This window comes from Lathyrus oleraceus, chromosome 1, assembly GCF_024323335.1.
Source record: "Lathyrus oleraceus cultivar Zhongwan6 chromosome 1, CAAS_Psat_ZW6_1.0, whole genome shotgun sequence".
NCBI lineage: Eukaryota > Viridiplantae > Streptophyta > Magnoliopsida > Fabales > Fabaceae > Lathyrus > Lathyrus oleraceus.
The window spans coordinates 121,031,785-121,103,873 of record NC_066579.1 but is presented as its reverse complement, the minus strand read 5'-3'; the positions used below and the strand labels follow the sequence as shown (position 1 = coordinate 121,103,873).

Below are 72,089 nucleotides of genomic sequence, written 5' to 3'. Positions count from 1 at the left end.
TGCAATTATGTTGGTTTCTGTTAATGAATTTGTGTTGTATGTATGAGCTTTAGTAGCTCAGAATTATTCTATCATCTTTATGTGTGTTAATATCATAATGTTGACTCTGTTTCAATCAATGATCATTTCTGTGATCTTGCATGAAATTATAACTATTAGTTACTAGTTGCTAGTAAAATTGAATGAGTGGGAAAAAAAATCATTTTCTGCTATGGTGTCAACAAGTGTAGTTTGTAATCAACGCTCATAAATTGCAGTTATTTTCTACTCAGTTCTTTTATTCTTGTGAAGTGTCTCACTCTTGAAGAAGCAAACACTATCGTTTCTCCTTATGTGGTTGCAATCCATCATTTCTTGTGAAATGTTTACTCTGCGGTATAGGATGTGAGAGCTCGTGGTATCTATGGGACAAAATTCATGTGCACTTTCAACAACACACAAATGCAAAGCTTTGTCAATCATGATATGAGCTTTATAAAATGCCTATATATAATGGTAAGAATTGTGTTAATGAATTCCTTCTTCTTGTTGAATTGTAATTTTTTGTGTCGAAGCAGATACTGTTCGACAGAAATAAGGATGTGTCGAAATATATAGTATGTGTCGAGTTATATTAGATGTCGAAGTGTCGAAGCAGGTTGTTTGACACAGAATTTCGATTTAGACCAAAATATGTATTTTGGGTCAATTTTTGAGCTTTAGTTTAGGGAGAGTCAACCCAATTATAACTAGAGGGAGTAACCCCTATTTTCATAACAATCTTGTAATCACCTGCAGTTGTAAAATTAGCGAGATTTTTCACAGACTATGGACAGAGAGAGACTCTGCATAAATCATCATCTTCCCCAATTTCTGTCAAACCCTAATCTTCTTTCTTATTCAATTTTCTTTTCTTGTTTTTATCATCAGTGTGCAGCGATACAATCTTGCAATCAAGGTTGGTTGATTCACTCAAGTGAAGAGTGAAGAACAAGTGGAAATGCGATCGATTGATTGAATCTTGCTCATCAAGATTAACTCGAAATTACTCAAAATTTTGGATTTAATTCCAACATCTGGTATCTAAAGCACTGGTTGAGCGATTTGTGGGAAGCAAAACAAAATGGTGATGAATCATCTGAACGGATATTTTTCGGTGAGTCTCCCAATTCTGAAGAATCAGAATTACGAGAATTGGTGCAAGCAGATAAATGTTGTCTTTTTCTATCAAGATCTTTGGGATCTTGTGAAGGAGGGAGTGAGACCGCTTGTAACAAACACGATGGATGAAGAAAATACTACACACAAAGAATTGAAGAAGAAAGATTATAAATCTCTCTTTATAATCCATCAATGTGTTCTTCCGATAATTTTGAAAAGGTTAGTGATGTTGAATCAGTGAAGGAAACATGAAAAATTATGAAAAAATCGTTTGGAGGCGGAGAGAAGGTGAAAGAGGTGAAGTTACAAACTCATAAAAGAACGTATGAATTGCTTCAGATGGAAGACAGTGAAAGCATAACCGATTTTTTCACTAGAGTTACAAAATTGGTGAATCAAATCAAGGTATGTGGAGAAGTGTTGACATCAAGATCAGTTGTTTCAAAGATCTTGAGTTCATTGGCTCCAAAGTTCGACCACGTGGTAGTAGCCATAGAAGAGTCGAAAGATTTGTCAGCATTGACAAAGGAAGAGCTTCAAGGGACGCTTGAATCTCATGAACAAAGAATGGATGAAAGAGCTGCAGGCAAGTCGGATAGTGATGTGGCTTTACAAGCGCAATCAACAAGAGAAAAGAAAGGCAAAGGGAAGTGGGTCGACAAAAAAGGTAAAAAAAGGATACAACAATTCGACTAGTCGAAATCAGCAAGAAAGAGGTTGGTCGAACCAAAGAAGACCCTCATACCAAAGCAACCAAGGAGGTGGTGGTGCAGGTAGAGGAAAAGGTGGTGGTCGAAAACCTGACAAAAGTCACATTCAGTGTTTCAATTGTCAGAAGTATGGTCACTACTCAAGTGATTGTCCTGAAAAACAGAAGAATCAGGAAACTGATGCAAAGTTTGCAAAGCATGAAGAAGAAGAGATATTGTTGATGGTCACAACAAGAGATAAAGAAAAATTCCAGGAACAATGGTACTTGGACTCAGGATGCTAATCACACATGACTGGTAGGAAAGATTGGTTTGTCAACATGAAACCTCAATGAAAAACATGGTAAAACTTGCAAATGATAATACTCTAGCAGCTGAAGGTATTGGTGATGTTTTGATTGTGAGGAAAGATGGCAAAAGGTCCATAATTTCCAATGTTCTGTACATACCAGGCATGAAAATAATTTGCTCAGCATATGGCAGTTGGTCGAAAAGAACTACAAAATGTCGATCGAAGACAAGATGATGAGAGTTCTCGACTCAAGTGGAAGGTTAATCTTGAAGGCAACTATGTCTCAGAATAGAACCTTCAGGATTGAACTTAATGTGATGGAGCACAAGTTCCTTGCAACTGCAACTAGCAGGGATGAATGGATATGGTACTATAGACGTGGCCATCTCAATTTCAAAGACATCAGAGATCTGAAAAGAAGAAATATGGTTTCAGGGTTACCAAAAATCGACATACCAAATGAAGTGTATGAAGAATGTGTGCAGGTGAAGCAACACAAGAACAACTTTAGCAAGGATGCAGGAAGCAAGTCGAAGGAAATCCTTGAAGTCATATACTCTGATGTGTGTGGTCCTATTCAGGTGGATTCGATTGGAGGTAACAGACACTTTGTCACATTCATATGTGATTTCAGTCGAAAACTGTGGACTTACCTGATTAGGAGGAAAAGTGAAGTGATCGAGGTATTTTCCAAGTTTAAGTCTATGGTCGAAAGCTCAAGATTATGAGGACTGATGGTGGTGGAGAGTATATGTTGAAAGACTTCGACAACTTATGTGAGAAATAAGGGATTGTGCATGAGGTGGTGCCACTATATACTCCGCAGTAGAATGGAACAACATAAAGGAAGAACAAAACCATCATGAACATGGTGAGAAGTACGTTGAAAGACAGGCATCTACCCAAAGAACTATGAGGAGAAGTCGTGTCGACAATAACATATATTTTGAACAGATGCCCGACGAAGAAGCTAGAAGGAATTACGCCAGAAGAATGTTGGTCTGGTGTCAAGCCTAGCTTAAGTCATCTGAAAGTATTTGGATCTATAGAACATAGACATGTGCCTGACCAGTTGAGAAAAAAACTTGATGACAAGTCGAATCAGATGATCCTAATATGATTCATTCGACTAGAGATTACAATTTATTCGACCCAGTAAACAAGCAAGTAGTGATCAGCAGAGACATGATCATAGATGAGCTTAAGGAATGGGATTGGACTGAAGATGTCAAGAAGGATTTAGTGAGAATCTTATGTGAAGAACCTGAAATTGAAGTCGAAAGAGAAGTTCGACAAGAAGAAGTTAGATGTCAAGCAAGCATAAGCAGGCCTCAAAGAACAAGACACATGCCTGCAAGGTTTCAAGAATGTGTGATTACATAAGATGATATGGTCGATGATGAAGGTGGGTTGTCATAATATGCTTTCTATGCAGATTTAGAACCAGTCAATGCAGCTAAGGCATTAAAGGATTTGAAGGGGGTGAAAGCAATGAATGAGGAACTCAAGTCCATCGAAGACAGCAACACCTGGTCACTTTCGAATTGCCTCAAGGAAAGAAGGAAATTGATGTGAAGTGGGTACATAAGGTGAAGTTTGAAGGTGTGAAAAACACAAGAAATGGGGGGGTTTGAATTGGGTTTTATAAGAAAAAGTTTTTTCCAAAACAAAAACACCACTAACAAGTTTAACACTGAAGAGATAAAAACACAAAGATTTGTATCCTGGTTCGCTTGAAACTCAAAGTTAATCCAGTCCACCCGCCAAGATGATTTGCCTTATACACAAGGGCTTAATCCACTATAATCAATAGATTACAATAAACACAAAGAATGAACTTCTTTGTCTTCTCTAGGATCCAACTAAACCTTAGTCTCCTCACGGACTCATAAAGAACAACTTTCTTTGTCTTCTCAAGGATAACCTCCTTAAGGAATCAAACAAATAGTTTGAGTAATAATTTATGTGTTACAAAATGCTTCTACAAAAGCATATTTTACACAAATGAATAATAAATACTTAAAGAACACTATATACAAAAGATGATAGCTTTTCACAAAGAAAAATAGTTTGTCAAAATACTTGTGTAGATAAGCATCTTCTTCAAGTCTCCAATGTATGCTTATATAGTGTAAGCATATAACCGTTGGAGAGAAAAATGGGGAAAGCTCCTTGAGTGGTTGTCCACTATTGAATGAGAAAGGAATGATACCATGTACTGTCTTTTCGCCTACATATTCAGTGACATGTGTGATGAATAGTACAGACCTTGCCCACGAAAGCAGATAGTGGAAAGATTGTTTGGTTTATACTATGTACTATTTTATCACGTTCTCATTTGATCTTATCTTCATATTCATTGGCATATGATAAAAGATGATTGAAGTATGAGTGGTAACTTCAATCGTCTGTCTTGAGATCTTCAGAATCTTCAACTACATAATACAACTCCATAAGCTTGCCATTCTTCAGAAGTTTGTTGATCAGAGTCACGTCCAGAAGCAAAAACTGAGAGAACATTGCAACAACAATATAGAGTCTCCTCAGAAGCTTCTGATGGGTGAAATAACACAAAAGCAGAAAAAACATTGCAGTAGCAATATTGGCGTCTTTCAGAACTTCTAATTGTTGCGCAGAATGCGGATTTGGAACGCAAAGTTTAGAAACTAATGATGTTGCACATCATATGATCAGAATCAAAACTGGTTGTTAAAGCTACACAATAAAAAACCATAAGGGTACCAAAATTGTTCTCACACAAATACAATATTGTTAGTTGATGTTTTCCAGAGCACTAGTTGATAACATCATCCTTTTGATAGATATTACTTAAGAAACTTCTTTTCTTTAGAAGACCTTTCTTCATAAAATTTTCTTTTAGAAGAGCTTTCTTCAGAAACTTCTTTTGAAGACCTTTCTTCAGAAACTTCTTTGAAGACCCTTCTTCAGAAACTTCTTTGAGAACCATTCTGATTCTTGAGAGTTAAACCTGCAAAAATACTTAACAAACTTTTCTCGAAGTATTTGTTAACAGAAACATTTAAACAATGTTTGGGTTTTTACTTAAGAAATTAGATATCAAAATAAACACTTAATTCTTCCCCTTTAGAAGGTTATTTTTTCTACCCATTTGTCATCAATCAAAAAGATAAAATACAAAACAAATAAAGAGAAGCAAAACAATTTCATTGATTAAAAAAAATGCCAACAGGCAGTGCAGAGTACAATTCGTAAACATCAAGACGGAATAACAAAGTACTTAAAAAGAACTACAAACGAAATGCAGCAAGAAAAATAAAATACACACACGTGCGAAGATATTAGAGAAAAACTAAGGGTTTTGGGAAGAAGTAGGAGGCGACGAAATAGCTAGGTAGTCATCCCGAAGATTTAAGGGATCTACCATCGGATTGATACCCTCTTCAAGACAGATCTCCATGTAATGTGCTAAAATATCTGGTGGATCGATCTTCGTAAAAATAGGATAATTTTTCACTAGAGTAGTACTGTCGTTTATTTCTTGCTTGACTTAAGGAGTCCATTCAATAGATACAGATCTAGGATGAGATCTAGTCTGATCTAGTTGTAGTTGTTGAAATTGTTATTGAACTAGTTGTTGTTGAGCAACCTTTGATCTACTTTGAGAGAGTTGTTGTTGTTCAGCTGTCTCTGAAGATTGTTGTGCCATGAATGATTGTTGTTCAGCCATTGAGAGAGGATGAAGATAAAGATGAAGAACAATTGAAGAGAGAGAGAGAGAGAGAGTTTGAGGTTTGAAAAACTTGAAAGTGTGGGAGAAATGTGTGCGTAGTGTGAAAATGTGAGTGAAATGGGTTTAAATAGAAATTTGTTGCAATGATGACAAAAAGGTGTGTGCAGTCATGAGGGGAAGTGTAAAGTTTTAGACCTAATTCCAAGAATTGTTAAACCCAATGTGTCACACTTTAATCACACATGCTCAGAAAGTGGGATAGTTGTCTCCACTAAGAACCACACAAAATCAAACGACAAGACAACCATTAAATACATTAATAGTTCAGAATCAGGAAGACAAATCGATAAGACTTCTTCTGATCAGAAGCTTTCTGATTCATGAAAACTTCCTTACTTCAGAAAGCTTCAAGTTTCAGAGTCAGAAAGCATAACAATCTCAGAATCTAATCTAGAGTTCTAAAGACTTTACATTCTGAATAACATCTTTTCATTCTGGACAAGGTTTCATAAATAGATTTTTAAGAATGAATATGAATCTATCTTCAGCAAAGGGTTTCATAAATAAATTTTAAGTGAAAAATTCCCTTCTGAACATAGCCACGTAAAAAGTGATGTTTTATTTCAATATGCTTAACCCTAGAATGCAAGATATGATTCTTATATAAACAAATAACAAAAGTATTATCACAGAGAATAGGAATGTTACTCTCAGATATCTGATAATCTTCCAGCTGACTCTTCATCCAGAGTATCTGAGTGTTGCATCCAAAAGTTACGATGTATTCAACTTCAGCTGTTGATAGCGCAATTGTTGACTGTCTCTTGCTGGACCATGAGATTAAGTTGTCTCCCAGAAATTAGAAACTTCCAGAAGTACTTTTTCTTTCAATTCTATCTCCAGCATAGTCAGCGTCACAATAGCCTGCTAATTTATACTAACTTGATTTTCTATAAAATAAACCAAGATTAGTAGTACCTTTCAGATACCTAAAGATTCTCTTAACAACAGTTAAGTGAGTTTCCCTATGATCTGATTGGAAGCGAGCACATAAGAAGACACTAAATAAGATATCAGGTCTAGAAGTTGTTAGATATAGAAGAGAATATATCATACCTCTGAAAAGGTTCTGATTTACCTTACTGCTTACCTCTTCTTTCTCCAGAATGCATGTAGAATGCATTGGAGTCTTTGCTAGCTTACATTCTGATAAGTTGAATTTCTTCAGAAGTTCATTTGTATATTTTTTTGATGAATATATGTGCCTTCTGGTCTTTGATCAATTTGAACTCCTAGAAATAACTTTAGTTCTCCCATCAGACTCATTTTGAATTCTGCCTGCATAGACTTAGCAAAATCCCTGCACAATGACGCATTAGCAAAACCAAAAATAATGTCATCAACATGTATTTGCGCAACCAGAATGTCATTCTTGAAGGTTTTGCAAAGGAGAGTTGTGTCCACTTTTCCTCTGGAAAAATCATTTTCTAGCAAAAAGTTTCTTAGTGTATCATACCAAGCTCTTGGAGCTTGCTTTAGACCATACAGAGATTTTTTCAATTTAAAAACAAAATCAGGATTTTGAGAACTTCCAAAACCAGGAGGTTGATGCACATAAACTTCTTCAGAAATATAACCATTCAAGAATGCACTCTTAACATCCATCTTATAAAGTATGATGTTATGATTGACTGCAAAAGAAAATAAAAGACAAATAGACTCTAACCTGGAAACTAGAGAAAAGGTTTATGTATAGTCTATACCTTCTTGTTGACTATAAACTCGTGCTACCAGTCGAGCTTTGTTTCTGACGAATTCGCCTTTCTCATTCAGCTTGTTTCTGAAAACCCATCTGGTTCCAATGACATTGAAGCCTTTTGGTTTCTGAACAAGATCCCAAACATCATTTCTGGTGAACTGATTCAGTTCATCTTGCATGGCCAGAATCCATTCATTATCCAGAAGAGCTTCATCAATGGATGTGGGTTCTATCAGAGATACCAAACCTATAAGAGTCTCTTCAGAGGGTCTGAATGACGATCTAGTTCTGATTGGAGCATTCTTGTCTCTCAGAATCAGTTCTTTAGAATGAGAGGTTCTTGATTTACTCTTCTTCTTCTAATAAGTTTGATCAATGATTGCTTCTGGTTGAGTCGTTTCTTCAGATTCTTTGGCTTTGCCTTCTGAGTCTTTTTCTCCATAGACAATATCTTGGGATTCTAAAAGGTTGATCTTCAGATCTGCAAATTTATCAACTAGCTTTGACTTTTCTAGGTCAAGCTTATCATTGAATATAACATGAATTGATTCCTCAACAATTCGTGTTTCTGTATTAAAGATTCTTTAGCCTATAGAGCGTTCAGAATATCCTAACAGTAAACACTTATGTGCCTTAGAGTCAAACTTGCCAAGATTCTCTTTAGTCTTTAACGTAAAGCATTCACATCCAAAAGGATGAAAGTAATAAATGTTGGGCTTTCTGTTCTTCCACAATTCATAAGGAGTCTTACCCAGAATATAACACGTTGTGTTGACTGCTTCTGCTCAGAAATGCTTAGCCGTATTAGTTTATTGGATCATGGTGCAGGCCATTTCTTGCAACGTCGTATTCTTCATTTCTACAACTCCATTTTGTTGTGGACTTATAGGACAGGAGAAATCATGGGAAATACCATTTGAATCAAAAATATTTTCAAAATGTTTATTTTCAAATTCGCCACCATGATCACTTCTTACTTTGACTATTTTGCAATTCATTTTTGTTTGCACTAGTGAGCAGAAGGTAGAAAATACAGAGTGTCACTCATCCTTGTGTTTCAAGAACTTTACCCATGTCCAACGACTGTAGTCATCAACAATGACTAACCCATACTTCTTTCCATTGATAGAAGCAGTTTTCACTGGTCCAAACAAATCAATGTGCATAAGTTCTAACGATCTAGAGGTAGAAACAACAATTTTAGCTTTGAAAGTTGTTTTAGAAAACTTGCCTTTCTGACATGCTTCACAAAGAGCATCTGAAACGAACTTCAGTTTGGGTTGACCTCTGACTAATTTAAGCTTATTTAGCTGAGAAATCATTCTCATGCTAACATGACCCAAACGTCTATGCCAGACCCATTGCTCTTCATTAACAAACATTATGCATTTTACATTTTGATCTTCAAGATCATAAAGTCTAATATTATAAATGTTGTTTTTCCTCTTTCCGTTAAAAAGGATTGTCTCATCTTTCTTACTAACAACCTTATAAGACTTTTGATTAAAGATGATATCATAACCATTGTCACTAAGTTGGCTAATAGACAATAGATTATGCATTAGACCATCAACTAAAAGAACATTAGTAATATAAGGAAGTTTACCGTTACCAATGGTTCCAGAGCCAATGATCTTTCCCTTCTGGTTTCCTCCAAAACCAACGAAGCCTCCAGGCTTAAGTTCCAAATCTTAGAACATATACCTTTTGCCTGTCATGTGTCGCGAGCATCCAATGTCCAGGTACCATGACTGGTGTCTCAGCTGAGTTATTAAGGATGTCTGCAACATAAATGATTTTATCCTTAGGTACCCACTTTCTGGGTCTTCTTTTGTTAGTTTTCCCAGAGTTCTTCATAACTTTGGGTCTTATAGAAGAAGGATAATAATGAGGGATTTGTGCATGATACTTAGGTTTCAGAACAAAGTTTCTATCCTTAGTATGCTTCTGTGTCTGTGCAAAAATATCAGACTTAGTGCCAGCAGGCGCGAAATACACATATAAAGGTTTTGGTTTGACCTTCTGACTTTCGTCAGGTTTTGTAGTTTTTGTACAACCCAAACCTTTCTTGCCATTTCTTCTAACTCCATAGATCAAGGAAGCCATTTTGCTTCTATCTATGCTTTTAGCCAGAAAGTAATGGAATGCTCTGTCATATTTGATGATGCAATCAGTACCAGAAGCTTCTAACGTTATTTCCTCTTCTAGTTTGGAAATTTTACTTTTCAAAGCAGAGTTATTACTTTCTAAAGAAAATACTTTTTCATTTAGAGAGGAAATATCATTCTCAAGCTCTTTCCAAGTTTCATAAGCAGTTACTTGGACTTGTTTAAGGTCCTTGTATTTGCTTTGAAAACTCGGGTACTTTTCCATCATTTTAAAAAGATAAATTTTAATATCATAACGAGATAGATTAGATAATACCTCTTCAGACTCGGAGTCGGATTCTGATTCTGATAAAACCTTGTCTTCTGGTTCCTTAGAGCTTGTGGGATCCTAAGTAGTCTCCATTAGTGCAACATTAGCTTTTTCTTCGTCAGAATCTTCTTCTTCAGATTCTGAGTCATCCAAGGTAGCCATCAACCCCTTCTTGACTTTGGAGAAGTTCTTCTTAGGCCTTCTGTGCTTCTTCAGTTTAGGACAATCATTCTTGTAGTGCTTTGGATCCTTGCACTCGAAACATATAACTTCTTTTCCATAAGTTTGCTCCTTTTGACCAGATGAGGATTCAAAGCGACCAACAATCCTTCTCACTCCTTTGAATTTCCCTTGACCAGTTTGTCTGTGTTTCCAAAGTCTGTTGACTCTCCTTGAGATTAGAGACAACTCATCATCATCTTCTGAGTCTTCATCAGATCCTTCTGATTCTTCCTCAGGTTGATATGCTCTAGTCTTCTTAGGCTTAGATTTTAGAGCTACAAATTTACCTCTCTTTTGATGTTCATCTTCTTCTAGATCAATCTCGTGACTTCTTAAAGAACTAACAAATTCTTCAAGACTGATGATGTTGAGATCCTTAGCCAGCTTTAATGCAGTTACCATAAGTCTCCATTTTTTGGGAAAACTTCTGATAATTTTCTTGACATGATCGGCTGTAGAATACCCTTTGTCCAGAACCTTAAGTCCTGCAACAAGCATGTGAAACCTTGAGAACATGGTTTCAACATTTTCATCATCTTCCATTTTGAAAGCCTCGTATTTCTGGATTAAGGCCAAGGCCTTTGTCTCCTTAACTTGAGTGTTTCCCTCATGAGTCATTCTCAGAGAGTCAAAAATGGATTTGGCAGAATCTCTGTTTGTTATCTTCTCATACTTTGTATAAGAGATATCATTAAGCAATATGGTTCTGGCCTTATGATGATTTTTGATGTATTTCTTTTGTTGATCAGACATAGCACTTCTTTCTAAAATATTTCCTTCAGCATTTATTGGGTGAACATAGCCATCAACTACGAGATCCTAGAGATCACCATCGTAACCAAGAAAGAAAATTTTTATTCTGTCTTTTCAATAGTCAAATTTTTCACCATCAAAAATAGGTGGTTTAGCACTGTAATGATCTCTATCATTATTATTAACAACGTTAGTAGCGTTAGCATTAGCCATTGTTTCTCACACAACGAGATCGATACTGAACATTGTGAGGTGTTGATAAAAACGTTTTATTACAATCAGAACCGGAGCTCTGATGCCAATTGAAGGTGTGAAAAACACAAGAAAAGGGGGGTTTGAATTGGGTTTTACAAGCAAAAGTTTTTTCCAAAACAAAAACACCACTAACAAGTTTAACAATGAAGAGATAAAAATACAAAGATTTTTAGCCTGGTTCGCTTGAAACTCAAAGCTTATTCAGTCCACCCGCCAAGGTAATTTTCCTTATACACAAGGACTTAATCCACTATAATCAACAGATTACAATAAACACAAAGAATAACCTTCTTTTTCTTCTTAAGGATCCAACTAAACCTTAGTCTCCTCGAGGACTCACAAAGAACAACTTTCTTTGTCTTCTTAAGGATAACCTCCTTAAGGAATCAAACAAATAGTTTGAGTAATAGTTTATGTGTTACAAGATGCTTATATAAAAGCAAATTTTACACAAATGAATAATAAATACCTAAAGAGCATTGTATACAAAAGATGATAGCTTTTCACAAAGAAAAATAGCTTGTCAAAATACTTGTGTAGATCAACATCTTCTTCAAGTCTTCAATGTATGTTTATATAGTGTAAGCATGTGACCGTTGGAGGGGAAAATGGGGAAAGCTCCTTGAGCGGCTGTGCACTATTGGATGAGAAAAGAATGATACCATGTACTGTCCTTTCGCCCACATATTCAGTGACAAGTGTGATGAATAGTACAACCCTTGCCCACGAAATCAGGTAGTGGAAAGGTTGTTCGATTTGTACTATGTACTATTTGATCACGTTCCTATTTGATCTTATCTTCCGATTCATTTCCTTTTGATAAAAGATGATTAAAGCATGAAGTGAAGAAGTAGAGAGTTGGATTCAGAACCTTGGGTCAAAACCTTGATAGTGTCAGTAGTCTGGCTTGAGTTCTTCAATGTCTTCAGAATCTTCAGAGTCTTTAGAATTCTCAGTTAGAACCTTGATAACTTTAATCGTCTGTCTTGAGATCTTCAGCTACATAACACAACTTCAGAAGTTTGCCATTCTTCAGAAGTTTGTTGATCATAGTCACGTTCATAAGCAAAAACTGAGAGGACATTGTAACAACAATATAGAGTCTCCTCAGAAGCTTATGATGGATGAAATATCACAGAAGCAGAAAGAACATTGAAGCAACAACATTGACGTCTTTCAGAACTTCTAATTGCAGCGTAGAAGCGGATTTGGAACGCAAAGTTTAGAAACTGGTGATGTTGCACATCATATGATCAGAATCAGAACTGGTTGCTAAAGCTACACAATAACAAACCATAAGGGTACCAAAATTGTTCTCATACAAATACAATATTGTTATCATCAAAACTTAAGGTATAGATGCAGAACCAAATCTTGTTCTAACAAAGTTGAATCCCAAAGGTGAAATAACTCGACACAAGGCAAGACTTATGGCGAAATGATTTATTCAGAAGGAAGAAATCGACTTCGATGAAGTTTTTGCACCTGTTGTTAGGATCGAAACAATCAGGTTGGTTGTTGGTCTAACAAACATGAACAACTGACGCACATGTCATATGGATGTGAAATATACATTCCTGAATGGCCCCTTAGATGAAGAAGTCTATGTTAAACACCCAGTTGGGTTTGTGAAACATGGTGAAGAAAACAAGGTATGCATGCTGCATAAAACCTTGTATGGACTTAAGAAATCTCCAAGAGCTTGGAACAAGAAGATAAATGACTTTCTAAGGAAAAAGGATTTTGTGAAGTGAACAATTGAGCATGGAGTATATGTAAGATGAAGCAATAATGAATTTCTTATATTATGTCTCTATGTCATGACCTGTTGATAATAGGAAGTTGCAAGAAGGAGATCGAAGATTTCAAACATGACCTAAATGAGGAGTTTAAAATGTCAGACTTGGGAAATCTCTCATATTTCCTTGACATTGAATTCTACAAGAGTAGTAGAGGCTTGATGATGCACCAAAGAAGATATTCAGGAGAAATACTCAAGAGATTTGAGATGCAAGATTGCAATCCAACTTCGACTCCAGCTGAGCCCAGATTGCAACTGTCGAAAGAAATGGATGAAGATGATGTTGATCCAACGCAGTACATAAGACTCATTGGATCATTTCGATACATTTGTCACACAAGGCCTGATCTATCATACAATGTAGGTATGGTGAGTAGATTCATGCAGAAGCCAAGGGTATCACACCTAACAACAACGAAGAGGATAAGGTATCTCAAAGGAACTCTCAACTATGATATTTTGTTTCCTGTAACTGATGAAGGAAAATAATGCAAACTAGTGGGATAAACCGACTCAAGTTGGTGTAGTGATGTTGAGGATAAAAAATCCACAGCTGGATATGTGTTTATGCTAGGTGGTGCACCAGTTGCTTGGAGTTTGAGAAAGGAAACAGTAGTTGCATTGTCTTCGTGTGAAGCAGAGTAAATAAATGCTTCTCTTTATGTATGTCAAGCAACATGGATGGTGAATCAGGTCGAAGAGATTACATGGAAGAATCATGGAGCAATTACCATGAAGATCAACATCATGTCCGCTATCACTCTAGCGAAGAATCCGATAGCGCATGAACGAAGCAAGCACATCGAAATTAAGTTCCATTATCTCCAAGAGCATGTAGAAAAAACGAAGATGAACTTGGAACACTGTAGAACTGAGAATCAAATTCCAGACATCATGACGAAGGGAGTGCAAGTCGAAGTGTTTAAGAAGTTAAGGTCTATGATGAATGTAGATTTCTTACACAAAATGAATTAGGTGGTGTGTTGAATTGTAATTCCTTGTGTCGAAGCAGGTAACACTCGACAGAAACAAGGATGTGTCGAAACATGTAGTGTGCGTCGAGTTGTATTAGATGTCGAAGTGTCGAAGCAAGTTGCTTGACACAGGATTTCAACTTAGATCAAAATAGGTATTTTGGGCCTTTGTAATTTTTGGGTTTTACCTTAGGGAACAAGCTAGCTCAATTATAAATAGAGGGAGTAACCTTTATTTACATAATAATCTTGTAATCACTTGCAGTTGCAAAATTAATGAGATTTTCCACAGGCTGTGGACAGAGAGAGACTCTGCAAAAATCATCTTCTTCCCCAATTTCCGTCAGACCCTAATCTTTTTTCTTATTCAATTTTCTTTTCTTGTTTTCATCATCATTGTGCAGCGATACAATCTTGAAACAAATGATGGTTGATTCACTCGAGTGAAGAGTGAAGAACAAGTGAGAATTCGATTGGTTGATTGAATCTTTCTCATCAAAATTGACTTAGAATTACTCAAAGTTTTAGATTTAACATTTCTTTGTATTCAAATCCTAACTAGCTTGATTAACGCCATTAGTGAAGGTGAACCAATCTTTTCAAGTGAGCATTTTAATCCTCGAAGGTTTTAAGCATGATTTGGAACTGTCTCCATTAAAGAAGTTGAAACACTACTTCTCTTCCATGAATCAAGACTTGAAAGGTTTTGTAAACAAACATTCTCGTGTTAATGCGAATCTCGTTATTTCTTTTATTGCATTAAACACTACACCTATTTCAGTTACTCCACATATTCACATGTCTGAATCAACTCCTCTCCCTTTAGATGACACATATTTTGTCTTATGTTAATTACATTTCTATAAATAATGTCAATTCTTACTATATATGGCATTTAAGACTTCACCATTCACGTCTTGATGTTCGTATAATATAATGGTACTCAATAGTTGTAATATTTCATTTTCAAATAAATGACCTCTTGACTTCTCTTGCGATTTAGGGAAAGATTACAAACTTCCATCTTATGACTACACTACCACTTACAAAACACCATTTTCATTAGTCTTTAGTGTCTTATGGGGTCTAACTCGATTCACTTCCACAAATGGATTTCAATACTATATTACATGTGTGAATGCACACACATGATTTACATGGATTTACATGGATTTATATCCCCACAGACACAACCAAAATGGAATGTTGTAGACATAAAGCACAAACACATAATGAAAATTAGACTTACACTTCTTTCTTAAGTCTCTCTTCCATTTTAATTATGGGATATTTCTTTTGGCCTAATGTTTATCTCATAAATAGACTCCTAACTTAATCTTTCAACGGTAAGGTTCCTTGCAGGGACATATTAAATTGTATTGAATCGGGGGCAGATATCCCCACTTAATAAATTGTTTGTTTAGTAAATGTTTAATAATTTTATAACGATATCATTAAATATTAATTATTGTTCCTATAAAATTAAATATATTAATTTGAAATCTCTAATTCTTTTGGTCAACAAAATTTTAAATATTATTTTATAAAGGGAACAAGAATGTTTTATGTTTTCAGAACATTTAGGTTGTATAATAAGGAAATATCTTAATGCATATGATATATTATTAATACATCATATGTGAAAAATATTAAAATATTTTCAGATTTCGGAGATAAATCTTTGGACATACTCAATATACATACAATTTAGACCGTTCTAAGTGACATCTTAGATGATTGTCTTTTCTTGTCCGGAGATGCATCTCCGGAATCTTTCCGTAGATGCATTTCCGTAACATAACATTACACTTCAATATATAGGTGGACGCTTCAACATCTTCACAATTACTTCGATAAGTGAAAAAAAATGTATTCCACATAACCTGCACATCTGCATTCTTCTTGAACTCAAAGTTGTTGAAGCTTGTTGTGTATGAACAATGGGCCCAACCCCAACAATATTAGGATATAATAGCATCAGACACCATTTCAAAAAAAAGGTTTTATTGTGGTAACTTTAAAAAATATATATTAAAATTATTTAATTGGCCATTCTTATTTATTTATTCAAACAAATAAATAAAATTATAAATAACTTTATAAAATTTTACAACTTCTATTATTTTTATCGATATAAAAGACTCTTCAGCACAAAAAAAAATTAATAGTAGTATCTGTACAAATTTAATTTTATATAAAATTATAGCAAAAAACTTGCCCCAACTGATTAGAATTTATGGATCTGTCATTGGTTCGTTGTGCCAAGTTATTTGGTTAACCACTTGACTATAACTTTCCTAAGGTTATTTAGTCAATCAACCTACAAATTCTACTTTTATCCTTGGACACATTTCCATTATAACTCAGAACCAAGCCCTTATATCTCATAATCAAACTATTATACCTCCACATCACCCTCGTTCAACTTTTTCAATGTCACACTTGGCCCTAAACAATCCTTATTCATAACTCTAACAACTGAAGTACATACATTATGCCACCCTTGATTTATACTTATTTACCATATCTTGCTCTTCTCCTTGTAGTCAAAACCAAGCAATTTCCTATCAACACCCACCATATTCATACTAGATCTAAAGATGGCATAATGTGTAAATTTCATCATACTCTCTACTTGACTCATGTTTAACCCAGAAACATGAAACTAAGTCCTCCATGATCCTACTCGAATAACAACCATGACTCAATAATACAATGCTTTAATGAATAATACTACCTGAACTCTTGTCTCATCTACCTACTAGCAAGTTAATCATTAGTTTCAAATGGATTTTTATAGTAAAAGATAATTCTGGTGGATCTATTAATAAATACAAGGACATACCTGATTCAAAGGGGTTTCCCCAAATGTATGATGATGATTACACTTAGACCTTTTCCAAGTCATCAATCCAATCATTGTTATAACTATCTTCACTCTTGCCTTATGTAACGTTGGGAGCTCCACCAACCTGATGTTAATAATGTCTTCCTCAATGGCATATTGGAAGAAGAAGTATGCATGACTCACTACTTGACTTTGAGTCTTCTAGTAAGTCATTGGTATGTAAACTCATTAAGGTTGTTTATGGTCTAAAATAGATTTTATCCTCAATTGTCAATGACAATTTTGGTTATTTTAAATAATTAAAATAATAAATAAAATAGGAAGTTGGAGAGTTTAGGTAAAAATTGAGAATAATAAATTATTGTAGTAAAGTGGTGAGAGATTAAGGAAATTTTGAGCCTAATTATAATAATTAAAAGATAAATTAGGTTAATATAAATTAGGTTGATATAAACTTTAAGAAAAATAATGGAGATTAGGTTTTTAGTTTAACCGTACGTGAAAATTAGAGTTTTGGAGAAAAAAGCATTTGTAAGAGAAGAGCAATAAGGGTTTTGAGGAAGAAGAAGAACCATAGTCATAGAGAGAGCTTGCTTGCTGGAAATCTAAGGTAGGGGGAATTACTTAAATAGAGGTGTCAATTTCATGAAGGGTAGATAGGGATCCTCACCCTCCTCTAGGTTTCCTTATCTTTTTCATCATTGTTGAATACTTGATGTGTTTGAGGAAGATTATGTGAAACTTAATCCATGTGCTATGATGAATATGAATTTGTATGATAATTCTGATGTTGATGTGTGAACGTCTTTGTATGTACAAAGTTATTGGATTGTTGTTCATATTTGGGGGTTTGGTATGATGAATATGGTCAATTGATGAGATAATTGACTTGGATGTTGAAAGATGATAAATAATTGATGATTATTCGATGTTGTTTGATGTTAAAATCTTGTTATAATTATTTATGATAAATTTTGAGCGTTTTGATTTTTACAAAATCGAAATCGGAACTCTGAAAGTGCTCCAATGGAGGAAAATCGCAAAACAACATTTTTGGAGGTACTGTTACGGGTCGTAGCAGCTCCCTAAATTTTGTACCAAGTGAGTCGTTTCGAGTGTAACTTAAGTTTCATGAATCTGTTTGATGCGTGGTTTGAAGCATTAGAAAGATAATGTGTAACAATATATCGTGGTGATGCCCTAAGATACTAAATGTGCATTTAAGGGCAAGAATAAATTGTTTTCCTTAAGGTATAATATTATGTAACAATTAATGATTATGAAAGAACTTTTAATTGTGATTGATTGAATTGATGAATACCTCATATGAAGTGATGTTGATGTTGATGATGATGCCGATGAATGAATTATTACTGAGAATTACATGTATAATTATGTAAAGTATTATAATTATGGTTTGTATAATATGCTATGTGAATATGTATGTTGTTGTCATGCCTATGTAAATTATGCAGAGGTGAGTCATAATGTAAGATGAATATGTTGTATCGTGTTGGTGGTCTTATTTGACGTAATTGTGCTTTTGTCATGCATTATTTATGTGCAAACTTCAGTTCGGTGGTATGCTCTGGTCCAGTGGTGGGATCGGGAGCGAGAAATTGATTACCGTATGATGGAAACATTGAAGTGTTTTTGATTCAATGGTGAGTAATCAATAACGATTTTGGTGTGCTCTGGTTCAATGGTGGAATCGAGAGCGAGTAGATGAATTCCGTAAATGGGGATTCAGTGAAGTGTTATTGTTTATATGGTGATTATCAGTATCGATTTTGGTGTACTTTGGTCTAGTGGTGTGATCGGGAGCGGGTTGGGCAATATCAATAACAAACCTCTGATTTCTAAAGAGTCGGTACCGCATTGTATGTAGAGTTAAGATGTGTCACATTGCATATATATTTGCATTGTGATTGAGTTGTTATTATTGTCATGATAAATTATGTATGTGGATTATGAATTAATGGTGTGTGTGTGTAATTATTTGAGCATATTCTTGCCTCTTTCTTTTTGTTATTGTGTTTGTGCTCCTCTGGGATACTGACAATCAGGTGCTATAATAGATACTTGATGCTAGAGAATGACGTTGTGCCTCTTTAGTTATTTACTGTCCGAGTCTTAGTGGAGTCATTATGATATGTAAGACTAGGGAACGGGTTGTTATATGTTTTATTTTGTTGCATGTCTTATTTCTTTTTAGGATTGTCTAGCCACTTTCTCATTTATTGTCATTGAGAATTATATGTTAAACTATTGGTTTTCCTCTGCTTATTTCTGAAAGTTTTATTTATGGTTCTTTTATGCTATGGTGAAGCATGTGTGACACTCTATTTGTTGAGTTATGGTGAATTTTTTTATTAAATGTCGAGTTGGATAAATAGGGTGTTACATAGATCATTGAACATCTTACTCTATCTTATAAGAGTCTCGATTTGTGCCTCACCAGTGTAGAATATGAGTCATACGTCAAGACTAAGGTTGACGAGTTTTCACACCTAACTAAAAGCGATAACTTACATAATTTGTGTCAGTAGGGGTGCAACATCGTTGTATACGTCTGATACCACTAACATTGGGGTCCATATCTGAGATTGTGTTCAAAAGTGAATCATATAATGTCATAGTATGATCATTCACCCGTACCCTATAGACACAAAAGTCAAACAACTGGACAGGTCTTCCCAAGGTTATCACCATATAAGTCCTTCAAATTCTACTCATACGAGCATAAACAACCACCAGGATACATCATGCCTAGAATATACTCATGCTAGATATGGATTATTCATGTGGGTCCAACAATACTTGGTTCTCATTTCCATCCTCTATATGTGACCATCCTTATAGTACATGTATAAAAGTCTTTTAGGGTTAAACCCCCCCCCCCTCCCCCAAAAAAAAACTAATATACACCTTAGCTTGCATCTAACACTGTAGGTTGATAGTTATCTACTAATAACCCAGAGATAGAGCATAGTATTATGGGATAGTTATCAAATTGTTAGACTTTTGCAAACTATGTATATCATCATATGATGTTTGATCCTGCTATAATAAGGTAATACATATGTATGATCTCGACGATACACACTATGCACTCAAGGGCTTGACCATGTCGGCTCCTCACATAAGAGTCTAGTCTCGCTTGGGTCATTTAAATCTTATAACAATTTCCCCCTATGGGACTCTTGCCCATTCTTGATCCTTATTTTGATTGGATTGACTCAGCCCCTACTATGACTCAGACGTGAGGTCCTAACATTGACTACCGGGTCATGCAGTTGGATCATATGCATTAAGACAACAACATCTTCTCCAGATGCATCTAGATGATATGATCACCCCCTTACAATAGGACAAGAATAATCATATAGCATCTATAGGAATTTAGCAAGACGATAGTTCAAATACCATGCCATATGTCTAGATTTAAGATCACTTTAGGTGTCCTTATTAGAATCATACAATATAATCCCTTTCATGACCAACGTTTGGTCCCATACCTAAGCTTTGCTCACACTTGATTACTTACCATTATCCGTAGTCTTACGCCCACTTGGACTCTAACAATTATTGCTTGATAACACATGCTTATACACCCGGTGTCCAAACATCGCTACTATGAACCAAACGTCCTTTTGACGGAGATTCCTTTGGTTTTCAATCATTGGTTAGATCTCTCTCAGTCCCTCCATGGATTTTATATCAACTCTCTTTTAAACTGCATTTTCTACATCATATGCCTCAAGGATTCCTATTGCTGATACTACATTTGCAACTGATACCAAAAATGTTGTAATTGCATATGACCTTGATGGTACACCCTTTTTTCCCAAAGCCCTTCATTGGCACCTACATTCTGGTTACGAGTCACCCTCGTGGTCTCTCAACCATGCTTATGCTTGTGATATATATAGTTATCCAGCTGATCAGGTATGACACTACATATTATGACAGTAGAGGTCATGCCGATCCACACACGTATGAGGAACGAAGGAATTCATTAATGATGTCTCAAGGTTGGGTCGAGGATCGATCTGTTGTAATACCAATTGTAACACCCCAAGTAACTTATGCATCTAGAACCGTAATAGTTAAAGCATTTTTAATTGGTACTAAGAATAATCATCATATATAAATGGTATAACGTACATCTACATTATAATCATCCCCAAATGTAGTATATAATACAACATAATGTCGATACATTAAAGATCCAGACAATAAAAAAACTCGGATACAACATCTCAGAATACAACAGAAGCATAATAAGAGACAACTAAATCTTTAAAGTCATCACTACATCTTCCTTTGTCCTTTCCTATGGTCGAAGCTACCTGAAAATATTACCATATTATTGGGGTGAAATATTATATCTCAGTGGAGCTCACTTATCTTACAAGTCCGCTCGGCTTTAGGGTTTCACGTAAATACAAAGGAGATAAGTGGTATTTATACCGCTTTTGTGTGTCTTCATCAGTAATTATTATGCTTTATTTCCTTGTTTTATTCCGCTTTTATGTGTTTTTGGTGTGTTCTTACTGTTTCTAGGAAATAAGGGAGTGACATACTAAACTAAAGTAAAAAAATCAATAATCATGAAAAAAGGAAGTCCTCATATACACAAAGCCTGGGGCTAACACGGTTGGGTTGTGTCTGTTGACACAAGCCATGATTGCTTGAAACACCTCGCCCATACATCAGATTTGAGGACAACACAGACAAGTCGTGTTCCCTGACACATGTCATGTTGTTCCCAAGCTTCCCCCATATATTTTCATAGAGCAACACTGGCAGGCAGTGTTTCCTGACATTGCCCGTGGTCATCCCAGTGGCAGTTACAAACTCTTGAAGTTTTTGACGTTTTGTGACTGTTATTGCCTCCAAGTTGTTCCATTTTGGGTACTTAATGACCTTAAATTCAATTTACAAGAATTTAAGGCCTTCAATAAGATTAGTGGTTATAAATTAGTCTTGGATCATTGTTAGTAATTGTCTTATATTGGCTTCACATTACTCTAGAATTATTTTTCCAGCTTTGAAGCTTTTGTTCTAAGTCTTTGAGTGTTATTTTGTTGCACTTTCCACTTCCCTGTAAGAGAACTCAAGCACTATGGAGATATTTCTTATAATTAAATTCATTATCTTCATTCAAGTTTACTTTTTACACTGTTATTTCTTTGATATCATATGCTTGTTATGTCTCTACATTGTTTAATTATGGTAAAAATTACCATTAGTGAGTAGTCCATTATGGAAGGGGTTATGAGACCTATCTCAAGGAAAACCCTGGTTGAATTTTCCTTATATGAATAACGATAATAACAAGAGCTAGAGTTATTTTAGAATTTGAATGCTAAAACATATTTGTGTCAGTTACGAAAGCAAAGGTAACTCAGACATCGATCACATACTAAAAGGTAATGATTCGGTATCTGAAAGCGGATTGCTAAATAACCAATTTGCAGTGCCATTGAAAAGGCATCTTGCTCTTGATTGAGAAGGTCGTATAGTTATGCTAAAATACGATTTCTCATATGAAAAATACGGGCTAGTGTGAGCAACACTACGCCAAAAATGACTTTTAACAGCGCATCTTAGACAGCGCTTTTAAAAGAAAGCGCTGTCTAAGGTTAAAATTAAAATAAAACACGGAAAATGTTCCAAAAAAATAATGAAAGCGCTGTCTAAGGGGGGGTCTTAGACAGCGCTTTCTAAAAGCGCTGTCTAAGACCCCCCCTTAGACAGCGCTTTTAGAAAGCGCTTTTAAATATAGACCTTAGTCAGCGCTTTTGATAAAGCGCTGTCTAAAGTCTTTAAATTAAAAAAAAAATTAAAACCAAAAGCGCTGTCTAAGGGGGGGTTTAGAAAGCGCTTTTGGAAAGCGCTGTCTAAGGCATACCTTAGAAAGCGCTGTCTAAGGTCTAATTAAAATAAAATTTCAGACTCCATTTCAGTTTTCGTTCTCTGTTCTTTTGTTTTCCCTCCTGCGAACGTTGAAACCCTATCAGCGAAAACCATAACAGCGAACACGAATACACTTCCATTTTTCGGTTTCAATCATTGAACGTGTTTGAAGAATCGTACGTGTCTCGACATTTGGGTGTTGACTTCGTTTTTCGTTTCTACTGTTCTTCATTTCTTGCGGTATGTTCTTCAATATTTCTTCATTTCTTCGTTTCTACTGTATAATCTTGTTGAGAATGTTGAGAATGTTTATAATCTTGTTGAGAATGTTTATAATCTTGCGGTAGTTTGATTATATTTTAGTTAAAATTTATGTTTAGAGTTTGAAGACATTTAGGAAAGGTATGAAGAACACTTGCGACATTATTTTTATCCAAATACCCACACCTTATTTTATGGATTAGGTAGCCATAAAGATTCCAGAGGGCAAATATGTTGATAATTTGGATATCTGAAAGAATTTTCTTCATGGAATGATTATGTTGAAGAAAAGAAAATCTTCGAAAAAGTTGATCTCTCTTTAGAATATTCAAGAAAATGGTCATTCACAGTTATTAGTAATGGTTTTTCAATTATTCATTCTCATCCATTGCACGATATTGGTGATAGGAGTATGGAGTCTTTTTGCTGATATACTTTGTTTATTTCTACCTAAGTTTGGCTAAAATTCCAAAATATAATGTTAGATTAGATTACATGGTCTTTTTCTTACATACTAAGGATTCCAAAGAATTTTTCAAACGCTTTCATTCATGTCCCTCTTGCCTTAGATGAAACAACTAAGAGTAATTTTTTTTAGATATTATACTAGAATTTCGATAGGTTTTAATTTATTAGACTTATTTCTCAATTTACTTCTTCTTGAAAGGGATGCTTATGCTTTTGATGTTGATGCACAACATGGAAAATTTCCCTTCCCTATGTTCATTATTGGCCACTCACTAAAATATTGTTGTGTATAAAATATTTCTTAACTTTGGAAGGAAAAGATAACGTTGAAGACCTATATGGTCTAAGAAATCTATTAACTAGGAAAAAAAACAGTTACCATAACAAAAGTAGATGAATTACAAAGAAATAATCTTTATGGAGAAGACTCGATTATGGGTATGTTTCTACCAAAAATATTAGATGAATTGAACTTTATAATTGTTAGGATATTCAAAGATACTACCTTAGTTATGTATTTTCGTCTGGATTAATTGTTTACTTTAATAAGTAGGAAAACCATGGATAAAACATGGATCTGTGCCGATCGAATGACCAAAGAGTACGAGAGTGGGGTTGCGGAATTTGTTAAGTATGATGTTCAACACGCTGAAAACCCCAGACGAATGCATTGTCCTTGCTTGCGTTGTTGTTATATTGGTAAGGTTGACGCACATGGATTGATTATAAGTTATATCTGATAATGCATGATTTCGTTATATTTTTGTTTTCAATTGCTTTGATTATAAGTTATATCTGATAATGCATGATTTCTTTATTTTTTTGTTTTCAATTGCTTTGATTATAAGTTATATTTGATATTTGATGGTTTCCTTGGTTTATTACAGGTTAGACATGGCTGATGACCAACATGAGGAAGTTAGTAAAAAAGTATCCGCGGAAGAAGAAATTCGAAGAGGCATCACAGTAATGAGAAGGGTGGTCCAAGGAAGATCTCGAGGCATCATACTAGATGTCTATTGGAACAACCAGGGACAGCTTATAGAACCTAATGGGCATACCTTAACTAGTTTTATCGGTGCACTAGTAAGGAATGAAATTCCCATTACATGTGATGATTGGAGAAACAAAGAGCTGAATGAATCCAAAGAAAAAATTTGGAGTGAGATAAAGGTACAATCATTTGGCCCTTAATTATACGGTATCAATTATGTTTTTTCAATTACCGATACTAACTATCAATCTGTATGTTTTTCTTAGCGATGTTTTAACATCGAAGAAGAAAGAAGAGGTTTTTGTATGAAATTGGCCGGAAAGCTTCTAAGAGGGTTTCGGACATTTTTATCATCCAAGTTCCTTAAGGATGCGGATGATAATTTTGTGGATGCGGAGCTTCCTAAAAAATATGAAAGTTTGATATCGGCTGAAGAATGGGAAGCTTTCAAATCCAAAAGACAAGACCCGGTTTTTCAAAGAATAAGTGCTACAAATCGGGAAAGAGCATCAAGTCCCGCATATCCGTACCGAAAAGGACGTGTCGGATATGGACGCTTAGAACAATCCATGGTAAGTATTTATAAATTGCGATAACAAATTTGTTCATCATATATTAGTTTTATCTGATCAAATTGTATGACTTAATGTGTAGCTGCAGAAGGAGGAAAGTTCAGAAACATCTCTTCCTGCACATGTTTTGTGGAAGGAAGCCCGTGTGGGCAAATCTGGAGTTCCTCAAGAAGAAGTTTTACACGTATACCAGAAATGTGTAAGTATAACATTTTTTCATTAATTGAATAACATTTTTATACACAAATATTTGACAAGTATACGGTATTCATCTGATTTTTCAGGAGGAGCTATCTCAGTCTTTATCTCCCGATGATACTAAGGGCATACTTAGTCGGGCATTAGATGTCCCTGAGTATTCTGGTCGGGTGAGGGGTAAGGGATTTGGAGTCACTCCGACCTCCCTGAGTATTAAAAAAGGAAAGGCTCCTAGTAATCGGGAGCTTCATGCAAGATTGGAAGCCATGCAAGCTGAGCTTGATGCATTGAGGAGAGAAAGAGAGGCTAGCGCCTCAACAGTATACAGAGATGCTTCGGACAAAAACAGTATCAACTGTACCTTTCAGCCGAACATTCCAGAGGTAATTACATATAATTGTCTTAAATTGAACTATTTGCTTAAATTATGTATTTGACATATATACACATTAACGATTTCTTGTTATTATTGGTTTTAGGGCATTTCCCATTGTCAGCTGTATTTGTCGTCACCATACTATCGGATGGTTGGCAAGGGAAAAGTGCATAACGTTAGCGGAGTATTACTCCACACTAGAGAGCTCCCTGCTGGATGTTTGAAGGTATCAGTTGATATTGCAGTTGAGCCGAATGCAGCATTACCATATCCTAGCGATGATTCGGATGCAACAACGGTGCACGAAGCAGTAGGTTCGTTTGTTGCATGGCCGACAAACCTCATATGCGTAGGATATGAGGTATGCTTAAAACTTATGTTAACTTTAATGTGTATATTCAAAGTTTAAAATTTATGCTTAAAATTTTACTTACATATTTTCCTTGGTTATGTTAAATAGACTCCCACAAAATCCAAATCAAAAGATAATGCGATTCCACGGCATACCGAGTCCACGGTTTCAAGAAAAGAGGTAATATACAATTATATGACATATATTCATGGAAGTTGTTACATTCTTAATTTGATCTAACTATTTATATGACATGTAGCTTCAAGAAAATGAGGTTAGCAATGCCTCCGCACAACAAAAAAAGGAGGTTAGCAACGCCTCCGCACGGGTAAAAAGTTCTGGTGCTAAGAAGACCGTAGCTAGGAAAAAACCTACCACCAAGTATAGGTCGTGCCTCAGGACATTTCTAGAGATGACCGATATACCGACCGGAGGTGTTCGGACTGTACATATGGAGGTAGGGATTTTCGGCTTTGATTACGACCAAATGATTGGTAATGAAGACTTCATGCAAGTTTTTAGTCATGAAGAAATCGGCGTCACCGTTGTCAATACATATATTAGGTAAATCCGGTCTACTTTGTTTTATTAATTAAACAACTTATGTTAATGATGTTTACTTTATGTTAATCCGGTTTACTTTATGTTTCAAAAGAGGTGTTAATGATGTTTTTATATTAGGTTTTTGTATGACAGATTGATACGCCCCAATGGTTTGGACGTGTCATTCGGATTCTTAGCACCCGCGACCGTCAACTTAGGTTTAATCTTAAGTAGACCGGATACCGTGACGGAGTACGTTCTTCGGATCCTCATGGACAATAAAGATGCGGAGAAGTTGTTTTTTATACCGTTTAATACCGGGTTAGCATTTCATTCTAAATTCATCTATTATAATTATTTTCCAAGTTACCATCTAACATTTGCCTAATCATTACAGTGGACATTGGTTGTTGCTCGCAATCAATCCTATCCGAGAAATTGTGTATTATCTTGACTCGTTAGGAAATGATTGGACAACATACTCGGATATGAAGGTCCTAATTGACACGTAAGTGAGAATGTTCAAAAAAATTCTTAGTTTATGTGAATTGTTCTAATTGCTTCATTTTTATTTTATTAGCGTCCTACAAGCTTTTCGGGCCCAACGAGATATCCAAACCTCAAGGAGGGGCGCCAACTCCATTACATGGATTAAAGTGGCGGTATATTTTTAATTACCACATTTTTTATTATATTAGTGATGACACTTGATAAAACTTAGGATTTATAATCCATATTTTTTTTTCATATGTAGTGTCCTCAACAACGTAATCAAATAGATTGCGGGTATTTCATGTTGAGGTTTATGCGAGATACTCTTGCTTTGGGCCGATTAATGATTCCCACCGATGTATGTATTTCTAACTTATGAGTTATTTTTATATTTACACATATATCATATAATTAAATAGTTGGAATTAATTCAAAATATGTTATATTATTATGTAGTACTTTGAGGAATTCAAGTGTGCATTTTATACAAAGGATCAAGTGGACGAAATCAAAGAGGAGTGGTGTCAATTCATGATAGAGCTCAATGTTTTGTTCATAAATTTGTGTAATTAATGTGTACATTTGTAGTATATGTAATGACTTGTAAATGTGTACATAAATTTGTATATATTTTGATACATTTAAGGCAAAATTGGTTTGAATTGGTATATATATATATTTGTTAGCCAAAAATTGGTAGAAAAAAAGGCCAAAATGGCATATATAAAATGTGATAATTGTCTGTCAAAATCTGGTTGAAAACAGGTAGAAATTCTGGTTTATAAACCTGGAAAAAATGTGGTTTAAAACAAAAGCTTCAAAAAATTTCGTATACCTTAGACAGCGCTTTTGTAAAAAGCGCTGTCTAAGGGGGGGATTAGAAAGCGCTTTAGGCAAAAGCGCTGTCTAAGGGGGGGGGGGCTTAGACAGCGCTTTTTGAAAAGCGCTGTCTAAGGTATACCTAAAAAAATTAAAATAGGAGGGTCTTAGAAAGCGCTTTTGGCCAAAGCGTTGTCTAAGGGGGTGGGGCTTAGACAGCGCTTTTCAAAAGCGCTGTCTAAGGTATACCTAAAAAATTTAAAATAAGAGGGTCTTATAAAGCGCTTTTGGCCAAAGCGCTGTCTAAGGGGGGGGGGGGCTTAGACAACGCTTTTAAGATTTAAAAAAGCGCTGTCTAAACCTTTAGCAGCGGAGGTTTAGACAGCGCTTTAAAGCGCTGTCTAAGGCTAAAAAAAGCGCTGTCTAAGGTCTTGTTTGTTGTAGTGCAAACAAATTATTCATCTAAGAGAGTACACATGCTACGAAAGTAGGTGTTGTGCAAAGTTTTATTTATTTTCTATAACTTGATATGTTTTTTCTCGAATTTGATTCGGAAAATACATTTGGTATGCCGAGATAGATAATCACATACCTCATTTCTTTCTTTTTTTTATGTTAATTTTAATTCATTTGCTTTGTATCCCCAAATTTTCAATCGCTTTAGATACATATCGTTAGAGAAAAAAATCTGTAATCAAACCTATCTCCCTATGGTTCGATATCTTTTACTATTTCGTATTGTCGTGCACTTGCGACTTGCATTAAGGTTTTAGCGTCGTTTCCGGGGAGGTAACTTTTTATATTGAAATTTTATTCTAGCACCGTATAAACTAAAGAACTTTTTATTTTCTATTTTAAATGCTATAAATTCTTTCTTACCTTTGTATGCGAAGAACCCAATCTGCGAAAAATCTTTTTGAACATGTGAACAAAATCGAGCATTTTTTGCATGAAAGACGTCGAATTCTTAGACAAATGGTTGAGCCGGTAGTATATACTAAATCGTTGAAAGACTACGTGGTTCCCACCGATGAGGAACCGCATAATAGTATTATTCATTCGCCTATCGTGGCAAATAACTTTAATATTAAGCCATCGCTAGTGGACATGGTTTAATAAGAACATTTCTTAGGTTTACATATTGAAAATTTGAACCTTCATTTGTCCATATTTATCGAGTTATGTGGCACTCTAAAAGTCAATGACGTTGACCAAAATGCTATCTGACTCAAATTGTTCCCTTTCTCACTAAGAGACCGAGCCAGAGCATGACTCCAATCTTTGCCCGCTAATTCTATAACTATATGGCCATAATTAAAGGTTGTTTTCCTTGCGCGATACTTTGCGCCAAGCAAGACAACCCAAGTGATAAGTGACATTAATAACTTTAGACAAGAGGAAGGAGAGTCTTTCTTTAACGTCATGTTTCAGTAATAAAAAGATCAAATATAGCAGTAATAAAAAGATCAAATCTACAGAGACTGCTATTTAATAAGACAATATTGTGATATATATATATATATATATATATATATATATATATATATATATATATATATATATATATATATATATATATATATATATATAACTACTAAAAGGGGGGGGGGGGTAGGTTTTAATTGCGAATAGAAAATAAAGTGTTCTTTCAATAATACGAAAGTGGTCAGGTTGTGTATAAAATCACCTATTTCTCTATTGTTGATGTTCGATGTATTACATGAATGGTATCGTCACTATAATTCCACGGAGAATTAACAAGATTGTTATACCTAATCCCTTGGTGTATAGCTCATTAATCTATACTCAGAGCTTTCTATCCCTAATCCATCAGTGTAAGCAAGATTAGGCAATGCAATAGAATGTTAATTCCTGAGCCACTACTCGAGGTCTTATATCCATATTCAACCGGCGTAAGCACAACAATTGTCCTAGGTCCAACACATAGACTAATGGTCAGTATTCCCTATATGTCCAAATTTAGATTAAAAGAGTATATCACATAAAAAGTATTAAGAACAAGGTGTAACTGAATAGAACTATAATTCAAATTATTCATGCAATAGGAAATCAAACATGTATCCCAACAATATTAAAATAGGTTCATCAAACATAACATAAACTAAAGAGAATTAACTACTCATAGTGCAAATTACAATACCAAATACAAATAAGAAGGTTGCATGAGAAATCCCTTGAAGAATTGGTCTCCAATGGCTTCAAATGCTCTCCAAATATGCCTTCTGGTGCTGCAAACCCTTTCCTTCAGGTCTAAAATTTCAGGACCCTTGAAAAAGCATAAAAATTCCCATTTTAAGCCTTCAGAATGGATCAGAACGTGTCAGAAAAATCCCAAAACAAGACCATCGTGCGCGTTATGCCGTGCATCACGCGCTTGATACTGACTTTACTTTTAAATCACGTGCACAATATTGCACAATGGCCTGCGTGATTATTCCAGAAGTTGCACGCTTTTTGCTCTTGATTTTCAATAAGTCCTTATTTCTCCATACTTAGTCATTTTTGCATCTTTCTTTGGCCTTTATTCTTCATTTTTTCTCCTCTTTAAATTGTTTTGATCCGTTTCTTCAACTGAAAACATGCAATGACAGCGTGTTATCAACCATGCCTTAAACATACTTTTGCATTTGCTCAGATTGTGTCCTCAATTAATAATATGCTTAGCAGTTTTCTTCAGACTTTGTCTATATTCAGATTTAACTTCTTTAGAGTCGGAATCCATTTTCTTTTATATGTATATTGAACAAACATAGTTAGAATACAATGTTGTTATTTACACTTTGTTATCATCAAAACACGTAGGTGTAGATGTGGAATCAAACTTGCTCTTACAATTTCACTAGTGACTTGCCACTCACCCATAATCATGCTCAACACTAGAGAGTAATTTTTAATCTCTCGCTTTCTTAATCCTTCTACTACTTACACATCCATTAAGAAAAATAAACATGATTAAGGAATTGGGATGTTACATCTGCAATATGTCACACTTGGCCCTAACATAATCCTTATTAATGAACCTAACAACCCAAATACATCTACTATGCTACCGTTGATCTATACTCATTTACCATATCTTGCTATTCTCATTGTAGTCATAACCAATCCATTTCCTATCAATATTAACCATATGCACACTAGATCCAAAGATGACATAATGTGTCCTAAATTACATCATACTCTCCATTTGACTTGTGTTTAACCCAAAAACACGAAACTTGCCATCCCCAATCCTACTTGAATAACAACTATGACTCAATAATACAATGATGTAATGAATAATAATACTTGAACTATGTCCCATCTACCAACTAGCAAGTTAAACTCTGGTACAAATAGGTTTTTATATAAAAAAGAATCCAAGTGGATTTATTAATAAATACAAGGACATACTTATTTCAAAGAGGTTTCACCAAAGGTATGATGATGATTACACTTAGACCTTTCCCTAGTCATCAATCCAATCATTATTATAACCATTTTCACTTTCTCCTTATCTAAAGTTAGAAGCCCCACTAACTTGACGTTAATAATGTCTTTCTCAATGGCATATTGGAAGAAGAAGTATGCATGATTCACTCCTTGACTTCGAGTCTTCTAACAAGTCATTGGTATGTAAACTCAACCAGGCTCTATATGGTTTAAAATATATTTTTTCCTCAATTGTCAAGTCAATCACTATTTGGACTATTCTTACTTTGGCCTTGTCCAAGGGTTAACGCCTCCCGCAATTTGATATTAAAAATGCCTTTCTCACTAGTATCATATAAGAATGTATATACATGATTTAGCCATTGGCTTTAAGTCTTTTAACATTTCATTGGTATGTAAACTTAACAAGGCTCTCTATGGTCTAGAGCATGCCTATAAGGCCACGTTTGATAGACTTAAGGATACCCTAATTCAATTTCACTCTATTCTCGTTAAGCATGGTTTTTATCCTATTTTTTACTCTCATACAACTGATTTTGTCTATATGCTAGACTATGTTGATGGTATTATCATCATAAATGACAATCCCATTACAATCACCAGCATTGTGTCAAAGCTGCATGCAATAATTTTCTTTAAGATATTGGGAAATTTGACTACTTTCTTAGGTTTTATGTTAAACCACCATGATTGAATCTAAACCTCTATCTTCTCCTATGGTTGCTGGAGTCTGTGGATTTATGAGCTTGAAGGTATGAAGTTGATGATCCTGCTGATAACTTTTCTAAGTGTTTTGCTGATGACAACATTAATTATTTTAGAAGTCAATGGTAATAAATTTTCAACTCTCTGATGATGGTGATCTACTTGAAGACATCTCAAGCCTTATAAATTAGGAGACTCAAAGTTCCATTGAAGTGCTTATATGATCAGTGTATTTGGAAAAGGAAGTTGAAAGCCTTAGAGTTGTGAAAGAGAGGAAATATGAAAGCTTGCCAAGTCGTGCCTGTCTTAATGACCAGAGTTTTGTGAAAGTAGAAAAGTAACTCCTAAGATACTAAGGCAACTCACACATGCACACTTAAACACAATTTGAAAACCTCCTTCTCAACTAATAAAACAAATAAAAATGTCCTTTAAGCCTTAGCCAATTGATTAGGAAACTTTCAGCTTTATTAAAATATTTTTTTGAACTACCTAATCGATTAAATCCTAAATCTTATTGATTATATGAAGAAAAATCGATTATACATTTGATTATGACATTGTCTTAATGATTTGTAACAACTCTCAATGAAAACTTTCCATTTGGGGGTATAATAATGAATTATTTGTGGCACCTAATTGATTAACCTTAGGATCTAATCAATTAAGTGAATTAATTGACTCGTGGATCATTTCCTTTTGAGCTAATTCTTCTCCTATATAAAGGAGGTACCTTTTCTCTTCGTTTCACACTAGAATTCGAGATTTCTCTAATTCTTTGCAATTTAACTTTATGCTCTCTCTCTCTCTCTCTCTAAATATTTTCTTTTCACCAAAGTTGCCTTAATGCCATGTGAGTGAAAAATGTTTGTGAAGAAGAAGTTGTATTGGCATTGTGCCATTGTTGTTACTCTCAAGAGTGTGATATTCTTGAGAAATCGAGTTTGGTTCTTGAGATCAACCAGTCTTAAAATCTCTGTTTGGTTCTAGAACTTAGTTTGGGATAGTTCTGTTTGGTTATTCAGATCAACTTGTAAAATCTCTAATCAATTTATTAGCTCAACCCATGGAAAAGCTTTCTTTTGGTTAGTGATAAGCCAATTAAAATCTCTAAATCTGCTTGTATCAAAGGTTCGTGGGCATAACCTGTAAAAGCTCAAGTTTATAGTAAAATCTGAAGAAGATCTCTTAGGGACATGGATAGATCAACATTTGGCCAAACCTGAATAATTCTCTAGTTCCATCTCTCAAACCCTTATATTTTATTTTTTGTTATTTATTTTAGTTCCTTTACTCTTCGCTGCTTCTTATTATGATCTTTAAAAATACTAACATAACTTGCTTCTTAAGTAAATAAAAATCAAAATTAGTTGCGAATTTGGAATATAACAATTCACCCCTCTCGTGCTTGAAGTCACTTGTTCAACAAACTCAAACTCTCAAAAGATGGATCATACAATATCTCTGACCCTACAATGTAAATGTTCTTTAATATACAACTATCACCAGAATTGATATTTTCTTTGTTGTTAGCAAAAAAAGTTAAAGCTCACAAAAAAATATTTAGTCTCTCATTGTCAAGTTGTGAAACACACTCTCATGTAACTCAAAGGCAAAAAAATCTCTTAGGGTTTTCCCCTATCTCATGCTTCAATCTCTCCCATTTATCTTCAAGGTTATTGTAATGCTATATAGGGATTTAACCTTGATAACAAGAGGTCTATATTAAAAGCTTCAATATTTTCTTAGCAAAACTCTCATTTATTGGTGGCCAAGAAACAACATGAAATCTCATTATTCAACACTGAAGTTGAGTACAAAAGTACAAAAGCTTAGATATTGCTACCTGTGAACTTCTATGGATCCAATGTCTTTTTCAGGAAATTGAACACTAATCACCCTTCTTCCATAATTCATTATGACAATATGAGCATTATTGTCTTGGCTCACAATCCCATTCTTCATGCTTGTACCAAACACACAGAGCTTGGCATTTTCCTTTCCAAGGGAAGGTTCTCAAGAAAAACTCAAGGTTATCTATATACATGGTCATCTCTAATGTTTTTCTATCATGACCAAGACTCAACCATCCCTCAAGTTTGAAGAATTTAGATCCAAAATCATAGCCCGAGACTCTTGATCACCCTATTAGTTTAGCTTGCGGGTGTTAAGAGAAATAATTCAGTAAACTATATAAGAATCTAGAAAATGTGACTACTGTAAGTGATATGCACTAGCTCCACACTAGATTTGGCTAACACAATTGTAATACGAAGTAAGGGTGTAACAATTGAGTTTTGATCATTTTTCAATCAAAAAAGTCAAATCAATAAAATCTTTCATCAATTTGATCTGTTTTTGTTTTCAATTTTTTTTATAAACAGAACCAGACAAAACTAATCGGTTTGATTATGTTCAATTTATCGATTTGAAACAATACATTCATCCTATAAAATTCTCTTACATGTTATTATTTCTTTCTTTCTTGCAAACTATCACTTTTTCAAACAAACTATTCAATACTCTATATTTTTTAAACAACTTCAAATTAAATAAAATAAAGTCATACAACATAATCAAAATAAAATAAATTCATACCATTTATTTAAAATAATGATAATTTACTATGTACATCCATCTTAAATTAAACAAATCCATACAATATTTTTGATGATAATTTACCATTAAATACAAGTAAATTCATACTACATGTTTAAAATGATGATAGTTCAAATCAAATTATCAAATACAAATAAAACTATTATACACTAGATCACAACTTATTTGTTCAGCTAGGTTTGAATTGTGGTTGAACATATCATGATTAAATATATATTATATATAATATATGACATAAAAATTGATATAATATAAAATTTAATAATAAAAGGTTAAGTAAATTATTGATATGTTAAAAAAATACTTTTGATTAAATAATTTTTTCCACAAATGTTCAAATCCTATTTTTGATCTCAATTTGATAAATTCTCATTTGATACTAATATTTACTAAAACTGTCAAGATGGTTCGCACTTTTATTCAATAATGAATTCTAAACAAAGACGGAAATAAAATAATTAATGATGAAATAAATTACAAAGATAAAAACAAGTAAAGTGAACAAACTTAGAGTTTATGGTAAATGGTGACTCATATCTTAGAGTTTGTTGTGATTTGTGAAATAAAAAAGTGAATAGAAATACACACATGATCTATTATCGTTGTGCTAATTATTCATGAGTTGCAAGTATGATATAATTATACATATTGATCTCATTTATTGATTTTTAAAAATGAAAATTGAGAATCAAATAAAATTAGTCTGATTTTGTTGGTTCAATTTTGATTTTTGAACCGAACCAAAATATATTATTTTTTCTTTCAATTTAGTTTGATTTAAATTTTTTGTTTTCTTCGATTTAATCAAATATGCTTATACCCTCAACTATACTATTTTTAAAATAATCAAATATGTTATATATTAAATTTTAATAGCCTAAATGTTGGAAAATCCCCAAAATCTATGGAGAATTTCAATCAAACTTGATGAAAAAAATTGTTATTACTCACACAATGGCAATGAAAAGAAAAGAACAATGGAGAAAGAAAGAAAGTAAAGAACGATGAAAGAGAAGAGTAATAAAATTCTGCAGAGTTTCTCTATGCCCACAAACTGTGGAAAACTTCTTATTCACTTTGCAACTGCAAAATACTGTGAATTACAAGCATTATGAATAATCTATTCACTTCTGTTACAAAATAAGGGTTACTCCCTCTATTTATAGATTTAGGTTAACTTGGACCTCAAGCCAAAACTCAAAACTATAAAAGCCCAAAATAGCTAACACTACTAAAATAGGCATAGGTGGTTTGACACTTCCTTGCTATGTCAAGCAATCTGCTTCGACACAAGGAATTACAATTCAACACACCACCTAATTCATTGTGTCTAAGCTATTTACATCCATCAAAGCTCTTAGTCTTCTGAACACTTCGACATGCACTCCCTTCGTCATGATGTCTGCAATCTGATTCTCAGCTCTGCAATGTTCCACATTCATCTTCCCATCTGCTACCTGCTCTCGAAGATAATGAAACCTCATTTTAATGTGCTTGCTTCGACCATGTGCTATCGGGTTCTTTGCCAAATTGATAGCTGACATGTTGTCGATCTTCATGGTAATCGCTCAATGACTCTTCGTTATTATCTCTTCGACCAGATTCACCATCCACGTTGCTTGACATGCACAAAGAGAAGCAGATATGTATTCTACTTCGCATGATGATAATGTCACTATTGGCTCTTTTCTCGAACTCCAAGCAACTGGTGCACCACCTAGCATAAACATATAGCCAACTGTGGATTTTTGATCCTCAATATCACTACACCAAATTGAGTCGGTGTATCTCACTAATTTGCATTATTTTCCTACATCAGCTGCAGGAAACAAAATGCCATAGTCGAGAGTTCATTTCAGATACCTTAGTATCCTCGTCGTCGCTGCTAGATGTGATGCCTTTGGCTTCTGCATGAACCTACTTACCATACCTACACTGTATGCTAAGTCGGGCCTTGTATGACACAGGTATCAAAGTGACCCAATAAGTCTTATGTATTGGGTTGGGTCAACATCATCTTCATCTAAATCTTTCGACAGTTGTAATTTGGGCTCAGTTGGAGTCGAAGTTGGGTTGCAATCTTGCATCTCAAATCTCTTGAGAATTTCACCTGCATACCTTTTTTGATGCACCATCAAACCTCTACCACTCTTGTAGAATTCGATGTTAAGGAAATATGAAATGTCACCCAGATCTGACATTTCGAATTCCTTGTTGAGATCACCTTTGAAGTCTTCGATCTCCTTCTTGCAACTACCTGTTATCAACAGGTCATCGACATAGAGGCATAGTATAAGCAATTCACTATTCCTTCTTCTTACATATACTTCATGTTCAAATTTGCACTTCACAAGTTCCTTCTCCCTTAGAAAGCCATCTATCTTCTTGTTCCAAGCTCTTGGAGCTTGTTTAAGTCCATACATGGCTTTATGCAGCCTATACACTTTCTTTCTTCACCATGTTTCATAAACACGGCTGGTTGTGCAACATAAACTTCTTCTTCTAATGGGTCATTTAGGAATGCATATTTCATGTCCATCTGACACATCTTCCAGTTGTTCATGTTTGCTAGACCAATAACCAACCTGTTTGTTTCGATCCTAGCAACAGGTGCAAAAACTTCATCAAAGTCGATTCCTTCTTTCTGAAGAAATCTTTTCGCCACAAGTCTCGCCTTATGTCGAGTCACTTCTCATATGGGATTCAACTTCACTTTGTATACCCACTTCACATCGATTCCCTTCTTGTCTTGGGGAAATTCGACAAGTGACCAAGTGTTGTTGACTTCAATTTACTTCAGCTCTTCGCCCATTGCTTTCAACCACTTCGAATATTTCAATGCCTTAGCTGCATTGACAGGTTCGACATTTGCGTACAAAGCATAATGTACCAGCTCACCTTCATCATTGACCATATCATCTTATGTAATTACACATACTTGCAACCTTGCAAGCATGTCTTGTTCTTTGAGGTTTTCTTGGGCTTGCTTCACCTCTGACTTCTTTTTGTCGAACTTCTCTTTCGACTTCACTAGCTGGTTCATCACAAAAGATTCTCACTGAATCTTTCTTGACATTCTCAGTCCAATCCCATTCTTTAAGCTCATATATGATCACGTCCCTGCTGATCACCACCTGCTTATTCACTGGGTCGAACAACTTGTATCCTACAGTCGAATGATATCCTATCAGGATCATCTGATTTGACTTGTTATCAAGTTTTCTTCTCAACTGATCTGGCACATGTCTATGTGCTATAGATCCAAACACCTTCAAATGACTCAAGCTAGGCTTGACACCAGACCAACATTCTTCTGGCGTGATTCCTTCTAGCTTCTTTATCAGACATCTATTCAGGATATATGTCGCATTTGACATAGATTCTCCCCATAATTCTTTGGGTAGATGCTTGCCTTTTAACATACTTCCAACCATATTCATAATGGTTATATTCTTCCTCTCCGTGACTTCATTCTGTTATGGAGTGTAGGGTGGCATCACCTCATGCATAATCCCTTATTTCACACATAATGCATCAAAATCGTTCGACACATATTCTCCACCACCATCGGTTCTCAAAATCTTGATCTTTCGACCGCTCTGTCTTTGGACCACAGATTTAAACTTGGCAAATACCTCGATCACTTCACTTTTCTTCTGGATCAGGTAAGACTACAATTTTCGACTGAAATTATCTATGAATGTAACAAAGTATTTGTTACTCCAATCAAATCCACCGGAGAGGGCCACATACATCAGAGTATATGACTTCAAGAATTCCCTTCGACTTACTTCCTGCATCCTTACTGAAGTTGTTCTTATGCTGCTTCGTCTGCACATATTCTTCACACACTTCGTTTGGTATGTCGATTTCTGGCAATCCTGAAACCATATTTCTTCTCTTCAAATCTTTGATGTCTTTGAAATTGAGATGGCCAAGTCTATAATGCCATATCCATTCATTTCTGTTGGCTGCTATTGCAAGACACTTATGCTCCATCACATTAAGCTAAATCTTGAAGGTTCTATTCTGAGACATTGGAGCCTTCAAGATCAACCTTCCATTTGAGTCGAGAACTCTTATCATTTTATCTTTGACCGACACCTTGTAGTTCTTTTCGACCAACTGCCCTATGCTGAGCAAATTACTCTTCATGCCTGGTATGTACAACACATTTGAAATTACTGACCTCTTGCCATCTTTCCTCATAATCAGAACATCACCAACACCTTCAGCTGCTAGCGTGTTGTCATTTGCAAATTTCACCATGTTCTTCATTGAGGGCTTTATATTGACAAACCAATCTTTTCTTCCAGACATGTGTGATGAGCATCCTGAGTCCAAGTACCATTGGTTCTTGAATCTCTCTTCATCTTTTGTTGTAACCATCAACAACGTCTCTTCTTCTTCATGTTTTGCCAGCTTTGCATAAGTTTCTTGAATCTTCTGCTTTTCTGGACAATCACTAGAATAATGACCATACTTCTTAAAATTGTAACACTGAATGTGAATCTTGTATGGCTTTTGACCACCACCTATTCCTCTACCTGCAATACCACCTCCTTGGTTGCCTTGGTTCTAGGGTTTTCTCTGATTCGGCCAGTTTCCTTCTTGCTGATTTCGACCAGTCAAATTGTTGTAACCTCCTCTGCCTTTGTTGCCATTCCAGCTTCCTTTGCCTTTTCTTTCTTTTGCTGATTGAGCCTATAAAGCCATATCACTCTTCGACTTTCCTGCAGCTCTTTCAGCCATTCTTTGTTCATGAGATTCAAACGTCCCTTGAAGCTTTTCCTTTGTTAATTTTGAAAAATCTTTCAACTCTTCTATGGCTACTACCACGTGGTCGAACTTTGGAGCCAACGACCTCAAGATCTTTCCAACAACAGATCTTGACGTCAACACTTCTCCATATACCTTGATTTGATTCACCAGTTTCATAACCTTGGTGAAGAAATCAGTTATGCTTTCATTGTCTTCCATCTGAAGCAATTCATACGTTCTTTTATGAGTTTGTAACCTCACCTCTTTCACCTTCTCCGCGCCTCCAAACGATTTCTCCAGAATTTCCCATGCTTCTTTCGTTGACTATGCATCACTAACCTTTTCAAAGTTATCTATATCAACACATTGATGGATTATAAAGAGAGTTTATAATCTTTCTTCTTCAATTCTTTATGTGTAGTCTTTTCTTGATCCGTCGTGGCTTCTGCAAGCGTTGCTACTTCTTCCTTCACAAGATCCCAAAGATCTTGATAACAGAACACAACCTTTATCTGCTTGTACCAATTATCATAATTGTTGTTCTTGAGAATCAGAAGATTTGCTGGAAAATGCCCGTTTGGATGATTCGTTACCATGGTGATTTTCTTCCCACGAATCAATTAAACCGGAGCTCTTGATACCAAATGTTAGAAATTTCCCAAAACCTATGGAGAATTTCAATCAAACTTGATGAACAAGATTGTTATTACTCACACAATGGTAATAAACAGAAAAGAACAATGGAGAAAGAAAGAAAGTAAAGAACGATGAAGGAGAAAAGTAATAAAATTCTGCAGAGTTTCTCTCTGCCTACAAACTGTGGAAAACTTCTTATTCACTTTGCAACTGCAAAATACTGTTAATTACAAGTGTTATGAATACTCTATTCACTTCTATTACAAAATAAGGGCTACTCCCTCTATTTATAGATTTAGGTTAACTTGTACCTCAAGCCAAATCCTAAAACTATAAATGCCCAAAATAGATAACACTATTAAAATGGACATAGGTGGTTCGACACTTCCTTGCTCTGTCGAGCAACCTGCTTCAACACAAGAAATTATAATTCAACACTAAAAATATTATAGTTTAACATGATATTTAAATAAATTATTATTTATGATTAAATATATAAACTTGCTTAGGAATACCTCCGAGACATCTTCCTAATTAACTATGATAATGCTAAGAACACCTTTAAACAACATAGACAAAAAAATAGATGTTATTATTAGATAGATTTAAGTGTAAGTGATTAAGTTTCATATCATCTAGAAATGAATTAAATATTGAATATAGAAAAGAAAACACCTACACACTAGATGGTTGAAAGGAGTGAATAAGTGGTGCCAAAGTCTTTTGAATTTTGAATGTTTAGTTTATTTACATTTTTTACGCTCTTCAGACTTTTCAACAAGTGGTATCAAATTCATGGTTAGCCTCAACGAAGAGCGGAAATGAGATTCTAGTATGAATTAATGTTAGTGATATGAGTGACTTGCACTTCTGAGGGAGATTGTTGGATTTAAGTGTGAGTGATTAAGTCCTACATCAATTATAAATGAACATAATGTTGAATATATAAGAGAAATTATTCATACACTTATTACCTTAAAGTTTTGAATAAATATGTGATGCTAACATTTGTTTGATCTTGAATAAGGGTGAGAATATGCCAGACCGACTAAGAGGCATCCGGTCTAGCCTACACAGGCCTAGACCAGATCAATTTTTTTAAAAATAAAATAGACCTATGCTTTTCTATAAGCATGTTTAGTTAAAATGGTTAGGCCTCATGCCATAAAAAAAGAGGATTTATTAATGCACCCCATAAGTTTCTTAGCCACCATGCGAAAATACATAAATATCCTCAAATTCTGGAGATGCATTTCTGGACGCACCAAAAGCTCAGCTAACGCTAAAATATTCCGGAGATGCATCTCTAGAATATTTTGGAGGTTAAACTGCCTCAGATCTTTTTCTTCATCGTTTCTTATTTTACTCAAACTCAAATTCAAACTCTCTCAGTTTTTTCTCTCTACACCAAGTCAAAACTCAATCAACAAGGTTCAAGGAAACTTTAATCAACATCTATAACATCATAAACAACAACAGAAGCATCAATCTCTTGCAAGTTTTTGATAAATTTGTGAGTTTTTGTGTAAATGAGTAGAAATCAATTATTAAGGTTAGAAATGAGTATAAATAATATTTAAGACAATTTATACATAGTATATTAGACGTTTGTTGACTGAAAAGGATGATCAAAACATGTGTTTTTGGGGATTGCATGAGCTACATTCACGCCATTGTCGCAACTTCTAAGTTGCAGAAAATTTCAGAGATGTATCTCCATAATTTTTCAGCGTTTTAGTTTTCCAGATTTTGGAGATGCATCTCCAGAATTTTCTTAGTATTTTATTTTTATTTTTTTGCTTGTGGTGTTGTTTGTCTGCAATAATTGTCTGCTTTACTTGAATTTACATGCATAATGGTTGATAGACATGATAGACTGAGGCACATGAGGGTTTCTCAACACACATCAATACGGAGGGAGAAGAGTCAGCATGTTCTAGAGGCTCACGACCCCTCTGTTCATGAAGAGACATATACTTCTAGGGCTCATGCTTCTCCTCATGCAACTCCATCTTCTTCTTCCTATAGGAGACATGATTTACCATATGACACATCACTCACTCCATCCTCCCACTTGCGTCGAATTATTTTTGAAAAAGTTGATTATTTTTAAAAAAAATATCTGAAAAGTCAATTAATCATAACATGTATGCCTACTTTTAATTTTTGGACCACATGAAATTATGTATGCCTACTTTTAATTTTCGACTGTATGATATGGTTTAAATCTGCATCTAAATACACGTAAACATAACATAACATGAATTTTTTTGTTCTGATACGGTACAAATATGTATCTCTGGTCAAATTTTCACATGTATAATGACTTTTGAATGTGATGTATATTATGTTTTAAATTGTTACGGACATTCATCTCTGGAATATTTCAATGTTCATTCAGAATTTGATGCGTATAAAGATACATCTCCGGAATATTTCAATGTTCATTCAGAATTTGGTGCGTATGAAGATACATCTCCGGAATCTGGGGACATTAAAATAATTTTGCATGGTGGCTAATAAACATAAATGGTGCATTAAAAATCTTTTAAAAAATCTTTTAAGCTTATCAGGCCGACTTATTTAAATAAGTATGAATACTTTTTTTATTATCAGTATGTTATGTTTTGTACTTTGAATTAAAATATATAAATAAAACTTGGTTATGTTTGAGAACTTACGAAAATAAGATGAAAACATCTTATGAACAATGTCATAAGTCATTTTCGTAAGTTCTCTTGAACAAATAGTCTCACAAAACTTATACTAATAGTTAAGGTAAAATAAGTCAATACAAACAAATTTTTAGTCTCGTTGGTCTTTTAGTTTGTTAGTTTATTTAAACATTATTTAAATTATTTATTTACATATGTCTAAAATAAATAGGTTTTTATGTAGACTAATAACCATACCGGGATTTTGAAAATGTCTAACTCAAACCTAAACATAAGCCTATAAAAGGTACATGCCATACTTAAGCTTCATTTTTTTTGGCATGTCAAATTTAGACTTTACAAAACCTAGCTCGTACAAGCCTATTCCCACCCATAATCTTGAACATTTAATCCATTAACACTTTCGACACTATGCATTTTTTTATGAAGTTTATATTTATGAACTATCAATAATAAGTTGTTGGGATTGCAGAACTTTATAAGTCTATATATTATTTGATAAATTTGAAATAAATCTTCAAATTTAAAAAAAATATTGAATTTGATTTTCAAATTTGTTAGTAATTTGTAAATAAATCTTCAAACTAAAATGTTTTTATTTAGTTTTTGAATATTAGAGAATAAATACAAATAATATAAAAGTTTTTATAAAGGTTTATTTGTGAACTTTTAAAAGCCGAGAGATTTAATTAAAAAAATATCAATTCAAATATTTAATTAAATATTTTTATAAAGAGATTAATTATTATACTGTCAGTTGTGTAAAAAGTTTATATTTACAATTCATCACTGCTATCAGTTGAATTATATTATAAATGATTAAAATAAAAATTAATTATTTTTCAACCATTCAACGATGATTAATTGACTTTTCAGATTTTTTTTTTAAAATAATCAACTTTTTCAAAAATAATTCGAAAATAACAATTATTTATAACCATATTTAAAAGAGGATGCGCGGGATAAACTGACGCATCCCTTAAACATGAAGAGGAGGTGCCCAAGGCACGGACGCCTGCATTGGGCCCCTCGTGAGGAGGCGCTAATGCCCTTGGCGCATGCATTGACCCTCACGAGGAGGCGTCAATGCCTCTGGCGCTTGCATGGTGCATGCGCCAATTCATCTGACGCATACACCCTTGTATTATTTTTTTATTTTTTTTATTTATCACATAAAAAAGAATAATGTAAAAAAATGTATTCATGTGGTAATAATTGTTACATGGGATTGACAAAAATTTAATGACCGGCCCGATCGAAACGTTCCCCTACTCAGTTTGTCTCTGAGGTCTCCAACGATTCTCTTGAGGTGTTTGAGGTCTTTGTGTGTTGACCTGATCGAATGATGGTTGATGTGAAGGTCCGACAGAAGTTCCAACGGTATTTAACAGATGTGTCATCATTTGTTCACAATATTCGGAGGGGCTCTGGCTAACGGCCTTTCCGTAATGGAGTTCGGTGCCCATGTCATCAAAGTTAGGTCGATGGGTTAGGTGGATTGGGGACGGTATAGTTGCCCAAATTGGAATATTGAATCGTTTTGGAAATGAAGCAATGGTTCCTGGGGCGTACTATAGTTAAATAATGGTTGTGTGTTATGGTGATGAGATGTTTGAGTGGTCATTGGTAGGGGGCTATGATGAAGTGACCCATATGAATCATCTGGGCTATATACGGTTGTGGTTACATCGTATGGTTGTTGGTGGGTAGGGTTTGATTCTTGGTTTTGTGGTTAGGTGGGTGACATGAATGGATTGCGACGTTGGGTGGTTGGTTGTTGGGTGGATGACATGAACGGGTTGTGAGGTTGGGTGTTTGGTTGTTGTGTGTATGTGATAGGCTGATGTTGTGAGGTTGATTGTTGGGTTTGGGTGGTTTGACATTGGTGTTGGATGGAGAATTGTTATGGGGCGTACGATGACGAAGCTAGTTGGCGTGGATCCATCAAATACCGCGACTCAGATACAAATTGTTAAGTTGCTACCGACCTAAACCATGCCAAATATTGTTGAGTTGGTCTTGCACTATGGATGACTGGTTCATTTAAAATGTATTGTCGTCGATTCCTCCATTGACGACACATCTCTTTTGCAAAGTCTCTCCAGTCTGAATAATCTCATTATGCATAAACCCTTTTTTGATGTCAATTCCCTAAACATGTGGGAGGTTCTGGAATCTGTTGTTGGATGCCGAACCACAGTTTGACCAGGTCACTCTGGTGCATTTCCACCGTAGTGAACTGGATAATCGGTGTCTTTGCTGTCCAAACTGCAACATCGTCATGGTTCACATCATGGTCAAGACCCAGATATGACATCCAGATAAATTGTAAAACAATACGAAACGATTAGATGATAAATAATTTGATAAGTATTTTTAAATTAAAATATAGTTGTGTAGGAGTATTACATCGTCAGGTCCAATGTGGTCCAATAGATTGCGATAAACTACAATAACGTGTTTCAAACACCTATTGTAGTTCATCCCCCTTACTGACCACCTTAGATAAAAAAGTGAAAAATATTATTTACAATTAATTGTAACATAAAATATAATTAATTAAATGGTAAAGTATTAGACTTACTCTGTTGCAAACGGGAACATGAATGGGTTCTCGTTTATCGGGGTGAGTGACGACATTCTTGACCAACCCCACGCTTGTAGCAAATACGCACATGAAAATAACGTACAAGTATTCTTTTTTGCAGTTTTACACATTGCACTATATAGATGGGCCAACATAATTGAGCTCCAACTATATGTGTTTACCTTATTAATGTTGCGTAACAAAGGTAAATACATAATATTTACTGAATTACTTGTACTTTCTGGAAATAAAAAATTACCAAATAAAATCATAATATAACACCGAGCTTTAAGTATTTTCTCGTACTCGGTTGATTCTTCGGAAAATATTATACTCACATAATATAACCAGGTGAAGTTTTATCAGAAGAAGGTTCGAGATGATGATGATGTTCAACATATGTTTGCCAGTCACAAACAATCTGGGTACAACGATATAGAGTTGTATATATTACCACATCAACAACAAGTGTCTCAGTTCATTGATCAGTCACAAGTGTTTTGTGAAACTGATGACGAATAAGCTGAGGTGAATGTTCCAGATGACGAAGAAGAAGAAGCTGAGATCATGGTTGATTCATTGGTGAACGTTGATGAGGAAGAGAAACCAATACCAGCTAGTCATGTATATTGTCCACCCCAACACATGACACAGTTGAATTTGGGTTTCGATGAACCTTCATCAGGTATATGGTACAATCCTTGTGTGTAAATGCAAGGATCTTTGAAATAAGGAGTAACATTTCACACAAAAGAGGAATGTGTAAAAGCCATTAAAAAATTTCACATGCAACTATTAGTTGATTTCAGAGTTGACAGAACTCACGCATTGAGGTACAAAATTATTGTACGAATGAGCACTGCCTTTTTAGGTTGTCAGCTTCGTACCGGAATAAGAGCGAGTCTTGGGAGATTGGATCCATGGGTCCAGATCACACATGCATCCTGACAAACCCAATGCAGGATCATTGGAACTTAAGCTCTCAGCTAATATGTGATGAAATATTTTCTGTCATTGGCGATAGTCCGTCGTTAAAGGTAAGTACAATAATCTCACATACTAGGGCAAAGTACGAGTACACTTCATCATATAGGAAGACATGGATAGCTAGGACAAAGGTTGTTGAAAAAGTGTTTGGCAATTGGGAGGAGTCTTACAAACAACTTCCAAAATACCTGTTGGCTCTAAAACAATATGCTCCAGGGACTATTGTCAAGTTGGAAACGTTTCCCGCGTATACACCAGACGTGACATGTGCTGTTGGAAATGGAATATTCCACAATCTCTTATGGGCGTATCAACCATGCATCATAGGTTTTTCTTTCTGTAAACCAATTATACAAATTGATGATACATGGTTGTACGGGAAATACAAAGGAACATTACCGATGGCAGTGACACAAGACGACAACAATAACATTTTTCCAATCGTCTTTGACCTAGTTGAAGGGGAGACTGTAGAGGGATGGAGTTTTTTTCCTAAGAATTCTCTGATTGCACGTTGCACCTCAACCTAACTTATGTTTGATCTCCGACAGACACCCTTCAATCATCAGTGCATATAATAACATTGATAATGGTTGGCATAATCCTCCTTCGACGCATGTCTTCTATATTAGACATATTGCTCAGAATTTCATGCGGGAGATCAAAGATAAGACGTTACGGAAGAAGGCTGTCAATGCAGGTTATGCATTATCAGAACCTTCTTTCAAACACTACCGCGAAGAAATAAGATTGTAAAATGAAGATGCAGTATGGTGGATCGATAGTATTCCATTGGAGAAGTGGGCTAGGGCATACGACAACAGTCAACGTTGGGGCCACATGACAATAAATCTTGTGGAATCAATGAATTTTGTCTTCAAAGGCATCCGTAACCTACCTATAACCGCTTTGGTGCAGGCAACATATTTCAGGCTAGGGCCGCTGTTTGAAACCAGACGCTCCAAATGGAGTTCAGTGTTGCAATCTGGACAGTTGTTCAGTGATGCTTCAATGAAATTCATTAGACATGAAGCTACCAAAGCAAACACACATGTGGTTACGGTGTTTGACCACACTAAAGGTTGGTATAGTGTTGTCGAGTCCATGGATCACAATGAGGGCATGCCGATGGGACAGTACAGAGTCGAACTAGATAGAGGTTGGTGCGACTGCAGAAAGTTCCAAGCCTTTCGTATGCCCTGCTCCCATGTCATTACGGCATGCTCAAAGGTTCGAAGGGATCCATCCTACTTGCTATTTGAAGTTTACAAAGTCACCAGCCTATCAAATGTTTATAAAATTAGTTTTTCCATAGTGACGAAAGAGGATTACTGTCCAGAATATCAATGAGACATCGTCTGGCACAACGAAGTTATGCGAAGGAAGAAAAAGGGTCGCCCAAATAGCACTCGGATTCGAACCGAAATGGATACGGCGAACAAAATGGTTAGATTATGTAATTCATGTCGTCAGTCAGGTCACAATCGTAATAATTGTCCTAGTGTTGTAACAAGCACAACCAAATAGATTCACATGTACCTCTGTTGCAATATATGAAAAACTAAATTTATTTCATATTAGATGTCTGTGACGAAAATAATATTACATAATCAATAACACAAACAATTAAAACAACTAGAATACAAGAACTATGTGATTACAACCATCAAAACATTTTTGAACATGTAATGCATCATCCTACGAGCGTCTTGGTCGGTCTTAATATCCACCCATTCGCGCACTTCTCCATTTTGGTTGAACGTGGACACAAACCATTGTATTCTTCTAATCCTTTCACCATCTCCAATTTCTCCCTCTAACCAATTGTACAACGTCCGATTAAGACATTCAAACGTATCTGTGTTCTAGAGGTGAATCTGTATCGGAGTCGCAACGGCGGAAAATATTACATTGACATTTCGCTTCTGAATGTATGCAGACATGATTAAAACACAAAAACTTGAAGGAGAATGAAGTTGAATTAGAGAAAATATGGTAGTAGGGGATGATTTTATGTGAAAAATATTGCATCGAAGACGTGGTATTTATACAAAGAAGGCATAAAATGCATGCGCCAAGAGGCTAGGCGTTCAACATGTCAACAACATGCTGGCACCAGAGGCATTGGCGCATCCACTTAAGCACCATGCAGGCGCCAAAGGCATTGACGCCTCCTCATGAGGGCCAATGCATGCGCCAAGGGCCTTGACGCCTCCTCATGAGAGGCCCAAATGCAAACGCCAATGCATTGGACACCTCCTCTTCATGTTTAAGGATGCGCCGGTTCATCCGACGCATCCTCTTTTAAATGTGATTATTTTGATATTTTTTTTGAAATAATTATTATTTTCGAATTATTTTTGAAAAAATTGATTATTTTAAAAAAAAACCGACTTTTCAAGTGACAATACATTTTAATTAACTTTTTTACAAAATTTAAAAATTCAATCACAAATCATTTTTATTAAGGGTCTATTTAAAAATTTCCAATAGTTTAGTATGCAATAGTAATAATTTTTATTTAGTCCTAACATTGTAACTATTCTCCCTTTTAGCAAAGCTTAAATAACCAAAAAGAATAACACCTAGGGTTTTCTGTCACTGAAACTCACTGAGTGTATAATTCGTGTGCTGTGCGAGATTGTTAGGGTTTCGAATCTCGCCGCACATACCATGACGACGGTGGTTCCAACCTCAGAAGAAGATGCCGCTCTTTCCGTCGTCCGATTTGCTTCCGAGCTCGCCTGGGCTGATGCCGGTCCCGAGGTAATTCCTCATTTCTTCATCGATCACATTTTCTTCCTATTTTCGTATGCTCAAAACACCGTCTAAGAGAATCCGTATAAAGGCGGGGGAATGGTTTGTTATTTTTCTTAATTCGTTGTTTTTTGTGTTAGATTGAATGTATATGCGTTCACATGCGTGAAATCGGAAAATCTGTTTGTATTCTGGCGAAAGTTTATATGATTATTTTATCAAATTATGGTGTGATGGTTAGAAATTGTCCTTTTATCATTCTAGATGGCCTTTTGATGTTCAGAAAATATTATATAATTGTTAGATTCAGTTGGAATGTTGGATGGAAGAGTGATGCAACAGTAGTTGGGTTAGAAATATGCTCAATTGTTGAGGTTTAGGGAATGCGAAAAAGTTATGAAAAAGAGAAAATTTTAGATTAGTTTTTGTCTCCTTTTTTGTATTTCTGCTCGTAGGATCGCCTGTCATGGATTTATGGTATTTGTGAGCAGATGTTTATGTTTTTGCTTTGATTTAGTGCTTATGTGATATGTTAAGTTATAACTACTATCTCGGTCTGTTAGGTTGCTGAGCCGCAAGTTAGCAGACTCTGCATGGAGGCTCAAGAATTCATTGTTATGGGAAAGTGGTTGGAGCTAGCATCATTGATGATTACTTCTGCTGAATTGATTTTCTCTAAGGTTTCTGAAAAAGGTAGAATACTCTTTCTGGATAAATGCTCTTTGAATTGAGTCACGAGGTATAACTTTTGCCATGGTAAATTGGCGTTGGATTCCTGATGCATTTTAATCTCATCGTTTTCTTTTGATGAAAACGATGCATTCTTTATGGTGTACTTTGTAAATATGCTGTACTATCATTTGATATTTTTTTTTGGGTTTAGTTTTCCAGTTCTGATAGTTTTGTTGAATATAGCATTGTTGATAACTTGATAACTTGTTGGGTAGTACGTTGTTTACTATTTATGTTGGGTTTAGTTTCCAGTTCGGATAGTTTCGTTGAATATAATAGCATTGTTGATAACTTGATAACTTGTTGAATAGTACGTTGTTTACTAAATAGTAAACAACGTACTATTCTGGGTAAAATGTGATTGCGTTAACAAGATCTTTTATTTTTTATGCCAGACGTAGAGTCTATCTTCACTATCATCTGCAATCTTGTTACGAAGACTGAGAATCCAGATGAAGTGATGGAGATTGTAAAAGTTATAACTGCCAAATTAGTTCAGCAGCCCAACGAGAAGCCTGCAGTGAGATTGAAAATGTAATATTGCTTCCTACCTGGTTTTGAAATTATGCTAAAGCATGTCATAGGGACTACTTAAAATTTAATATGTTCTTGTTTTTTGCAGTTTGATCAATCTGTATAATCTATTGGAGACTCCATACTGCCAGTTTTATGTCTACCTGAAGGCATTGAATTTAGCTATTGATGGAAAAGTCACGGAATACATCATTCCTTCATTCAAAAAGATCGATAGCTTCTTGAAAGAGTGGAAAATTGAGGTACCAGAACAGAGAGAGCTCTTTCTCACCATCTCTAATGTTTTGAAGGAGAACAAAAGGTAAAGCAAAATTTCATTCCTTTTATTGTCAATTTAGAATATTTCTTCTTACTTCTCTTTGGAGTAGAAAAATAGCCGAAGTTTCTTTTCATCAGTATCACAATCCATTGTGTCAATAGTCCTCTATCCATACCACTATCTGTTTTTTAATGTTAAAAATGTTAAATAGTGTTCCATTTTTAATCTCAGCATGTCAAAGGATTCCTTCAAGTTCCTGACCAATTATCTGGCTACTTTTTCTGGAGAAGATGCACATGTTTTGAGTGAAGCCAAGGAGGAAGCTGTGCGTGCAATTGTTGATTTTGTCAGGGCACCTGATGTATTTCAGGTACTTGTGTTGTAATGGGGTTTAAGCTTTCTTGGGTGAATTAATGCGGTTCAAACAACATGAAGTTATTGTTTCGGTCTCTCAATTCAATCATCCTTGTTGGAAAAAGTAATATCTTCTCATTAGGTGACAAGATCGCTTTCATGTTATCTGCTATGTAGTTTAGAACTTCTGTTTTTCCTTTTTTATGATGTTTTTTTCTGAGATTCCGAAACCGTCATCAGCAAAAATTGATTGCCGCATTGAATATAGAGTCGTTGCAAAAATTTGTAAAACCTTAGAATTTGCCTTTTGTGTTTTGACTTGCAACTTCTCGGTCGCCAAACTGTATAAAACGATTGTGACTCACGGATAGCCCCTTCTTCTCCTTGTCTTGTCTGTCCTATGCGAATCATCATCTCCTGTTCTCCCTTATGTAGCCTCTTCTCTCTATGGTCTCAGTCTGCTACTGAAACCTCTTCCTCTCTTTGGTGACTCCACTGGGCAACAACATTGAAAGCGTGTGATTTACTTACCACTTTCCTTTAACACCCTAGAGTGAGGTCACAAGAAAGACCATGAAGCTATGACCTCAATTGTAATAGTGCACTGCACACCTCGCCACCTTATATTTTGATTCATGATAAAACAAATATTGAGAAATGTTCATATTTGGGAAAAATCTGTTATAATTGGTGAGAGGCAAATGGGAAATTATCCATTATAAGACCCAGGAGAAAACAAATATTGAGGAATGTTCATAATTGTGAAAATATCTATTATAATCGGTGAGGCAAATGGGAAAAATATTTGTTATAAATCAAATATGTAAATAACGTAATTTTTTTAACGAACAATATTTAATATTAGTATTATTTAGATTCTCTAAGAAAAACCTCAAGTTTGACTGCCTTGCTTAGATGTCGAAGTCTTCTATTTCATATTAGTGTCTTCCAATGTTGAATACTCTCTAAAGCATTAATAAAGTTGTATTTTGTTATTCATGTAGTGTGATTTACTGAACATGCCCGCTGTTGGGCAACTGGAGAAGGATGACAAATATGCTTTGCTATATCAGCTTCTCAAGATTTTTCTTACTCAGAGACTTGATTCATACTTAGAATTTCACACTGCAAATTCCACTTTATTGAAAGACCTTGGTAAATATTGTTCATGCATAATTGATTGTCATTAGTTATGTTTGCATATCTTTCTTCCACTTTGTGTTTCTACCTAAATGTATTAATGAAATAATGCTGTTTAGGCCTTGTGCATGAAGAATGCATAGCAAAAATGAGATTGATGTCATTGGTTGATCTCAGCTCTGATGGATCTGGCCAAATTCCATATGAACTTATTAGGGACACACTTCAGGTAAATTTGAATTTACTTTGTATGTTTTGTATTTTCATTTTTCCTAGCATAATTCAAACCTTGCAACTCCCTTTCAGATTAACGATGATGAAGTTGAAACATGGGTGTTTAAAGCAATAAGTGCAAAGCTAATTGACTGTAAGATGGACCAGATGAATCAAGTTGTAGTTGTTAGGTATGCTGTATGTCAAATTTATAGTTTTTTTTTTACTGGCTATAGGGCATGTGGACATGCAACTGATTTCTGTAGCTATGTTTCATTGCTTTGACTCTAGATTTAAAACACTAAACACTATTTAATGCAAGTGTTGATATGTGCAGTCATCATACTGACCGGGTGTTTGGTCAGCATCAATGGCAAACACTGAGAACAAAGCTAGTGAATTGGAGGGTAAATAATTTTCCATATATAATTTCAGATTATAAATTTGATGTTGTTTTATTTGATAGAAGGGTTTATTTTTGAAAAATAAATTATACCACATTACACAATAAAATGAGAATGGCAATTGAACTAATGAATTCAATTTCAATGGTAAAAAATATGAACAAGTTATGTTTACAATTATGAGTTTCAACCAATAATTTATTCTTTATTAGTTTGACTATCACAAGTTAATTTGATTTTAGGAATTTAAAAACCTGGAAATTTGATTATTACATATATTCAACAGCGAATTACTTATTTCTTAAATTAAACCATTCCTTTATGTGAATTTTAAGCCAGTTGTCTAAGCGTTTTTTACCCTGTTATTTCACAATGTATACATTTTCATCTAGTTTCCTCTCTAAATATCCATATGTTTCCGAAGAATGTTTGCTTACTCTTTTGTAGTATTTTCAGTTATTCTAGGACATGTTCTAGATGATGATTGTACCAGTGCACTTGTTAACAGTTTGATCTTGTGTTCAGTAATGGAAATGCCATTTTTACTTATTATTATTGGTTCATTCTTCATCTATTTGTAGGGAAATATTGCAAATGTGATTAGCACCATTCAGGCGAACAAAGTATCAGAGGATGGGTCCCAGGCAGCCCAAGGTTTGGTAGTTCGCTGAGGACTTTTTTTATTGCAAGCATTTTGTTAAGTAACTAGATTACATCCGATTCATTTTTTTTTAGTCTTAAAAGAGAGAGGAAAGAAGAGATTGTAATTTGTTCTGTTTACCATATTTACATTTTAGTTTTTGGCTGTTGTCTCTAATTGTACTACTATAACTTCAAGAGAGAAGTGATGTTAAATTTTGGATTGAAATTTGCTTGGGTATATTTTATTGGTTGACTAAGAAAGATTTAGCGTTTTCTGAAGAAATTGTGCAGTTGATGGAAAATAAGAGCAACCAATATAAATAATATGTATGCCTGAAACGGTTGGTCAGTTATTGATTAGGGAAAATGGTCACACCATAAATCTGTCCATGACTGTTGAGTATTGATAATCTGATATCTAAGGAACAAGAGATTGTTTTGGTCAATATTGGCATATCTTGCCAGCTGCACATGCACATTCACAATTAGGGCACCAAAACTAATTGAGTTATTATGCGGCATGGAAGCTACAAGTAGATAAGCTGCGCACTGGGGGAAAGTGGGATATGAAGCAACCATGTGTGGCAGCATCTTGATGCTAAGATGCTGAAATAAGCTTTGTCGAAATAAATTAGATTGGGTGGACATGAAATGAATCATACGGCTGCACCAGTCAGCAGTGCAAATTGAAGTTGATTCTGCAACTTCCTTTTCTTTTGAGGATCTCAATGCTGATGCGTCCAAGCTCACGAAGTTAGGGTAATTCTTGTGAAGAAAATGTTGTAAAAACTTGAAGAAAATGGCCCCAAACCACCCAACCATGTATTGTTATTGATCCTCAATTTCTAAATCACCACTCATCCTTATATAGTTACCAATATCTGATTGCCTGCATCTTTCTTGTATTTTGTTACGGCTTTTCATAGTAAAAAATATCATCCATTTTTGACATAGCCCACAATGTTGTACTGTGGTGGCATTATTTTCACTATGAAATTAAACATACAATTTCACAAAATACATTGTGGAATCCTAAATGTAATGTTCTATATGAGAAAAACCCAAGATTTAATCAACATTTATTTTTCTGACTTTTTGCTATTAAATTTTGGTAGAATACATTAATATTAAAATGATGAATTTGTGAATAAAGTAATTATAAAAAATCACATAAAACGTGGAAAAAAATTCTTAATTCAAATTTGTGCATTGAAAAATGATATTTATAACCTTAATTTTGGGACACCTTATGTTATATTAGGGGTATTTATGTATTTTTGAAATCAATGTAAGTGTAAAGACACTGATATACATAGTTTTTCCCCATCCCACCTCCATTTTGTTATTGGGTTGAAATTTCAATCGGATTTTTCAGGCAATTTGAAATTTCAATCTCTCATTCAATTCTGTCAACATCTGATTCCTCGTATATAAATCTTTTATGAGAGAGTAACCACATTTGAAATTTCAATCCCTCATTCAATTCTGTCAACATCTGATTCCTCGTAAATAAATCTTCTACGGGAGAGTAACTAGACGATCATGTATCGCATGAGTGCGCTGCATGAACTATACTACTCGCACTGCCACATTCCTTTGAGTTCTTTACATGTACTTCTTTTCCTGTATCGTATAGGTGATTGGCCTACTGATTTGGAATTAAGTATGGGTGGGATATTACAAAATACCACATCATGTATTCCTATACAATTTCTCTAACTATGGAGGACTTGGGCCCTAGGTTCACATGGGGACAAAATATAGTCCAAGTATTCGTCGCACCGCTGATCAATTTTGTCATATAGAAGGATGTTCCTTGTTAGAATGAAGAAGTTGGCACATGACTCACGATCGAACTTCTGTCCACCAATACATGGAAAGTGGTGATAGATCATGCATCAACGTATATTTGTACATATAATTGCATATTAATTAATTTTGAACAACTATTTAAATACTTACGTGAAAATGTTAGTTGAAGTAATGTCATATACTCTGCTAGCTACTTCCTCCTACTTTTTTCCGCAGCATTCAACTGTTTATACAAGAAAGTCAATGTTGGAGTCCCCAAAGTGTAGTCATCCACCATCTATAGGATGGACTTAGGTACGATTAAGACATTCAACTGTTTATACAAGAAAGTCAATGTTGGAGTCCCCAAAGTGTAGTCCATCATAAATAAAATATATGTTCTAATGATGATTTTTCTACCCACACGAGCTTTCACACTGTCCCCCTCCTTCTCTGCAACACTCATAACTATTACGAGCATGTCAAACTCATCTTTGAGGAAGTTGAACCGTGCATAATCTCCATGGTTCTTTCAACTTTATAAAAGGCCTTTGCCGAGTTTCATTCAAGTAGCTCGAAAAATAAATTAACTCTTTCATTTTTGGTAATAACTATGTGGTCAAGGAGATGTCCATGGATAAGGAGATGCAAAAGACATGACACATCGTCCAGTGTCATCTCCTCAACTATAAGGTGGCAAAATCGACTAATTCATTGCCTAGAATGACATCAGCGATAATATTCTCAAATCTAAAGAATGATTTTCAATGGCCCTTCACATAACTGAAAATATAATAAAAATAATTAGAAGCAATATAAAACAATAATGAAACCTAATATAATACATTAAAGACATAACATAATGTGAAGACATGCTTCTCAATATATTTTGATGAAGACATTCTACAAGCAAGTCAAGACTAACAAAAAGGAACAAATCAAGACTCTTTGCAAAAAGACAACGTTTTCAAGTTTTATCAAAGTCTTGAAGAATTGGTTAGGATTTGATCTTCAATTTTAAGGTATATAGCACTCAATCTCTCCTAGTGTATACAAGTGTTCAAAATATTATTCGTTCATACCATGATACATTAAAATGATTTGATGCATTAAAACATAGTTTTTCATTTTATTATAAATCAATTTTTGCATTCTGGGCTGATGTTAATCGGTTAGCACTAGGATGTTAATCGATTAACACTTGTTAAAATTGAATATTTTTGGAACGTTGCAAGGTGTTAATCGGTTAACACCAGGATGCTAATCGATTAACATATGAATATTTTGAATTCTTTGTACGTTGCAAAGTGTGTCAATCTATTAACCTATATGTGTTAATCGATTAACACTGTATCAGTGTCATAAGTTTTTTCATTTTTCATTCAAATATTTTCCAAAAAGAGTTCTTGAACCATGACATCCTTTCACGCGTTGCACTCTTTTGTAGAGGTGTTTTAGAGACTATATAAACATCATTTCTTCAGATTTCAATCTTACCTCCTTTGCAAAATTTTCAAACATTTAAATATTCTCTTCATCTTTCAAAATATTTTCTAAGTGTTCAAAACCAGAGTTTTTAGAGTGAAACTTTCTGCACTTAACCTTAATAGAAAATCATCATAAGTTTCATTTCATTCATAGTGAACACTTGTGTAACATTGAGAGATTTGTTTGTTATAAGGAGAAGATCAATCCATAGATTGATACATATACAATTCCATTTTACATACTTATCAAAAGTTCAGATTACTTTGTGTATTCTTGTTGTCCAGGATTGTTGGAAACAAGAGGTTCATTAAAAGGGAGGATTGTTTTCTTTTTGAACTTAGTGAAAAATCCAAGAGGATTGTTCTTGGTGTGATTGTTACTGTATATATAGAAAGATTAGGAAGAGTCTTGTAAAAGTCATAACAATAGTAAAATCTCTTTCATATTGAAAGAGGACTAGAGTACTTGATCGGTCTCCAATTCTACTTGTTTTCTGACACTCATTCGGCACAATTTCACGAAGTCGGTAACACATTATTCTACATGTTATGTTATTTTGTTTAGTAAATTAAATGTTTGCATTTCTATTTCAGTTTGATGATTATCTTTGGTTTGCATCATTATACTCCATTTTATGTCTCATTGTGGTAGTTTTATTGGTTTCAGGTGTAAGCAAGAATACCCAAGGACTCGCCAAGGGAATCAGACGTTCCAGGCTCGTCGAAAGAAGAAATTTGATGGTACAGTAGCCCTGACTGAAGGAGAAAGGCGATCAAAAATACAGCGGAAATTAAAATTTTCTCCTTTAGAGATCCTTACGAATGAGCATGATCAGTGATAGAATAGTTACCTCTTGTGACGGTTGAAACCTTTGATGCAGATCTCTTGTGACGATTGAAACCTTTGATGCAGATCTACGGAGCGATCACGAACGTTGAACGATGACAACGTCTCTACTCAGTCCACACGAACGGATTCCTTCAATCTCAGTGCTAGCTGCTACAATGAAGGCTTTAAGTGAGTGAGAGAGAGAAAGAAAATGAAAATGGAACCGTAATGAATGCTTCTGCACAAGGGTTCTATTTATAGAACCACTTGTGTGGGCTTCAAGCTAAAAAGCCCACTTAAGTGTATTTGGCCCATATCTTATAATATGCCCAAAATCACTTAAGCACGTGGTATCTTACCATATTTCGTATTCTACTTAAGTACACCGTACCTTACGATGTTCTACAATTCACTTAAAGGCACCATACCTTAAGGTGTTCCTTAGTTACTCTATCTCTCATCAATCCGTCCTTTGTGTGTGACCCTGTAAGTTTTCGCGGCATTGACAATTATATTAAATCACGTATTTAACATAATAAACAGTGAGCTGTATCTAGCAACACATCACTGCTACCCAAGACACGAAAATATCATGTGATATGACAAATCCTTTTGTGATAATACTTATGTGTAGAATTACCCTTTTGCCCTTATGTCTATATTGAACACAAGACATAGACCGTGTCATCCTTGTCCAGTTCAATATTGGGCCCATAGACATTTATTCTGTTACGCAGGATGGGCAAATTCCATCTAGGTCACTCATGTCCCTCAGCATACTTCGTGGAGTACCCATCAACTGTCTTTATGGTTATCCAGTTACGGACAACGTTTGATCAACAATAAAGCACTCGACTCTACATCTAGGGTCCATAGTGGTTTCAGGTCGAAGAGTGGTATACACCATTATCACCATAAGAATAACTTATGACACTTTGCATAACTTTCTATATAGTATTCTCATAGCGGGTCAATCCGGTATAAATATTACTCTTAATATTCATACCTATGTTTAAGACTTGATAACTCCTTATCCATGATCCATGAGATGTGATCATCAGTCTATATACATAATAGTCTTAATGCTTTAATGTTATCCCACTTCACAATAAAGCTCGACTACGGATGCTTTAAGAATATTGTCCTTATGTTTAATGTGATCTTATGATTAAGTCGTACTTGATACATTAAACGAACTAGCTATTATAGGGACTTTATTAAACACACATAATAAAGAAAAAGCCTTTTATTATTAATAAATAATTCGATACAAGTACCAAAAGTATTGGCCTCTAGGGCTTACACCAACATTGACATGACCACCCGTGTTGCCAATACGGTCCGTGTCAGGAGAATGGGAGCCATGGGCAAAAGCAGGGAGCTGACACGAGTGCCTGTGTCAGCTGACACAATCCGTGTCAGCAACTATGGAAGGGGCGTGTTAGAGCAGTGTGAAATTCTAGTTAACAGACTTTCGATGTCACACGGGTTGTTATGACATCCAATTCTGCGCAGACAAGAATTATGCAGAACTTAAAAAGTAAGTGCAGTAAATAACACAAGGAATTGTTTACCCAGTTCAGTCCAACATGACCTACGTCTGGGGGCTACCAAGCCAGGGAGGAAATCCACTATTAGTAGTATTAATTCAAACCTTAAACCAATTGTTTAACCCTATCACTTAATACCTACCCAATGCAATTTCAATCTTACACTAAGATCAAAGTTCCTATTCACTCCCCCTCAATCACCTCAGTGATTACAACCTTTAATTAAGATTAAAGACAATTATGAAGTCACACTTCAAACAACTCTTGATTGTGCTTAACAACTTTAATCAAGATACACAACACTCACGCTTAAAAGCTTAGAGTGACACAACACTTACAACTCAATGAACACCCTATACCAATGCAATCATCTCAGTGATAATAGCTTGGCTCACAAGATACACCTAATACAAGACACACAAAAATACAACAGTGAAGTATGATGGACACACAAAATCTTCACGCATAAAATCCCCGAGTTTTGAAAGAAGGATTGCCATCCTTTTATATTGCAGCACTTGGGCCTTGTACTTGTATTTCCTGAATTTAAGGTCAAGCGAGTTAACCTAAATTCCACAACTAGGTTACTAACAAATAGGCTATTTGTTAGGTTCATTTATTGTAGCTTGGTTGTTGGTTTCCTGGATTTTAGCTCAGCTGTTGACTTCCTGAAGAATAGCCTAAGAAAAATGCTGAAACAGAAAAACTAAACAACCTACAATTTAACATATGTTGCCTGGAGTGAATGTCACAACATTTAGTTTGACATCCAAAGCATAGACCATATGCTAAGTCTGTTATCTTCCTGAAAACAGACTGTACAAATTTGCTGTACTGTACAAGACCAATCTGTCCATACTTCAGTAACAACGTACATTCATAAATGTCAAAGCATCCAATTTGACATTTACACAATGAGCCTTACGTCAGGTCTGTTATCCTCTTGATAAGCAGATTGAGAAATATACTGAACTGTAGCAGACAACTAACCTGCCTATTATTCAGTATATGCTGTCAATGATGAATGTCATAACTTCCAGTTTGACATTCAGAAAGTAGGCTTTGTGTCAGGTCTGTTATCCCCTTGATAAACAGACTGGAAACAAATACTGAGTTATTAAAGAACACCAGCTGTTATATTCCTCAGTAACTGCTGACAGGGATGAATGTCATATAGTTTGACATTCAATAGATCCTATATTAGCTAAACCTGCAGCATACAACTCAAGTATGTCATGACATCAGTCAAGACATCAGAGCACAGTTAGATGTTCTAACATACAATGCAGTCAGCATGTCATGACATCAGTCAAGACATTAGAATCCAGCTAGTGTTTTACCATACAATGCAGCCAATCAAACATCTACAAACTCCCCCTTTGGAATTTTTTTGGCTAAAACACTTTGGCCTCACAACAGAGTCCACAGCAGCGGAAAACACATATCTAGCAGGAAATTAACCTAGCTAATACACTCAAAGTAGCAGCACACTCACACACATGGAAGTTAAATAAAAACTTCACATATCAGCACACATACAGAAGTTAAATAAAAACTTCTAATTATAGCACACATACACACACTCACACTCATAGAAGTGGAACATCAACTGCAACACAACCTCTGGATTAGAGGATCTTCAATATCTGTTTAGCAAAACAATCTGTTGTACTGGGGCATCACCATCACAGGTGTTACTCCCCCTTTTTGTCAAAAATGTTGCCAAAGAAACACTTTAAATTACAGGCCAACATAACAAAAACAGAATTACACACAAATAGAATTACAGAAACTGATTTATTCATCTGACTTAGAGTCAGCCTCATCATTAGTGCCATCATCAGAACTGGCCTCCTCCTCACCCTCTGAACTTTGCCTTGCAGCTCCATCTATAGCCTCAGAAGCTTCACCAAGCACACCATCATCAGACATCTCCAATTGGATAATCAGCTTTTCCAACGTGAGCTTCCTAGCCTCCAGCTCTTTGCAAGTCTCTCTGAGTACAGCAATGACAACAACTTTATCTGGTTGGTTGCCAACACTGGATGTTTCTCCAGTTGTCATGACAATGTCAGGGACATGCTTACCCAGGAACAGTTTGTAATTGAAGGCCAACGGACTCTCTCTTCTTTTCACAAAGTCATTGTCTGTCAAGATGTTTGGGAATTGATTCAGCACAATGCCACATATGAGGGAAGGAAAGGCTATAGGCCCCTTCACACTGAAACTCCCAGCATGTTTCATGGTCTGATAAAAAATGTAGGTTCCATAGTCAAACTTTCCTTTGGTTCCAACAACATAGATGAACTTTCCAAGCATCACATACACAGTGGACTTGTGATTTGTGGGCACCCAGTTGGCAGCTCTAACTTTGTGTAGCATAGCATACTTCACACTGAGTTTGCTGGCCACCAGTTTCCCTTTAAGAGGCAACTTCCTGACTTGATTTGCAGTGATGACTTGACAGATTCTGTTGTCAGTCACTTCAAGCTCTGGTTGCACTACATCAACTCTTCCCAAATACAGATTGATTACTGAGGGAGAGAAGTTCACACACTTGCCTCGCACATAGACCTTTCTGAATTCTCTGGACTTCCCATCTGCACATTCCTCTGACACATTGACAATGAACTCCTTCACCAAAGTCTCATAGCACTTTGGGAGTTGAGTCACAGTTCTCATTAGCCCTGCCTCTTTAATGAGGTCCACTATCTCCTTACACTCCAAGGCATTCTGAGCCAGTTCCCTCTCCAAGGCCAACCTCTTGTGATAGACAAACTTCCACCTGTTCACACTAGAAGCGAAATGGAATGACACATTGTCAATAGGTACCTCAGGAACACTAGCAGCCAACTTGCTAGTGGTTGGCTTCTTCTTAGACAGAGATGTTGTGACATCACATGGGACATCTGAATCAGACTCCACCACAACAGACTTGGTCTTCATTTTCTTGGGCACCTCTTTGCTCCAAGATTTTGCAGGTCCATGTCCTTTCCTTTTGAGGGAACTCTCTGTCACCTGTGGATTGGGAGAAGTTGCCACATCAACCTCCCTTGTTGGGGACCTCTGCACCATATTCTTCTTCTCTCTCCTAGTCCTAACCCTTTTGGCTATGCTAGGGACAACTGAGGTCAACAGTTCATTATCAGAGAACTCTTCCAGATTCACTGTGTCAACATTAGGGTTGTCACTGACATCTTGAGTGACACAGACCTTCTCACCTCTCACATTGTCTGAGGGTTTGTCAATTTTTGACCCCTCATGAGCATCAGGTTGCTCAGCATTGTCAGAGACATTCTTTCTTAACACGACTGCGTTTTCTTGACATGCAACATTATCAGGTATGATAGTGTTCAAGGGAACAGAAATCCCAGGAACATTCTGATTACCAGATAGTATCTTAGTGACAATAGTTGCAATGGCGTTATGCACATACCTCGAGCCTTCCCTGGTTTGTTCATCAAGTGCGATTGCTGAGGAGAATTCGGAGACCGTTTCTTTAGGTCTTCTTGCATGGGACGAAGTTGCAGCGTCAGCAACAGGATCCCCCCGGTTAGGGTTGCAAGACTCAGTGCTGGGGGAATCAGACATGGTCGTGTAGGAGGTTGAGTCGGATTGGTGCGACATGATGAATATCTCGGAGGAGAGTTGAACAGTTTCTTTGGAAGAAGGTTTGCAAGACTGAAAGTTGAAGCGATGGAATAGGAAACACTTGTTGTACGAGTAATGTCTATTATTTGTTGACCACTCAGAGTGCACTATTAATTGTTTAATAAGTTGACTTACTAAACAGTAACTAACTAACATCATTAGTTGCTATAATTTCTCAGAAGCGCACATTCCCTCTTTGCCCCTAACTTTGTCAAACTGAGTAGCATCCAATGTCATGACATTCTGAGTGACATTGTACTCAGTCTGCATCAGGTTCATACATACCAGTGATGAACACCTGCTACCAGAAGCTAGGTACTTAGCTTCTGCAGTGGACAATGATACATACATTTGTTTATCCCTTGCTACTGCACCATTTGTATGATGACCAATAGGTGACAATGACTCACAGCTTTCAATCAGACATTTTCCACAGTCTGTTCTTTTATCCATAAGCAGATTTGGGATTCCTCTAATTGCTCCCTTGGATATGATCTTCTTCATTCCTTTTAAATGAAGTTGTCCAAGTCTTCCATGTCCCAGCTTCACTTCCTGCTCTCCCTTGGCTAAGGAGCACTTGGAGGAGTAGAATGAGTCTTTAGGTTCCCATAGATAACAGTTATCTTTGGATCTGACTCCTCTCATCACTTCCTGATTGCAACCATTCAACACCACACATCCTCCCCTAGTGAATTGCACATTGAATCCTTGGTCACACAACTGGCTTATGCTGATGAGATTAGCAGTTAGTCCTTTTACTAACAGCACATTCTTCAGTTTTGGAGCTCCAGGACAATCCAGCTTACCAGCACCCTTGATTTCTCCTTTAGCTCCATCACCAAATGTCACATACCTGGTGGCATGGGGTTGTAGATCCACCAGTAAGTTGCTCATCCCAGTCATATGTCTTGAGCAGCCACTATCAAGGTACCAGTCTTGTCTGGTAGATGCCCTTGGAGATGTGTGAGCTAGTTTAGCAACACATTGTTGATTCTCAAGGGGAAGCTTAAGCTTAGGTGCCTGCTGCTTAGGTCTGACTTGAGGTGTCTGATTAGCAGCCCATTTTTGTTTCTTAATGGGGGCATTATGCTTAGATGCCTTCTGCTTAGGTCTGACTTGAGTAGTCTGGTTAGGATAACCATGCAGCCTGTAGCAGAAGGGTTTTATGTGACCAAATCTACCACAGTGGTGACATCTCCATCTCTGAAATTTCTTCTTCTTATGGTTACTCATCCTAGTTCCCTGATGTTGAGACATCGGTTGTGACTTCTGCTTGAGTTTCTGAACTTCAGCCTTTGATCTTTTGAGTTCAGTTGAAGACTTCTTAGCAAAGCCTAAACCAGACATAGTTCCTGACTTCTGTCCCACCTTTAGAATCTCTTCCAAGGCGTCAGTTCCTTTATTCAACATTCTGATGGATTTAGTCATTTGTTCTAGCTTAGATGTCAGCAAAGATATCTCACCATTCAGACCATCTATGACTTTCAGCTGCTTCTGTTTCTCAGCTTCTAGCTCTTTGATGAGTTTCTTCTGCTTTTCTCCTTGGATACATGTAACACCCTTCTAAAATACCCCAAATATTTAATTAAAATAACAACATATATCAATCAGAGTAGATATGCAATTAAGGGTGTCACACAATTACTTCACACCATTCACCATGATAACTATCATGCTCTTTTATTAATTCAAAACATAAAGCATTTGCACAATACGCAGCGGATAGAGATTAAATCAATCATGCAAAACATGTAGCATATTACATGTAAACTGGTTCACAACCAACAATAAACATTTAAAACATCCCATCCCGATGTTACATCTACCAGAGCATGACCCACTAAGGAACTACACTAGACTCCAAGCACTAGCTCCTACTCAATTACTGCTCGTTACCTGAAAAATAGTTGTAAGGGTGAGTTCCTCAATCGATATAATAAGCATTATAAAGTATCATGCAATGTTAAGTAATTTAACACATTTCATCACCCTAATCATAACACACATTCAGTAACGGCACATCAACTCAAACATCATACTCAACACCAACATAAAGCACACTTATAATCTCAATTCATACTCAACACCAACACAAAACACACGTATAATATTGGAATACATCCATTCATATTATACGTCATACATACATTATGCAATGAGACTCCATGCATGCGGTATCGACTATTCGTGAACATATAGTTCAACTTCACCGACCAAATCCAGGTACGGCTACCAAGCTCACTAGTCCCACTCATTTGAGACCTAGTGACTCACATCACTAATTCCTCACCATGGGAATTAGCTACCACCCCAAGGGCCATGCTATGCACGCTAATCACCTAGCATGCAAACATCAACAACAGTCCAAAATGACTAACATCACTAATTCCTCACCATGGGAATTAGCTACCACCATACAGGCTACATTATGCTATGCCAAATCACCTAGCATGCAACATCAACAACAATCCACAATGGACATATGCTCACACTCTAAGCCATAAAACAGTCCATCCACAATTACATACATAATATATACATTCACAACATTATGCATATTTTCACACATCATCAGCATATTTATCACATAATTATATCATGTCATGCCAAATAATTCAGTCACAGTATTAGCACACTCTACTAATATCTATCCTACTCAAAACAACGGGAATAATCCCTACTATATCACACACCGATATAGGCCAATCACCAATTATGTACACAACATTAAAATATTAATTTTTCACTTTTCCAACAGTGTTAACCGGTTAACGCCCTGGGTTAACCGGTTAACGCAACACAGAACACGCTTTCTGGCAAACCTCAACAGTGTTAACCGGTTAACGCCCTGGGTTAACCGGTTAACACAGACAGAACAACAATATTTTCACAACTCACAACAGTGTTAACCGGTTAACGCCCTGGGTTAACCGGTTAACGCAAGCAAAACAGCAATACCTCACAATTCTTAACAGTGTTAACCGGTTAACACCCTGGGTTAACCGGTTAACGCAAGACAGAAAGCTGTTCCTGCGCTAACACGAAGCAGAATGCAGAATTCTCCGCATTTTCCGCCGTTGGAGGACTTCCGGACCTCCGATTCCGATTCCGTAAAAAGCTATACGTTCGGGAAATCACAACTCACACAATTACAGACTCAATTACAGCTTTAACACAGTTTATCCAACACAATTTTTCAGCATTCAACATCCCAATTAGGGTCAATTCAACGGTTTATCACTACCCATTACATGTTAACCCATAATACCCATTAAACGACGATAAACCCCCCCTACCTGAGTTAATCCGGCGAATCTTTAAGCTTCAAGCTCTTCTCTTCTCCAACCTTCTTCCTCTTGCTCTGCCTCTTTGCCCTTTTCCTCTTTTCAGCCGCTTCTCTGCTTTCACGTGAAAACTCTTTTTACCAAAATGGAACTCTTTTTCCTTATTTCCAACTTATATATATATTCCAATAATTATTATTCCAATAATAATAATAATAATAATATTCCAATAATTCCAATTATTTAATTAAATTAATAAATATAATATTAACTTAAATTAAATAATTATCTTATTTTTATCGGGGTGTTACAACTCTCCCCCACTAAAAGAGTTTTCGTCCTCGAAAACATACCTCAAGCGAATAACTCTGGATAAGACTCTTTCATCTGACTCTCAAGTTCCCAAGTCACATTGCCACCTGCTGGTCCTCCCCAAGCTACCTTTACCAAAGCAATCTCTTTACCCCGCAACTGTTTCAACTCTCGATCCTCGATCCTCATAGGTGATGTTTCAACAGTCAGGTTATCTCTCACCTGTACATCATCTACTTGGACCACATGCGACGGATCATGAATGTATCTCCTCAACTGAGACACATGAAAAACCTCATGCAAATTCGCAAGTGACGGCGGTAAAGCGATACGATAGGCTACTTCCCCTATCCTCTCCAAAATCTGATAAGGACCAATAAATCGAGGTGTCAACTTCTTCGACTTCAAAGCTCGACCAACCCCAATTATCGGAGTAACACGAAGAAACACATGATCTCCCTCTTGAAACTCAAGTGACTTCCTCCTCTTGTCGTGATAACTCTTCTGACGACTCTGAGCAATTCTCATCTTCTCCTGAATCATCTTAATCTTTTCCGTAGTTTGTTGAACAATCTCCGGTCCAACCACAACACTCTCACCGGACTCATACCAACATAAAGGTGTCCGACATCTCCTACCATACAAAGCTTCAAACGGTGCCATACCAATGCTCGAATGAAAACTATTGTTGTAGGTAAACTCAATCAAAGGCAAATAACAATCCCAAGCACCTCCCTTTTCCAAAACACAAGCTCTCAAAAGATCCTCCAGTGACTGAATCGTCCTCTCAGTCTGACCATCAGTCTGCGGATGATATGCAGAACTCAATCTCAGCTTAGTTCCCAAAGCCTTCTGCAAACCTTCCCAGAACTTCGATGTAAATCTAGGATCTCTGTCCGAAACAATACTCGACGGAATGCCATGCAAACTTACAATTTTCTCAATATACAATTCAGCAAATCTCTCTAACGGATATTCCATTCTGATCGGAATGAAATGAGCCGATTTTGTCAATCTGTCAACAATCACCCAAATAGCTTCAAAATTCTTAATCGTCCTCGGTAAACCCGAAACAAAATCCATACTGATACTATCCCACTTCCACTCTGGAATAGCCAACGGTTGCATTAGCCCAGACGGCTTCTGATGCTCAATCTTTGACTTCTGACAAGTCAAACAAGAATAAACAAAACTCGCAATTTCTCTTTTCATTCCCGGCCACCAAAATAACTTTTTCAAATCATGATACATCTTCGTAGCTCCAGGATGAATACTCAGGCCACTACGATGTCCTTCCTCAAGAATACTCTTCTTAAGCTCGGTAACATCCGGAATACACACCCGATTACCAAATTTCAAAACACCATTCTCATCCACTCTGAATTCACCACCTTGACCTTGATTCACTAGAGTCAACTTGTCCACCAAAAGCACATCGGATTTCTGACTCTCTCTAATCTCATCCAGAATACCACTTGTTAACTTCAACATTCCCAATTTAACACTATTGTGAGTACTCTCACACACCAAACTCAAGTCTCTAAACTGCTCAATTAAATCCAATTCCTTAACCATTAACATAGACATATGCAATGATTTCCGACTCAATGCATCAGCCACTACGTTTGCTTTACCCGGATGGTAATTCAAACCAAAGTCATAATCCTTCAGAAACTCTAACCATCTCCTCTGTCTCATATTCAGCTCTTTCTGATCAAACAAATACTTTAAACTTTTATGGTCACTGAAAACCTCAAATCTTGACCCGTACAAGTAATGCCTCCATAACTTCAGAACAAATACCACAACTGCCAACTCTAAATCGTGTGTCGGATAGTTCCTCTCATGAACCCTCAGCTGTCTCGAAGCATAAGCTACAACCTGCTTATTCTGCATCAACACACCACCCAAACCCAACAATGAAGCATCACAGAAAACCTCAAATAATTCTGACGGACTTGGTAATATCAGAACAGGAGCAATAGTTAACCTTCTCTTTAACTCTTGGAAACCTTCTTCACATTTTGAGTCCCAAACAAACGCTTGCCCCTTTCTAGTCAACATCGTCAACGGTAATGCCAACTTAGAAAATCCCTCAATGAATTTCCTATAATATCCTGCAAGTCCAAGAAAACTCCTTATCTCAGAAACTGACTTCGGAGCTTCCCACTTAGATACCGCTTCTATCTTAGAAGGATCAACAGCAACACCATCTCTTGAAATCACATGACCAAGAAAACTAACCTCTTCTAACCAAAATTCACACTTGGACAGTTTAGCAAATAACTTCTTTTCTCGTAGAACTCCTAAAACCACCCTCAAATGCACAACATGCTCTTCTTCAGATTTCGAATACACCAAAATATCGTCAATAAATACCACAACAAACTTGTCTAGGTACGGATGGAAAATCCTATTCATATACTCCATAAATACTCCAGGCGCATTAGTCACACCAAAAGGCATTACAGAATACTCATAATGTCCATACCTTGTTCTGAAAGCAGTCTTCTGAATATCCTCAGTTTTCACACGTATCTGATGATATCCCGACCTCAAATCTATTTTGCTGAACACACTCGCACCAACTAACTGATCCATCAAATCATCAATCCTCGGCAAAGGATACCGATTCTTGATCGTCACTTTATTCAGTTGCCTGTAGTCCACACACAACCTCATAGTACCTTCTTTCTTCTTAACCAATAACACTGGTGCACCCCACGGTGACACACTCGAACGAATAAATTTCTTATCCAACAGATCTTCCAACTGACTCTTCAATTCAGTTAACTCAACAGCAGACATACGGTACGGAGCCATCGACATCGGCCTAGTACCAGGTACCAAATCAATCGAGAACTCAACTCCACGCTCTGGCGGTAATTCATTCACTTCTTCAGGAAACACATCAGGAAAATCACACACCACAGCTAGATCGCAAATCACTAGTTTATCTTTAGCCTCCAAAGTCGCTAACAGCATAAACAACTCTGCCCCATCGGCTACTTCCTCATTCACCTGCCTTGCTGATAGAAACAAACTCTTTCCTTCCTCAATCTCAGGAAAGATCACAGTCTTATCAAAGCAGTTGATATAAACTCGGTTACACACCAACCAGTTCATACCCAGAATAACATCAATCTGCACTAGTGGAAGACACACTAGGTCCATCCCAAAGTCTCTACCAAAAATACTCAAAGGACAATTTAAGCAAACTGAAGTAGTAGTCACTGAACCCTTCGCAGGAGTATCAATCACCATACTTCCATGCATCTCAGATATCTCTAATTTAAGTTTCACAGCACAATCCAAAGATATAAAGGAATGAGTCGCACCGGTGTCAATAATAGCTACAAGAGGAAAGCCATTAATATAACACGTACCTCGGATCAAACGATCATCTGCATAAGTCTCAGAACCCGCTAAAGCGAAGACCTTGCCTCCCGACTGGTTCTCTTTCTTCGGCTTAGGACACCGTGGGCTAATATGACCCACCTCTCCACAGTTGAAACAAGTCATAGTCTTCAACCGGCACTCTGCAGCCAAGTGACCACCTTTGCCACACTTGAAACACTTCTTCTCAGCACTGGTACACTCATGGAAACGATGTCCAGCCTGACCACATTTGTAACACTTAGCAGGGGCACTAGAGTCTCCCCCACTAGGCCTCTTCATCCCACTCTGTCTCTGGAAACCTTTGCCAGCTGCATACGGTTTCCCACGATCATTCTGATTCTTGCCTTTCCTATCAACCCTCTGCTGATAGCTCTCCGCTCTGGCCTTGGTATCCTGTTCAAAAATTCTGCAACAGTCAACCAAATCAGAAAACACTCTAATCCGCTGATACCCAATAGCCTGCTTGATCTCGGGGCGTAACCCGTTCTCAAACTTCACACATTTCGAGAATTCCCCAGTAGCCTCATCATAGGGAGTGTAATACTTCGACAGCTCCGTGAACTTAGCAGCATACTCAGTAACAGACCGGTTGCCCTGCTTCAATTCCAAGAACTCTATCTCTTTCTTTCCTCTAACATCCTCTGGAAAATACTTCCTCAGGAATCTCTCTCTGAACACAGCCCAAGTGATCTCAGCATTCCCAGCAGATTCCAACTTAGTGCGGGTAGCAACCCACCAATCATCTGCTTCTTCTGACAGCATATGCGTACCGAACCTGACCTTCTGGTTCTCGGCACACTCAGTCACTCGGAAGATCCTCTCAATCTCCTTCAACCACTTCTGAGCGCCATCTGGATCGTATGCTCCCTTGAACATTGGAGGATTGTTCTTCTGGAACTCACTCAGTTGACGAGCAACTCCCATTCCCACAACATTCGGATTTCCCCCAAGTACTCCAGCTAGCATACCCAGAGCCTCAGCAATCGCAACATCGTCTCTACCTCTTCCAGCCATCTCTATTCTGAGTTAATCCAACAAGATAAAACAATAAGTACTGATAGGGTTACACAACACCTATCCCGTACAGGGAAAACAAAATAATTATGACTCGACTCGACCGACTATGCTCTGATACCACTAATGTAACACCCTTCTAAAATACCCCAAATATTTAATTAAAATAACAACATATATCAATCAGAGTAGATATGCAATTAAGGGTGTCACACAATTACTTCACACCATTCACCATGATAACTGTCATGCTCTTTTATTAATTCAAAACATAAATCATTTGCACAATACACAGCGGATACAGATTAAATCAATCATGCAAAACATGTAGCATATTACATGTAAACTGGTTCACAACCAACAATAAACATTTAAAACATCCCATCCCGATGTTACATCTACCAGAGCATGACCCACTAAGGAACTACACTAGACTCCAAGCACTAGCTCCTACTCAATTACTGCTCGTTACCTGAAAAATAGTTGTAAGGGTGAGTTCCTCAATCGATATAATAAGCATTATAAAGTATCATGCAATGTTAAGTAATTTAACACATTTCATCACCCTAATCATAACACACATTCAGTAACGGCACATCAACTCAAACATCATACTCAACACCAACATAAAGCACACGTATAATCTCAATTCATACTCAACACCAACACAAAACACACGTATAATATTGGAATACATCCATTCATATTATACGTCATACATACATTATGCAATGAGACTCCATGCATGCGGTACCGATTATTCGTGAACATATAGTTCAACTTCACCGACCAAATCCAGGTACGGCTACCAAGCTCACTAGTCCCACTCATTTGAGACCTAGTGACTCACATCACTAATTCCTCACCATGGGAATTAGCTACCACCCCAAGGGCCATGCTATGCACGCTAATCACCTAGCATGCAAACATCAACAACAGTCCAAAATGACTAACATCACTAATTCCTCACCATGGGAATTAGCTACCACCATACAGGCCACATTATGCTATGCCAAATCACCTAGCATGCAACATCAACAACAATCCACAATGGACATATGCTCACACTCTAAGCCATAAAACAGTCCATCCACAATTACATACATAATATATACATTCACAACATTATGCATATTTTCACACATCATCAGCATATTTATCACATAATTATATCATGTCATGCCAAATAATTCAGTCACAGTATTAGCACACTCTACTAATACCTATCCTACTCAAAACAACGGGATTAATCCCTACTATATCACACACCGATATAGGCCAATCACCAATTATGTACACAATATTAAAATATTAATTTTTCACTTTTCCAACAGTGTTAACCGGTTAACGCCCTGGGTTAACCGGTTAACGCAACACAGAACACGCTTTCTGGCAAACCTCAACAGTGTTAACCGGTTAACGCCCTGGGTTAA

General features: G+C 36.0%; 2 protein-coding genes across 2 annotated transcripts in view; both read left to right on the top strand.

Moving 5' to 3' along the window:
* Positions 1-119, top strand: part of LOC127121210 (protein SPIRAL1-like 3) — a 1,675-nt gene extending 1,556 nt beyond the window's left edge. Inside the window, exon 3 of the mRNA XM_051051785.1 lies at positions 1-119. This exon is cut by the window's left edge and continues 261 nt beyond it. The gene's annotated coding sequence lies outside the window, so the exon portion shown is untranslated.
* Positions 120-48,834: 48,715 nt separating this feature from the next.
* Positions 48,835-53,565, top strand: LOC127121199 (uncharacterized). The gene is made up of 10 exons (XM_051051774.1): positions 48,835-49,070; positions 49,625-49,754; positions 50,189-50,327; positions 50,416-50,628; positions 50,818-50,956; positions 51,945-52,095; positions 52,200-52,309; positions 52,387-52,484; positions 52,631-52,700; positions 53,279-53,565. The coding sequence occupies exons 1-10, from the start codon at positions 48,978-48,980 to the stop codon at positions 53,366-53,368; spliced, it is 1,233 nt and encodes a 410-aa protein (XP_050907731.1). The 5' UTR covers positions 48,835-48,977; the 3' UTR covers positions 53,369-53,565.
* The last annotated feature ends 18,524 nt before the right edge of the window (positions 53,566-72,089 follow it).

What these genes read in the sequence shown, in the direction of transcription:
- LOC127121199 (XM_051051774.1), top strand. Translation starts at nt 48,978, where the DNA reads ATGACGACGGTGGTTCCAACCTCAGAAGAAGATGCCGCTCTTTCCGTC. An exon ending in GGGCACCTGATGTATTTCAG is followed by an intron (nt 50,957 to 51,944) that starts GTACTTGTGTTG and finishes TTATTCATGTAG; the next exon opens with TGTGATTTACTGAACATGCC. An exon ending in CAAAGCTAGTGAATTGGAGG is followed by an intron (nt 52,701 to 53,278) that starts GTAAATAATTTT and finishes ATCTATTTGTAG; the next exon opens with GGAAATATTGCAAATGTGAT.